Source organism: Perca fluviatilis, chromosome 8 (genome assembly GCF_010015445.1).
Source record: "Perca fluviatilis chromosome 8, GENO_Pfluv_1.0, whole genome shotgun sequence".
Lineage (NCBI taxonomy): Eukaryota > Metazoa > Chordata > Actinopteri > Perciformes > Percidae > Perca > Perca fluviatilis.
The window spans coordinates 4,633,299-4,705,387 of record NC_053119.1 but is presented as its reverse complement, the minus strand read 5'-3'; the positions used below and the strand labels follow the sequence as shown (position 1 = coordinate 4,705,387).

Here is a 72,089-nt window from a genome sequence, read left to right as displayed (position 1 = left end):
GAGATAACTCCTGTCATGATTTGACCCTATAAATACAATTGAATTGGATGGGTGAAAAAACTCAGGACTTTCAACAAGGAGACCGGGGGTTTGTGTCCCGTTCTCGTCCTGTGTGTCACTGAAACGTACATTTTTTAAACCCACCCACCATCTTTTCCTAACCCTAACTAAGTGGTTTTACCCTGCACCTTGAAAAATGACGCCAATGGGTCACCCAGAGCGTCAAATATCTGTGATTACACTGGAATTAGTTGAAAGCCCCGCTGCGTCTGACTGAGACGCTAAACAAAGGAGACTTTTTGCATCAGCAAATAACGCAAAAGGCACATGGTCAAGCGTCGGTTTTTGGCGCGCTGGCAGTGAGACTGCGTGGTTTTGGACAGTATTTTAAAACAGAAACAATCTCCGTCCACACGAGTTTCGGCTCCAGTAGAATAACTAATCTAACTGACTGACGACACATATCACACGACCATGCATCAAAAGAAAGGCAGCCTCGGTTGCTGAATGATTGCCTATTTGTTTTAGACGCGTGCAAAAGATGACCATCCATTTTATCTCTCATTATGGCGCTGACACACTTAGCCGATTATCGGCCGTCTGACAGTCTGGCGAGGTCAGTGACTCGAGTCTGTTCAGTCGGCGGCAGGGCAGTCGGGACTCACCCGGAAACGAGGAGCGGGATGAGGTGACTAGAGTCTCTCAAAATCTGATGAAAATCTTTGTTGATCTGAAACGAAGACAGATTCAGCAACTGCACGGCCTGTTTCTCTCTTAAAATCTTCTCAGAAACACGTCTCGGTGAACTATTTTAGTCCAATATCGTCACCTTCCTAAAATAATGGCCTAAGTCATTTTTTTAACAAAAATGATTTTGTTGCCTAAATCATTTCCTCATGGTGCACGCCACCTCTGGTAAAATTTCCTAAATCCTCAGTTGAACAGGTCATGTGATTCTACACCTTTAGTATAATTGCCGATGTCAAGCATGTGACTTAGGCCGTTTTATTTTTTTGTGTTTTCTGAAAAACCTGAAAAAGTGACTTAGGCAATTATTTTAGGAAGGTGACGATATGAGATATCGTATTCTGAACGAGCCGCCATGACAGTCTGGCTTTGAATTTCCGGAGAAAACAAACCCATGTGACGCGTTCGTCCAATCAGCTGCCGGTTTTCATTTCTTGGGCATTTCTTTTGGTGTGTTCTGAGGCACTTTTTGGACCAACACGGGGAGACTGATCATTTCGACTGGCTTTTCTGCCGAGGGTCGGCCGTCTGGTTGGTGTGTCGACACCTTTAGGGTTTCTCCCACTCATAGCCAAACAAAACGTAACATTCACTTACCGCACGGTCAAAAAACGGCTTGCTTCTCCAGAGTCAGCAGCACCTGTGTGCAGTTACCTCTTGATTATAAAACCTTCTTCTGATTGACAGTGAACTGCTGCCCCAAGTGGCGGGAGGACTAAAAACAAACAAACAAAAGGACAAAATGGCTCTTCCAGAACAACTTCTGGCTGAATGTTTAGTACTGTAGTTTTCATAATAGTTTCCATGTGTGACAGATCCATAAACAGAACAGATGCAAGTTGTATTTTGCACTACTTATAATTACAGTTTCTGCCAGCAAAAAGCAAGAAAACAGCGAAGAAATGGCCAACACTGCATAGCGCCCCTTTAAATATCTAGAATAATTGTAGTAATTGTTTTTTTTTTAAACCCTTGTTATTGTTGTTATTGTTTGTTCCTTTTCTATACTAAAGAGGCATTTTGATCCTCTATTTGTTCAGTATATGTGGCCGAATGGACAATAAAGTTGACTTTGACGTGCAAAGAATGTGTTGCTGTTTTTAACTCCCTCCCCCCTTCCTCTAAGCGTCATCATTTATCATTGTTTAATTTCTGACACACAACACTGCGAGGTACATTACACATTACCCTCCACTCCATCCCTCACTGGACCACACCGCGCTATATTTGTCTCTTTAATGAGGAAAGGGGCATTCCAGAGGCTTTCTGGGTAATCACAGCGTCTGGCACAAAAGGTATCCATGGAGGGGGGTGTGTGGGGTTGCACCGGGCCTCAGTGCCAATTTCGGATTTACTTTCCTCCCATTTCAGAGGGCAACAACAGCCCAGAGTTTGTTTCGTCAGATGCAGTTTACAACCAAAAGAAACCAGGGTTATGGTCCCCCGTAACGAGGCAGACTCTGGTGTCGGGTACCGGCTGTGAAACGGGGCGCCGCGGCAGGCTCGGGTGTCCCGCGCTCTGATCAGTAATTGTATTTACCTTGTCTCTGTCTTCCCTCCATTAAGGGCGGTAATGAGGCGAGTTGTGAGCTGAGGAGCTCTCCGCTGATGACGGTCCGGAGGATTCTTAATAGACAGCTGTTGGTGTGGCGTAAAGAGAAGTCCTGCTGATCTGTTTGACAGCTGTGACGCGCTGCGTGGCGGCCCAATGCCAGGCGAGCCCCAATCCAATCCAACTTTATTTGTCAAGCACATTTAAAACAACCAGGTTGACCAAAGTGGGGGAACTCACATTAATGTTAAAGCGCCCATATTATGCTCATTTTCAGGTTCATAATTGTATTTTAAGGTTGTACCAGAATAGGTTTACATGGTTTAATTTTCAAAAAACACCATATTGTTGTTGTACTGCACAGCTCTCTCTCACTGCTGCAGATCCTCTTTTCACCTGGTTTCTGTTTTAGCTACAGAGTGAGACCTCTTTTCATCTTCTTCTTCTGTACTATCTTTGATTGCACTCGCACATGCTCAGTAGCTCAGATGTAGATCGTGTCAGCTAGCTAACTCTAGAGACGGTAAAAGAGAGCCTGTTTCTCCAACTTTGGTCAGTTCCAAGGCAGGATTAGCTGGGAGACTTCTTCTAAATGAGGGCGCACATGTAAGTAGTTCTTTTGTAGATTATGGTGAACTTGTGTGTGTTGTAGCAGTGCTTTGCTATTGAGAACGACGTAGCATGCTAGCGTTAGCATTAGCGTTAGCATGCTAACGCTACGAGCTAACGGTTGTGGTTAGCCAGCTCATTTCGGACTGTGATGTCACAGTCCGAGCCGATTTTGAACAGCTCACCCGGAGACTGAAGGCAGGACACATTCAGAAACCGTATCTCACTCAGAACAGCATGGATGGATTTTTTTCAAAGTGTGTATGTGTGTGGAAGCACCAGAGACACAAAAGAACACCCCAAATCACCAGAAAAAGTGTTATTTTCATAATATGGGCACTTTAACAAACCTCAAAGAGAAATTTTCATGCCATGGGACCTTTAAGGCGACTGGTGTTTTAACCCAAACCACAAACTTTTTAAGTCATTGTTTTGGTGTCTAAACTTAACTGTTGTTGCTGCATGATGGTCACTTTTTGTCGGCTAAATTCAACCAGCAAACGATCTCTGAAACAGCCGTCACCTCTCGGTGCTCTGGGCCCGGCTCCTGTCACCTTTTTTCGGCAAAGTTTAACCGTAGAGACCGCTAAACTCAACTGTCGTTTGACTGGTCGGCGGTGGCAATAGTTTGTTACGATATCATACGGACCCGTTTATGGAGAATGCGTTGCAATCTCCCATCCAACTGACCACGGTCGAGTTGCATTGTGGGTAATGTAGGCACCGTGTTTTTGACGAAAGAAGAATGTCTGGAATAAATAAAGACGATATCTCCGGTTCACAGAGATGGGAAGTAAGTAGCAATACTTCGCTTACTGTAAGTAGATTTTTTTTTTTTTTTCTATTTTTTTTCTATTTTTTGTGGCGACCTTTTACTTTTACTCCTTACATTTTAACACGAATATCGGTACTTTCTACTCCTTACATTTTAAAATTTGACTCGTTACTTTAGTTTTGTACAGGAGGTCGTAATGTTACGGGAGAATAGCGGACCACGGCGCCTCACGCAGCACGCTACGCAAACAAGCCAAAAAAAAAAGTGAGAAAAAAGAAAGAGAGACTGCTGTCCGGAGGATAATCAGTTGAGATGGTGTGTGTGCATCCTTGAGAACTGTAAGTAGTATAACTTATGTTGTCAGTTAATGTAAGCCTGTTGTTGTATTGGTCTATAGTTCCTGCACAGTTAAAGTAGGTTAGCTAGTGATTTAGTTGTTTGTGTTCTTCACCTGTTAGCTAGGTTTCACGTTGCTACACGCAACGTCATTCCCAAGCATCAAAAGAGAGTTGTCCGTGTTTTACAGACACACCTGGAGTTTGAAACCAGCATCAGCTTTAAATACGGTCCTAATCTAGTCCTCACTAGCAAGTTTCAAATAATTTCACTGGAGTTACCGTTATTATTTATCACGTGATCAATACCGAATTCAAACTAATTGGATGGGAATATACTGTAGGCTACGTTGCATGTAACGCACCACTACAAGACGACTCGACAGATTCGGCCGCATTCTGCATTCATTTGCGGCAAATAATTGCAGCATGATGGTGGTAACGTTAGCACTAGTAGTATGGACGGCGACATGATTGAAAATGAAGAAAACAGAGATCCCAGAGATTAGGCAGACAAGCAGCAAGACATTCCCAATCATCCCTGGCCTTATCTGAGAGAGATGTTTGAGATAGGCTAGGAGGCGTCAAGTATGACTCCTGGCCAATGTGCTGTGTAACTCTAAAAGTATGGGGAACTTCTTAATTAATCTATGTTTAGTAATTCATATTGTATCCTTTATTTTCTTTCTATATTTGAGCACACACACATACATGTAGATTCCTTTAAATGTTAAGGGGACGATTAAAAAAGAGAAACTTGATCTGTGAATTCTCACAGAATCACAATTGAATCCATATCTTGCTACTCAGTCAGAATCTTATTAAGCTGGAGTCCCAGTCTCTGTCACAATAATCATATATGGGATGTTTGGCAGACATCCATTTAAAATATGTAGCAGCGATGGCAAAAAAGAGCCTGGGTTTTTATGTCCACTGAAGTTTCTCATCTTGCACTCTAGTAACGTGTGTGGTCCAGGTAGCTTTGCATAAAAAGTGGTTGTCATTCGCAAGGCTACTTTTACTTTTATACTTTAAGTACATTTCAAAGCCTGTACTTTGTTACTTTTACTTAAGTAAAGAAGTTAACTCAGTACTTTTTTATAAAAAATTACCAGAGTATTTTTTAACACAAGTATCTGTACTTCTACTTAAGTACAGGAAGTGAGTACTTTTGCCATCTCTGCCGGTTCATTGTATACGAGTGCAATGCTAAATCTGTGGAGTACTCTTAACAATGACAACTTTACCATTTTCATCCTGCGAAAATGCATAAAACAGAAGGATATTTTTAGAAGGTCTTCAAATGAGATTTTACGATGAATCACAAACATGGGCACGACAAAGACATGCTGGTGTAATATCCCAAACAGCAGTGAAATATTTAAAATTCTTCAGTCTTCAGCTCCAAAAAGTCTGACTTGATATTAAACTGATGAACTTAACTGATAACAAACGTGTTCAGGGAGATTCGAGTATTATGAAATGATCTCCTTTCGTGACTCATTCATAAAACGTAGTAACTATCAGAGCCGTGGGCAGCGTCCTTGTTTCCCTGCAGGCCTCAGGCGATCTTCGTTTTTATTCCGTTCAGTGCACCAGCTGTTCTGCCTGAAGCTCCGGACGTATTTACGTGACGAGAGACAGGAACTCCAAACGGACACTGAACGGCGTACGCTGGAGGAAACGCCAGCTTCGGTTTTTTCTCTTCTGTTTGTGGAAAGAAGTCGCCGCAGCCCTCACAGCCCAGCCCGGTCTCATGGAAGTTCGTGTAAATGTGACGTTATTTGAATCTATTGATACGTGTTCACGGAGACGTTTTTGTCGTTTTTTACGTGGTGGACGACACGAAAATGTGAAGTAATGTATTTCAATGGGAAGCATATTTCGTGGCCACAGCACGAAATGGTAGGGAGTGATATAAAAAGCCGAAAATCCGCGTAGGGAGGTTGGTCAAACAACACAGGACTTTCACCCGGGCGAGCGGAGATCGCGTCCCGTTTGCGGCGCTTTGTTTCCCGGGGATGGCGTCCCTGCGTGTGGCGTTTTGTCCCGCGTGTTACTGTGGCGCGTCTCCGGCGTTTAAAGGGCGCTTCTCGGCCCTTTCCGGCGTTTAAAGCGCCCTTTCCCCGGCGTTCACCGGCCAATACCGGCGTTTAAGGCCCCTTTCCCCGCCGCTGCTACCTACGGCGTTAAAGCCCTTTCCCCGGCGTTTAAGGCCCTTTCCCCGGCGTGGCGTGCCCTTTCCCCCGGCGTTTAAAGGCGCTCCGGCGTTAGAAAGCCCCTTTCCCGGCGTTTAAGGCCCTTTCTCCAGCGTTTAAAGCCCTTCGGCGTTTAAAGCCCCGCGTTTAAAGCCCTTTCCCGGCGTTTAAGGCCCTTTCTCCGGCGCGTTACGGCACCCTTTCGGCGTTTAAAGCCCTCTTCCCGCGCGTTTAGGGCCCTTTTCCCCGCGTTGTTTAAAGCCCTTTCCGGCGTTTAAGGCGCCCTTTCCCCGGCGTTTAAGGTGCCCTTTCTCCGGCGTTTAAGAGGCCCTGGTATTAAACCATTACTGATGGCTGCATTCCACTTAGGAGAGACCCTGGTATTAAACCATTACTGATGGCTACATTCCACTTAGGAGAGACCCTGGTATTAAACCATTACTGATGGCTGCATTCCACTTAGGAGAGGTCCTGGTATTAAACCATTAATGATGGCTGCATTCCACTTAGGAGAGGTCCTGGTATTAAACCATTACTGATGGCTGCATTCCACTTAGGAGAGACCCTGGTATTAAACCATTACTGATGGCTACATTCCACTTAGGAGAGGCCCTGGTATTAAACCATTACTGATGGCTGCATTCCACTTAGGAGAGGTCCTGGTATTAAACCATTACTGATGGCTACATTCCACTTAGGAGAGGTCCTGGTATTAAACCATTACTGATGGCTGCATTCCACTTAGGAGAGGTCCTGGTATTAAACATTAATGATGGCTGCATTCCACTTAGGAGAGGTCCTGGTATTAAACCATTACTGATGGCTGCATTCCACTTAGGAGAGGTCCTGGTATTAAACCATTACTGATGGCTACATTCCACTTAGGAGAGGCCCTGGTATTAAACCATTACTGATGGCTGCATTCCACTTAGGAGAGACCCTGGTATTAAACCATTACTGATGGCTGCATTCCACTTAGGAGAGACCCTGGTATTAAACCATTACTGATGGCTGCATTCCACTTAGGAGAGACCCTGGTATTAAACCATTACTGATGGCTGCATTCCACTTAGGAGAGGTCCTGGTATTAAACCATTACTGATGGCTGCATTCCACTTAGGAGAGGTCCTGGTATTGTGCATGCTGACTCACTGAAATATCTTACTGGGACACTTGATGGAATTGAGCCATCGTTAAGGTTATCAATCTCAGCTGTGCTTTTCCTACTATGACAAGTCAACATGTCTGCTGGGAAAAAGGTCCATAGATTAAAAATAATCTGACCATTTCACAAACTGCCGTGAGACCGTGTTGTTTATAAACCGAAATGAGCGTAAATGTCCAAGAAACATGTTGATTACGTCCATTTTTTCCACACTTACTACTGTTTCCAATGGATTGATGACGCCAGTATTCTTTAAGATTATTTTTGGGGCATTTTTAGGCCTTTAATGACAGGACAGCTGAAGAAATGAAAGGGGAGAGAGAGGAAGGGGGGAATGACTTGCAGTAAAGGGCCACAGCTCGGAGTCGAACCGGGGCCCGCTGCGTCGAGGAGTAAACCTCTATATATGGGCGCCTGATCTACCAACTGGGCTATCCGGGCGCCCAATGACGTCAGTATTCTTAATCCCATTCTTGGCTCGGTGGTTCATCAAACCGGGCAAACAGCCGTCAGCGAACGCAACATCAGAACTGCAGTAGACCTGCAGCTGACGATTATTGTCATTGTCGATTAATCTGTGGATTATTTTTCTGGATGAATGGATGTCGTTTGGTCTCTAAAATGTCAGAAAATGGTGAAAAACGTGGATCAGCGTTTCCCCAAAAAGCCCAAAATGACGTCCTCAAATGTCTCCTTTTGTCCCCAACTCAAAGATGTTCAGTTTCCTGTGCCGGAGGAGAGAAGACACTAGAACAATATTCACATTTAACAAGCTAACATCAGAGAAGTTTGACTTTTTTTTTTTATAAAGAAATGACTCGAAACGAATAATCGATTATCAAAATAGTTGCCGATGAATTTAATAGTTGACAACTATGGGAGTTTTTCCTTGTCGCACTTACGCATTCATGCTTGCTCTTGGGGGGAATCACTGGAATTGCTGGGTCCTTTATTATTAAATTATAGAGTGGGGTCTAGATCTACTCTAACTGTAAAGTGTCCTGAGATAATTCCTGTTATGATTTTAAATAATAAAATAAAATTTCATTGAATTACTTGATTCTACTGATGACCAAATGCTCAAAATGCTGAAAAATAAAATACAACAGAGTGAAGTGTTCTGAGCAGAGAGGTTCGATCAATCTCAACTCTGTCTTTAGTCCACAAACACAACAAACCACACAACTGTCTGCAGTAAATCTGCTGCGCGAGCTAATCCAGCTCAGCGTGTGTGTGTGTGTGTGTGTGTGTGTGTGTGTGTGTGTGTGTGTGTGTGTGTGTGTGTGAGAGTGTGTGTAAAGTAATCTGCCACCAGTGCGGGACAATGCAGTCGTTGTGTTGGTGGTTAGGGTTTACAGCGGGCAGCAGGTGTGAAGGCCGATACCTCTGCTGTCAGTCTGCACATTTTAGGTTTATTAAGTGCTTTGTGTGTGTGTGTGTGTGTGTGTGTGTGTGTGTGTGTGTGTGTGTGTGTGTGTGTGTGTGTGTGTGTCAGACTGTGTATTAGGGATGTAATGATGCATCACAAATCGGTAAAAAAGCGATATCGAGATGCAAGTTTTAAACTTACCTTAAACTAGGGCGTCATCTACTCTGTCGTGTTACTTTCTTGTGTGTATTTGTTGTGTATTTTGTGTGCATTTTGTGTGTTTCTCTACACATTACATACTTCAATATCACTACAATATGCATCTTGCACACTACTTTGCACTATAACATTTTGCACCTTACATCCCACTCCATGTGTACTTGTCTTGATAATAGGTCTTATTTGTATTTGTATATATTATGTTAATATGTGCCTATATGTACGGTATATAGTGTATTTATATATGTGTCTACTACTACATGTCTGTATAGAGAGTTAACACCTACCAAAGTCAAATTCTTGTAATATTGAGTGTCTGTTATGTATTCTTGACTAAAGAATATAAATATAAAGTATTTTACTTGTGATTGATCGACAAGTCTTCAATTAAGAACGCTGAAGGTGACAATATGAACTCACCCTGTGTTTATTTAGCAATAAGACAATCATTTTTTATAAAAAAATGTATTCAGTGAATGACTTCCAGTGTACATATGACATAACTGGGCTGTAAAATAATCACTTGACTCTATTTGGGACTTTATCAGCAGACATTATGTACATGAAAAAATAAAATTTGGTTCTAACAGTATATTATATATTATAATCAGTGAGCTTTAGGGATCCTGGTTGGAAGGTTTTGACACCTTCGGACAGAGCCAGGCTCTGTCACGTGTCATTATTATTATTAATTATTTAAAGGTAACTGTATCCACTAAAGTGTGACTCTAGGTAGCTGTGGTCGCACACAGAGTCCAAAACAACAACAACATAGTGTCTGAGTGGAGCTGCGAGTGTGTGTTGACAGCTGCAACGACACACACACACACACACACACACACACACACACACACACACACACACACACACACACACACACACACACACACACACACACACACACACACACACACACACACACACACACACACACACACACACACACACACACACACACACACACACACACACACACACACACACACACACACACACACACACACACACACACACACACACACTAGTTGAGACCAGAAGATCACACTATTGTGCTTTCCAACACACACACACACACACACACGCTGAGACCAAAAGATCACACTATTGTGCTTTCCAGCACGTGCACGGGCGCACACACACACACACACACACACACACACACACACACACACACACACAAGAGGATCTGTCCCAGCAGCAGCCTCTGGACGTCAGACCCTAACGATGGCTCAGAGGGGTCCTCCGAGGTGTCCTGTGCGTCCTGGTGGTCCAGATACACTTTGTTACATTCTTGCTCCTACAAATGGTGACACCCGAAGACGAGATGTTTAAAACTAGTTAGCAAGCGAGCACGTAGCCTACGTTTAAACGGATAGTTAGCCAAAAGTAGTGAATGAAAAGAAGAAGGAATAAGAAATTAATAGCTAAAAGAAATGGCTAAATGGTCAAAATAGTTAAACAGCTCAAAGTATTGCATAATTCCAGAGTCTCTCCCCTGGTCCCTCTTCCTCCTCTCCTGTTGGAGGATGAGTGACGGGACGGGCTGGATGCTCCGCGGGGGGGTCAGCTGCTCCAGGAGGAACGAGAGGAAAGAGAGGCTGCCTCTCAGCCTGGAGCAGAGGGTCAACCCAGAGGGTCAACAGGGCACTGTCCCCCTCAAGACACCCCCCTCCCCACCCCCCAAAACCCTCCGACAGCTCGGTAATCAGCTGGGCTTGACCTCGCTGTGAGCGGTGGAAGAGGTATTCAGATCCTTCACCTGTGTAAAAGTACTAATACCACACTGTAAAAATACTAGCGTCCTGCATTGAACATGTTACTTAACCCATTTTCAAAGTTTCTTTATCGGAAATATGTTCAAAATAATAAAAATGGTTTAAAAAAAAAAAAATGTTTCCTGACTAAACATTGACATATACCAGTCTGTGATAATCTGTCAACATATATTCATCTGATGTTCACTATAGTGAAAATTATTCATAATTTCTGCCTATTTTACTCCAAAATAAGGTATAATTTCATGTCAATCAATCAATCAAACTTTATTTATAGAGCACTTTTCATACATGTAAAATGCAGCACAAAGTGCTTTACAATTAAAAGCAATTGACACCCCACCCCCCATCACATAAATGCATGATTTATTGATTGATTAATAATTTCATACAGTAAATGAGGTTTATTGACCCTCAATTAAACAAATATATATATATATATATATATATATATATATATATATATATATATATATATATTTTTTTTTTTTTTTTTTTTTTTTTTTTTTTTTATATATATTTTACATATAAGTGTAAAACTATTGGTAATAAGTTGGAATGAAGGTGGCCAGAAGGTGCACAATAGAATTGGGTTATACTATATTTAATGCTTTATATAAAAAGGCAAAACAGACCGGGAGTTAATTTTGTAGGAGGACAACTTAGTGCATGGTCGACAGGAAGACAACACAAGGGTTAAGTAAAAGTATATAAGTATAATCAGGAAAATATACTTAAAGTATTAAAAGTAATAGTACTCAATGCAGAAAAATTATCACATTTTTGAAACTGGAAACGATCAAAAACATAATTTAGGGCACTTTCACACCTGGAAGAAGAGAGAGGTGACGTCACACAGACTGATGATGTCACACAGACTGATGATGTCACACAGACGACCTGCGATGTGTGCTCAGAACAGCTTATGGATCTGAACGTTGTCGCCTCTTATTAAATCATATATCAGTCTGTAAACTGTGTGCAAGGTTGAAGCTGCAGGCTAGTGAATGCTCTGTTGTTGGCTCACTTCCTGTGTTTGGGTCAGCTCGCGTTCTCACAACTTGGTCAGGTGCCTTTGTCGTTGTTATAGGACGCCAAAAGTCTCCTTTATCTTTTTGTGTAATATATATATATATATCTTAAGGCGCTGGGTCGGGACTATTGGCATTGTCCCTTCTGACGCTGTTAGGTTAAGGAAAAGGTCGTGGGTGGGCTTACGTTTCCGTGACACGCAGGAATAACGGGACGGTTAAAGAAGAAAGCGACTTCAGGAAACGTGACAAGCGGGACAAGATCCCCGGTTTCCATGGTGAAAGTCCTGTGTACCCATCCCCCCCCCCAACCAACCTCCATATGCTGAATTCCTCCCTTACATACTACTCTCTAAGCCCTGTGTAGCTGCTGCTCTCCCCGGTACGGTCTACAAACACGCTGAAGGGCGCTTTTGTTGTCGCTTCTGACAGCCTCTGTCCAAACGTCCGTATTTTACCTATGGTCCCACATTTCTAAGATTATTTTCAAAATTAGGCCTTTTGTTCCCACATTTCCTTTTTCATAAATTTTTATCAGATTGTATCCCCCTTTTCTCCCAATTCGGTAGCCAATTACACCCAACCTATTATCCAGCAGCAATGGACTACAGATGGAATGTAACCCTAACAAAAAATCTTAGAAATGTGGGACCATTGGGCTGTGGGACCATAGGGCTGTGGGAACATAGGGCTGTGGGAACATAGGGCTGTGGGAACATAGGGCTGTGGGAACATAGGGCTGTGGGAACATAGGGCTGTGGGAACATAGGGCTGTGGGAACATAGGGCTGTGGGAACATAGGGCTGTGGGACCATTGGGCTGTGGGACCATAGGGCTGACCCCAACCATAGTCCTCATAAATCCACCAAATTTATCAGCAATCCCGGAAGTGAAACGCGAAAGATATAGACTAACGAGGGGGGGGGGGCACATTTTGGTCATTTTGCTAACAAGAGGGATGTCGTTCCCCACCGTCCCGCTCAAACGGCCTCCTGCTGTTACTGCTCTGGCCCTCGCTGCTCCACATTCTGGAAAACACCACACTTCCTCTCAGAAAAAGAGTAGAGACTGTGTTGTTGTGGCTTTCAAATGTCTGAGTTGTCTAAGAGCTGAACCAAATATGCCCTCCAAACTTCTCACCTATACCCCTTTTTTTTTTTTATTAAAAAGATCTCGATGGTTTGTGTTGCACCCTCAGAATGAACTGCCAGGAACATGTCCATCTTCATTTCGCAAACGTTTATATATAAAAGAAATAGATACGGTTCAATACAAGCACGTTTCTGTGTCTTTTTTACACACACACACACACACACACACACACACACACACACACACACACAACACACACACACACACACACACACAACACACACACACACACACACACACACACACACACAGCTCTTCGTCTTCTCTTAAAGCATGTGTCAAACACAAGACCCGCGAGCCGAATCTGGCCCCGTTGCAGACTTTGTTTTAACAAAGAAGTGGCTAAGGAAGTGGCTAAGGAAGTGGCTAAAGAAGTGGCCAAAGAAGTGGCTAAAGAAGTGGCTAAAGAAGTGGCTAAGGAAGTGGCTAAGGAAGTGGCTAAAGAAGTGGCTAAAGAAGTGGCTAAGGAAGTGGCTAAGGAAGTGGCTAAGGAAGTGGCTAAAGAAGTGGCTAAAGAAGTGGCTAAAGAAGTGGCTAAGGAAGTGGCTAAGGAAGTGGCTAAGGAAGTGGCTAAAGAACTGGCTAAAGAACTGGCTAAGAAAGTGACTAAGGAAGTGGCTAAGGCCGGTTACACACTGTCTGCGTGGCGTGAGCGTGGCGTGTCAGCTGCGTCGATTTTTCTACGTCTTTTCACACCAGAAACGTGTCTGACGCGGCGCTGCTGCTGCTGCTAGCCTTGTCTGGACACATGTATGTTTCCCATTGATAAAATGAAATGTTGAACATAAACATATTCTGATCTGATTACAGCAAAGACAACGTTGGCAGTATTGATGGCAAAATAGGCTCCAGAATATTTCCTTCTGGATTGACAGGTGACATATTAGAAAATCAATTTTTTTTACATTTTTATTACATTTAATCTATATTTATACCAAAACCTAGACACTTTCAAATATCAACATGTCATTTATTAATATGTATTTGTGTCTAAACGACATATAAACATCTTTTCCGTTCTATTTTGCCTGGAAACGCTTCCAACACGTTTGCGTGTTGCGTGAAAAATAGGCGTTTTCGGCGCTTCTCGTGTCACGCAGCCAGTGTGTAACCGGCCTAAGGAACTTTTTGCTGACTTTTTTGGGACTTTATACGGACCAAACTGCAACTGGGAAGACTTTACAAGACCTGTAATAATCCAGTCAAAAGATATTTGACTTTTCTCTACATGTCGGGCCCTTCATGTGATCCTCATTTTCCAGTGTGGCCCTTAGTGAAGTTGAGTTTGACCCCCCCCTGATTTAAAGAGATAGTGCTTCCCTCCTGAAGGGCATACAGCCTACGACATTCTTCCTCCTACACAGTCCGTAGGCATTAAACGGTATGTTTTTAACTATGTCATGAAGAGCTTATGAATTAACACAAGTACATACGGCAACTTATTTTAACTGAGCGTACTGATATGATGACATTTACAAGAAAAACTAAATAGTTTTCAGTGCGATACATTTGGAGGACTTTAATTTAACCCATTTAACCCTAACCCTAACCCATAGGGACGAAATAGGAACTTTTACTTTTAACTATTTGTTAAACATAGTTAACACTTAATAGGTTGTGAATTATGTAATTTTCATATTGTATCTGTTTACGCAACACATGGTAACTACGTCATATGGTGAAAAGTGTGAGTAATATAGTGGAGTAAATATTAATTACTGAGTAGACAATAAAACGTGTACTTCAGCACAGTAGGCCTACTAGAGTTAATGCAACACCACTGAAGATACGAAAATATAATTTCTCTTTTTTACAAAATAAAGTTTCTCATTCTGTTAAAGATGAATAAGAAATGACTTTCCTCTGGACCTCTGGACCTCATGTTGATATGATTATTCATGTGTTATATAACCTGTTGCTTTCGTGGCTGCAAAGCCAAATACACCGGATGACTATGAGCAGCTGACCGGGAAACAGTTGATCCCCGCGGGCTAAATTTATCCTCTGTTGACGGTTCAAGTCGGCTGGAAGAAGAAGACGCAGATCGGGCAGTTTATTACCAATAGTACTAGGCTACACCTCTGCAGCCGGGGAGTTGTGTGAGTAAAGTATCCGGACTCTGTGCTTCTCCGGGATCAGTGGGATAACCGGGCGGTGACATATGGCTGCTGAGCCCGCGGGAAAGAGGTTAAAGAGCGGCCTGCCGCTGTGCGCAGCGCACCGGAGCTCCGCGGGCAGCCGGGCCAGACACAACCTGCAGGCCGCCGTGGAAGAGGCTCTGTGCGGGATGAGCAGCCTGCTGTGGGACGGAGCGTACCGGCTGCAGGCTCTGGTAGGAGACACAAGCTAGCCTACTGTAGTAACCACAGGGAGGATTTGAACATTTACTCAAGTAATAGGCCTACTGCACTTGTAGGCTATACGATGGATGTTTATTGTCATTGTATGCGATACAACGAAATTCTGTGTGTGTGTGTGTATATGTATATATATATATATATATATATATATATACACACATATATATATATATATATATATATATATACACATATACATATATATATATATATACACACACACACACACACACACACACACACACACACACACACACACACACACACACACACACACACGCATACACATATGCACATACACATTCTCTAAAAGCCTACTTTACTCGAGTGTTTCCATTGTATGCAACTTTATACTTCATCTCAGAGGTAAATGTACTTTTTACTCCACTACATTTCGTCTGAGTGCTTTAGTTACTTTTCAGGTGACAGTTTTCCATCCCCTTCCTGTCCAGTGAAAACCTTGTATCTACAGATGTGTTGATGTTGAATGATTGTGACAAACTGAAGGATGAAGGGCTCCTTCATGTGTTGAGGAAGTTCTCCTACTTCTTAAACTGAATAAAGTCTTAAAAAAAAGCCTCTCGCATCAGCTGGAAAATGCATCGCCACAAAGCTGAGAACAGGGCTGTTTTCCCAAACTAATGAGATGAAGTGTTCTCCTACTTCTTAAAGGTCCCATTTTGTAAAAAATTAAAAAATAAAGAAAGAAAAGGTGAGATTTGCATGTCTGCAGATCGCGGTGGTAGAATACTGTGGTCCCTGCAGGACTAACACTGGAGCGGCTCTCGGGGAGTTCATAGGGGGAAGATGTTGCCTCTAGTTCAGCTGACAGGTCAGGTTCAGATAACAGGAGGGGGGGAGGGAAGAGTAGGGAGAGTGGGAGGGAAAATGGAGGGGAGGGAAAGAAAAGCCTGAGGAGAGACACCCCCAGCGTTACCCCCAGTTATAAGCTAACTAGCTAGTTTTGGCTACTAGCCTTTTTGGCTATACGTTTAGACTGTAGGCAAAAGTGGCCCAAATCTGATTTCTTTTTGGGGTCAAGTGACCAGGTCAGACTTCTTCAGAAGTAGTGTGAACACTACTAATCTTGCCCAGATCTGATTTTTTTCAAATCAGATTGAGACCACTTCCATAATGTGGTCCTGAATCAGACCCAGGTCTGATTTTTAGACCACTTCCACAGCTAGGTGGTCCTGAATCAGACCCAGGTCTGATTTTTAGACCACTTCCACAGCTAGGTGGTCCTGAATCAGACCCAGGTCTGATTTTTAGGCCACTTCCACAGCTAGGTGGTCCTGAATCAGACCCATGTCTGATTTTTAGACCACTTCCAAAACTAGGTGGTCCTGAATCAGACCCAGGTTAGATCTTTTTCAATGCGGCCGCAGTGTGAACAGCCGAGGCGGATTTGATGCGACTTCTACGTCAATCTACATCAACATTTGTCACAATTATGCTCCAGCGGGAGTTAGCCCGAGACACAGACAGTAACATTAAAAACTTGACTAGGCCTACTACATGGAGAACAGTGATGGAGCAAGTCACTGGAGGGAGAGGGAGGTGTTAGACCTGATTAGTGTATGAGGAGATACTTCAACTCAATCAAAACTAGAAGGACCATACGGTAACCGCTCCGTTTTTTGAAAAAGTAGCAAACGGGTTAGGGTTAGGCCCAAATAGCCAATTTGTCTCTCTTTCTCTTCATTCTTCTCCTCCTCAGCGCCTGCTCATAAATGTCACGGCTGCCATTACACAAACATTTTGAAATAAAAGCGAGAATGCTGACTTCCTCCATAACCTCCCTAACTTTAGTGCGACAGCGTGCTGCGTCTGATGTCATTGTTATTGGTCTTTTGCGCATGCGGGTCAGTTCGAAACCGCAAACGGTTCACACTGGAATCTGATATAGGCCACATTTTAGAGGGTCATGTGAGCAACCAAGCCCGAAAATCGTATCTGAGCAAAAAAATCAGAATTAAGCATTAAAACTTGCGGTGTGAACGTAGCCTTTGCTGTTTTGGGCACTCTTTTAACCACGTTGTTAGCCTGTATGCTATGCTATGCAATGATGGTGCAGGGATGCAGAGAACGCAGATGTGCGAGGCCCCGAAACGCTGTCCAATCCTTTTTTTTGTGTCTCTCCTGCAGGCCAGTGTGTTTGAGCGAGACGACGCCGCTCTGCCGCGCGTCGCTTCTTTCTTCCACCAGGAGGCGCTGAAGCAGCGGGAGGAGGCCGAGGCCATGCTGGGCTACCTGGCTGAGAGAGGGGGCAACTACTGCACCAAGGACATCCAGGTAATGACTTCTTCTCCAACCAGGCAACATTCCTTATCATTAGGCTTCAGTTGCCGAGGAAAGTATTCAGAGCCTTTACTTAAAGTGCTCATGTTATGCTCATTTTCAGGTTCATAATTGTATTTAGAGGTTATATCAGAATAGGTTGACATGATTTAATTTTCAAAAAACACCATATATTTTGTTGTACTGCACATTGCTGCAGCTCCTCTTTTCACCCTGTGTGTTGAGCTCTCTGTTTTAGCTACAGAGTGAGACCTCTCACTTCTGTTCCATCTTTGTTGGGAGTCGCACATGTGCAGTACCTAGGTAAGGACTACTAGCCAGTCAGAAGCAGAGTATGAGGGCGTGCCCTGACAGTACCTAGGTAAGGACTACTAGCCAGTCAGAAGCAGAGTATGATGGCGTGCCCTGACAGTAGCTAGGTAAGGACTACTAGCCAGTCAGAAGCAGAGTATGAGGGCGTGCCCTGACAGTAGCTAGGTAAGGACTACTAGCCAGTCAGAAGCAGGGGGACGGAGGAAGGGGGGGAGAATAAGAAAGAAAAAAAAAAAAGGGGGGGGGGGGGGGTTGATAGTTGAGAAAAAAGAAAAAAAAAAGAAAGAGAGAGAGAGAGGAAGGGGGGGGGGGGGGGAAGGAAGGAAGAAGGAGAAAGCAAGAGAGAAAAAAAAAAAAAAGAGGGGGGGGCGGGCAATACCTAGGTTGGAGATGGTAAGTCCCTTTGGGGGGGACTTTGGGCTTTTTCACTTTGTAAACCTATAACGTGCACAAAAATATATATATAACACAATAAAGGAAAAGGGGGAAAAAGCATAACATGAGCACTTTAAAAGTACTAGTAGCATAAAAGAAAAAAAAAACTGAATTAAAGCCTTTAATACGCTGTTTGGCTCCTAAAACAAAGGGGTTTCAAGCAGAGGAGCAGAGTTCATGTCCAAGAAGAAGTTAAGGAGAAAACACAAGACTTTCACTCAGGAAACGGGTGTTCATGTCCGGGGAGTACTACTTAAGGGGACCGGTGTTTTAACCCAAACCACAATCTTTGTTTCTAATCTTAACTAGTCGTTTTTGTTGCCTAAACACAAATGTCGTCTCCGCATAATGGTCACGTTTTGTCAGCTAAACGTAACTGCAACAGCTGCTGAAACAGCCGTCCCCTCACGGTGCTCCCAACCCGGCTCAAAGTCACATTTTCTCGGCTATATTTAACTGTAAAGACCGCGTGACTTCGTAAGCTATCATACGAATTGTTCATGAGAATGCGTTGACCTGTTATGTATCAAACGTACATTCAGAATTATGCAGAATGGCCCTTTTTTCCTTTACTGAGCAAAGCGCAGCGCAGGTATTCGTCATCAAGGGTGGCAAAGAAGCTATTTCCCGCTGCTAGGTAATGACATGCTGTTATCTCATTTGTTGCGCTTACGAAAGGTCAGGGGCAACTAGTTCAAAGTTAAAATGATTTAAACTTTGAGCGCAGTGCAAAGCGGCAAATTGTATAAGTGGACTTTATGTTTCAGTTAGTTGAGATGGAGCTTATTTTTGAATCCTGTAAACAGTGCATCACATGTTTCAAGATAAACATGTTTTTTGTGGTAAAAGTAAGCAGTAAGACAGATGATCAGATAACTGTGGTGGAGGGAAAAGGGGCAATAGTCCCTTCTATAAGTAAGTCAGTCAAGTTGGTAAGTAAGTGTGCAGTGTAAGTACTTTCTTTCAGTCAGGGGTCAGAGGGCCAGGTTCAGGAGCCCAAAGACACTTCATCAGAGTGGGTGGGGGGGACGGGACGGTTGTTGAACCCTCCTGGGTCCTGAGGGGCTTCTCTTCGTTGACCCGGTATGAAGACTTGATTTGTGGATCCATTTTGAAAGTGAATTTACGATCTGAACTTTATCTGCGAGACAGAGAAGCTCCAGTCTGTAACAGCGTTCTCGTTTTACTCCTCGCGTTCCTCCCAAAACGTCCCATCAGGAGGATTTATTTCTCCGCCTGTGCTGTATCTCATTTTGTCAGAGCAGGTGTCCTCCCTCTCTCTCTCTCTCTCTCTCTCTCTCTCCCTCTGTCTCTCCCTCTCTCTCTCTTGCTACTTTCTTTTTTCCAAAATGGAAGATATCTCATTTTGGAACGAAGGTCTTCATTCGTGCCCAGCGTTAGGGCGCAACAGGACAGGGGAGGGTGGGAGGAGGGGAGGGAGGGGTGGTAGTTCAGATACCGAGAGGCTGGAGAAGGAGGGAGGGAGGGAGGGAGGCGAAACCCCTGGAGCCCCCCCCCTCTCCCCTCCCCCCTCTCCCCCAGCTCTAGGTGTACATTTCCCCCTTCTGAGTTCCGGAAAATTGGCGAGATTAATGCTGCGGCAGAGGGAAAAGCGGTTGCTGATGGCGTTTCCAGATGGCCGAGCGGCATCGGCGGCAGTGGCGTTGTGGCGCGTCGCGTCGTGCCCTTCGACCGCCGGGTTTATGAGTCGTGCAAAATCGTTTTCAGGACTGAAGCCCCCCCCCCCTCCACCCCGGGCCCAGTCAGCAGCAGTTTGGGACACCTTGTTATCAGGTCTCTGAAAGCGGCGTGCTCTTTCAACGACACGACGCCTCGCGTTTTAGTTTCGCTTCATGCTCCGTTGTATCCTATCAAACTAACGTCTGGCCTCGTTTCTCTAGAAGCTGAAGATGTCGATGAGCTTACCGTTAGTCGCTAGCTTTCAAAAATTTGGGAGGAAAACTGAGTGTGTGAGCGGTGTGATTTGGGCGAAGAAAATAAGTTCCTGCGTTCAATAAAACTGATGATAAAAGTGACGATTGAAGGTGACACACGACATCTAGTTACCATTTAGTTACCTAGCAGGCTAGGCTAACGCTGTTGCGCTAACGTTAGCAAACGTAGGCGTAGCGTTAGCTAGCTGTCAAAACTTGTGAAAAGCCGAACAACATCCCCGTCCAAGCTGTGTTTCACTTTCCCTCCAAAAGCACGATACCCCCCCCCAGCCATAGCTATGACTGTGGCAAGATCACAAGCATTTAGGGACATGGAGTGCTAGCGAAAAAGCTAACGCTAGCATAAGGTTAACTTCAAACTTTTTGACAGCATGGTACACATTAAGGATGGTATTACTATATTGGTCCTATGTAATTTGTTATCATATCGAAGAGAGAAATTGACATTTATCTCACACAGTAATGAACAGCTCCCAAACCTTTCACCTTTTTGGTTCCGCGGTGAAATCTTTTGCCCCTTCCCGGTCTTTCATTGCAGCCAAACGCGAAACAGTTGGGAATTTTTTCCGTGATTTATGTCATTTTTTTAATAATTTATTACATTTTTCCACTATTCCCTGCACTATATCAATGGGAATCAGATTAATGTTGGTATCAAACATGTAGTCCACGAAACAAGTGACCACCTCGGAACCACTCGCATAACGGGATAGCTCAGAACATTCGATGGCCACACTCTCTAAATAAAAGGGCACTAGGAAACACATTAGCGCCCTCTACTGGCTTCTTTGAGACACACTTTCACATGCCAGTGAACATCTTTTCAATGTTTTAATCCAGTGAGTAGATATCATAATAATAATTAATATAATAATACATGAATAAAAATCCCTCAAACGTATGCCATCTGAAATTACAAACTGGATCAGATTTTAATGAAGTGGGGGATGAGTTTTCACCGAAGCAGACGGAGATGTTACGATGTTACAGCCCAGCTGGGAACAACTCGGGCTGCATCCCTCAGAGATTTTATTAGTTTGTTGCTCTTTATCGGAGCTCTGGGATGTTTCCACTGAGTGAAAGATTCAAACCAAAAGGACTGGAAATGTCTGCTGCATCATTGTACACATGATGTATGTTCCCCAAATGTGTGTATATTCTGTGTGTTTTCTGTGTGTTTTCTAGGGTTGTGTATTGGCAAGAATCTGGTGCTACAATACGTATCACGATACATGGTTAACGATTCAATATATTGCAATATATTTCAATACTGTGCGTAACGCGATATATTGGGATTTTTTTAAAGTATAATTTTAGAGAAACTAATGTATAAAAAAAGAAAAAAAAAAGACATGTGCATACAAGTCAAAGAAGTTTACTTTAGGTAAACAATTCAGTAAACAGAAAATCAAACTGCCAGTTTGGGATTGTGGTTCCCAGGTTCTTAGTGAGCTAATGTTGATATGCTAAAGTAGGTCGAAGTTCAGCCATAGCTACACTGTTAGCTTCTAGCAAAAAGTCAGGCACTGTTAGGCACTGCTAGGCACTGCTAGTCACTATTAGGCACTTCTAGGCACTGTCAGGCACTGCAAGGCTCTGTTAGGCACTGCTAGGCACTGCTAGTCACTATTAGGCACTTCTAGGCACTGCTAGGCACTGCAAGGCTCTGCTAGGCACTGCTAGGCACTGCCAGGCACTGCCAGGCACTGCCAGGCACTGCCAGGCACTGCCAGGCACTGCCAGGCACTGCTAGGCACTGCTAGGCACTGTCAGGCACTGCTAGGCACTCTTAGGCAAGGACACTAGTGGTGTGTCTCAGCATAGCCATCTAGCGGTAGGAGGTTTAAACACAACAAACGTGAACCACTGTCTTGGGCCATTTTCATTACTCAATGCCAGACCCTTAATCTTTCAGATTTGGGTCTGGATTTCCAGGATACTTGTTATTATCAATTTAGACGAAATCATGATATCTCGATATGGGATTTCATCACGATAGGATTCCATCGAAAGACGATAAAATATATTGAATTATTGCCCAGCCCTACCCAAAATGTATAAGTGGTGCAGCCAGACCTTACTTATGGAGTTAGGGTCTTGCGGTGCGAGATTTTTGTCAGTCCTTCCAGAAAAATGCTCGAGTTTTTTTGTGATTGTTGCGGGGCAAAACTCCTTGATTATGCGGCACGTTTTCCTAAAGAATGCGATGGAATATGCTATATGATATTTATGCAATTTTATGCGATGAAATTGCGAACTTGCAAAAACTGCAGTTTGATGAAAAAGAGAAAAAAAAAGTGATCCCACCCTGCTTTTCGATGATGTTCGCGTCGCAAAATTACATCACTTTATAATGCTCCCATGGCGACAGGGGAAAATGGCTGCTCGTGTGAAGTAAACGCAACATTTTTCAACTTTCTGCTAAGATATGTTACGTGACTTTTTTGCAACGAAATTGCGGGGATTATGAAATCATGTAAGCCCCGCATATTTTGCGCGGAAATCGGCAATTTATGCGGCAAAACTGCGGCATATTTGAAAAAATGCGTTATGATTATGCGTTGAACTATGCGATTGCATAATGGTGTTTTTCTGGAGGGACGGATTTGTTCAGAGAACTAATGCAACGTCTTTGGTTTCCAGAAGCCGGGCTGTGAGGCCGTGTGCTCGGTGCTGCCGGCTCTGGAGCTGCTGCTGCTCCAGCTGAAGGAGGAAGCCGGCGCGCTGGTCGAGCTGAGCCAGCTCGCCCGTAACCACGGAGACCCGCACACAGCCAGCGTCGTGAAGAGCCACTTCCTGGCGCCGCGGGTGGACCGCCTCAAAGCGCTGGGAGACCTGCTGACCAGCGCCTGGCGGCTGGGCTGCACCAGCGACCAGACGGGGGCGGGGGGGTTCGGGGAGTACATCCTGAACCAGCTGCAGGACGAGCTCGCCAGATGATCTGAGTCAGTCAGAGGATCCTCCATTAGGAGGCTACGCTTACATCGCTACCTTTTGGTTTTTAAGCGGAGTTTTGAGCCAAAAGCGATCTCGGTACACACAGATGTTTTTATCTCCAGTAGAAGAACTCATCTCCGTTTAAACTAACACGCCCAGACCACAATATCTCATCAACGTTCTCGTAGACTGGGCATAAACAGGAGGCAGCGTGTTGCTGGTAGTTGCCATGGTAACGTCAGAGAAATAATGTTACCAAATGCAAGAGCAGGGGGAATGAGAGGGGGAAACGTAGCAAAAGATATTTGTTTTTAAACCAAAATGTAGCGATGTAAACGTAGCTTTACACCATTCTGTGTTTTTCTTCAGAGAACAAAGAGTTAAATTTCCACTGTGGAGGATAGAAATCAGACAAAAGGACCAGGATGACATTTTGGGACACTTCCTTGTTAGCCGTCTTGCCGTAGACTGTTCTCCCCCGAAAAACGCTCCCATAGGTCGTTTGTTCAAGCAGCAGTTACGACTCACATGTAGGTTTCTAGTGGCGGCGCCCTCTAGTGGCCTGCTGTAATTATGACAGGGGAGCAAAGCAGGAAGTAAGGTGAGGAAATATGACAGCGCCAAACTTCGCAAAAGGAGGCAGGTTGAACAAACAGCAACTTTTTTTTTTTTTTTTACTTTTACGGAAAAAACTTACTATGTCATGTTCTGTGTCACAAGCGTAACCGAACTGCGACATGTTTAAAATCGCGACTGTCACCTTCTCTGGTTTAGATTTGAGGACGGAAATGTCCCCACAGCCCAATGGTACCACAGCCCAATGGACCCACAGCCCAATGGACCCACAGCCCTATGGACCCACAGCCCTATGTTCCCACAGCCCTATGTTCCCACAGCCCTATGTTCCCACAGCCCTATGTTCCCACAGCCCTATGGACCCACAGCCCTATGTTCCCACAGCCCAATGGACCCACAGCCCTATGGTCCCACAGCCCTATGTTCCCACAGCCCAATGGACCCACAGCCCAATGGTCCCACAGCCCAATGGTCCCACAGCCCAATGGTCACACATTTCTAAGATCTTTTTCAAAATTAGGCCCTATGTTCCCACATTTCCTTTTTCATAAATTAGTATCAGATTGTATCCCCCTTTCTCCCAATTTGGTAGCCAATTACACCCAACCTATTATCCAGCAGCAATGGACTACAGATGGAATGTAACCCTAACCCTAACATAGGGCCTAATTTTAAGAAAAAATCTTAGAAATGTGGGAACATAGGGCTTTGTCCCTTTGGGGGACTTGTTGATATTGCTACTCTGCGTTTTCTGTTTGTGAACTTGTGTATAAATGTCTTTTATTTTCAGTATTTAATCATATATTCTATTTTTTGGACTCCGAGAGAGCTCCACAGTGACTGAGAGAAAGCACAGGTTTGGGTTTTTTTGTGACAAAGTTAGAAAAGTTTATAGCATGTGTGTAGGCCACAACAGATTTTTTGATACAAGAAAGGGATCTTTGTTCTATGAGCCGATGTCATCTTTTGAAAATAAAAAAAATAAAAATGTTCACCCCGTATCGCCCGTATTGGTTTTGAAAAATAATAAAAATATAGGTCAAACTCTGTGGATTTAAAGGATCATTCTGCATTTCTTGACCCTAGAAATCACAGATAAATGTTCATAACTTTGGACTTTACCTTCTAGATGGAGCTTTTTGTTATTTTTAAGCGTCTCTAACAGCAGCTCAGAACATTTACCGACTTGTCTTTAGCTGTTGCCGGGGGTTTGAGTCCCGTATTAAAAGACCTGTCAGTCATATCGGGAGCGACGGCGATAATCCTTCGAGGAGAAGGGTTTGAATATTTCCTCAAACACTCGAGGCATCCGCGGAGTCTCCGGCGTCTAACCATCTGTCACATGTGACTGGCAGAGAGGATCATGGGTAAGTCAGGACACCAAGCTCAGGGCAGAGAAAGCCCATGTTTAAATTTGGGCCTCACTATACAGAAAGCAGAGTCCGTTCTGAACACTAAAGTCACCTTTTTAGGATATTTGCATTTAACCTGACCCCCATGGGTTTCTAGTTAAATAATAAAAAAGATATGTAAAAATCTCTGCCTTCTGAGGGGTTAAAACAAACTGCATTTTGGGTTTTTTTTGCTCAAATTTCAGGACTATTATAATAGTTTAGCTGCTTCAACATGAAATGAATTAAACGGTTGTCTCATATATATATATATATATATATATATATATATATATATATATATATATATATATATATATATATATATATATATATATATATATATATATATATATATATATATATATATATATATATATGATCTGAATACTTCTTCCACCACTGGTTATTTAAGTTTAGGAGACACAGCTCAGGGCAGAGGACATGTTGGACACGTTTGGCTGCAGAATCTGAGCTCTGCGGCGCCCTCTGGCTGCAGCCTCTCAGACTGCTGCAGCTTTTTCTTCCAATCGATGATCTGACGTTTGAACGGTTCTGGAGGGGAGTCAGTGCACCGATGGCTGCTGGGAAACAGAAAGAGGAGGCGGAGATGTGTTGTCGAAAACTAGAACGGAGTTAAAAAAATTAAAAAGGATGTTGGACTCAGTAAAGACATGAAACATGAGTCCCGTATGAAGTCCTGATTAGTTTTACTTCCCTAAACATGAAATCAAACTGAAATATCAGTAGGCTGTTAAAATTAACACTCTTTTAGACAGTTTTTACGTTTATGTTGCTTTTTTCCCCATGTTATGCTTGCTTTTTATTATGTTGTTGTAGCTTATTTCAAGGTTTTTGGCACACCTATTTATTTTCACTAGTTTTACACTTATTTTTTGGGAATTCATGGTCAATAAACCACATTTATAAGAGATTTTCTGATTTTTGTGTGAGAAAAAAGCAGAAATGATGAATGATTTGGACTAATGGTTAAGATCAGAGGAATGAAGGTGATGGAGCATCACAGATCTGTCAAAGTTTAGTCAGGATAATGCTATAAAATTGAAAACAACGCTTTTGACTTTTTTTTTTTATATATTCTTTTAATGCTTTTGGTCATTTGTTAATATCTTAAATTCACCTCTTTAAGGGTATTGGCAGAAATATCAGCGTTTCCCCCAGAAAACTTGTTTAGCCCGGTTGCAAGTGTCTGTCATTAGACATTTCTTTATGCTTTTTCATGCTGAGTGACTTATTTCCAAGAAAGTTATGAGCACATCTTTGATTTAAAGTGATGCTTTTGCACCATTCTTTAAGGAGAAACTCCAGCGTTTTTCCCCCAGAAAAGGTGTTTAGCCTGGGGGCAAGTGGAGCAAGGACTGATGGCAGCATCTCTCTCTCGCTTTCTCACACACACACAGTCGCACACTCACACACAGTCGCACACACACAGTCGCACACACACACACACACACACACACACACACACACACACACACACACACACACACACACACACACACACACACACACACACACACACACACACACACACACACACACACACACACACACACACACACACACACACACACACACACACACACACACACACACACACAGCCCAGTAGTTTGTGGGATACCAAATAATGGAGGCCCTTATTTGTCCCAGAGCAGCGTGTGAAGAGATCATTCAGCCCTAAAGCGGCAAACGTTGACTTTTTTAACCTTTAGAATTGTAAATTTTAGAAATTACAAATAAAAAAAATACAATATTAAATAATGTATACGGTGTATGACGTCATCCCGAAGAAATCCCCATAATGCATTGGAAACTACAGTAAGGTATGTGGTACGTAACTGTAGATATGACAGTGAAAAGGATCTAAAACTAACTGCATCTTTTGAATTATAGCACATTTGATGACTGACACTCTACTTTTAAATTATTCATTCAGAGCTGCAAAGATGAATCGACTAATGTCAACTATTAAATTATTAAATTAATCGCCAACTATTTAGACAATAGATTTATCAGTTTTAATCATTTTTTATGTAAAACTTCTGATGTCAGCGTGTTAAATGTGAATATTGTTCTAGTGTCTTCTCTCCTCTGGGACAGTAATCCGAATATCTTTCAGTTGAGGACAAAACGAGACATTTGAGGATGTCATTTTGGGTTTTTAGGGAAACAATGATCCACATTTTTCAACATTTTCTGACATTTTAGAGACCAAACAACTGATCCATTTCCATTCATCCAGAAAAATAATCCACAGATTAATAAAAGAAAAGCATCACGAGTTGCTGCCCTAAATCGGTGGGCCCGAACATCAGATCAGGGGTTTGTCAATTCATTTGAACTTCTTTTTTTTTTTTTTTTATTACATTTTCCAAACCGGTTCCATCACTCCATGTTGAAAGAAGAGCAAAAAAAATTAAAAATAAAAACTTTACACTTTTTACAGATATATTCATCCACAACTAACAAACAGAGGAATATAAAATATAAAAAAAATAACAGGAAAATGCTACATTTCCAAGTTTGTGATTAATAATCTAATCTATCTACAGTATATCTCTCTCCATCCATCCATCCATCCATCCATCTGTATACCCCCCCCCCCACACTCCTTCTCCCCCCCCCCGCTGTTATCTCTCTGTTCGGGGTAATTGGACCCTAATCACCGTGAAGTTGTAAACCACTCCCGCTGCCAGCTGATTGGTCAGACCCCAGAGGCCCTCGCGGCGCTGACCCCGCCCCCCTGTGCTGCTCCAGGTATAAAGTAACCCCAGGTCAACAGCTGAGAGGACAGACACAGTGAGACAGGACTCTACATTCCCCCAGAAAACTAACTCTCTCAAACTCCATCTCTCCATCATTTCTCCTTTTTCCTGAAAAGTTTGTGGGTTTTTCTTTTTTTTTGGGTTCTGTCCCTGCAGACATTTTCTACCCCGTTCCCCCTGGGATTTTGTTTTAGGTTTTCTGGTACCCTGAGCCATGGAGCTGTCGGATATCTCTTTCCCCATCCCCGCCGCGGATGACTTCTACGACGACCCGTGCTTCAACACGAGCGACATGCGCTTCTTCGAGGACCTGGACCCGCGGCTGGTCCACGCGGGGCTCCTGAAGCCGGACGACTCCTCCTCCTCCCCCTGTTGCTCCCCGTCGCCCTCCCCTTCCTCCTCCCCCACCTCCTCCTCCCCGGAGGAGCACGTCCGCGCGCCCAGCGGCCACCACCAGGCGGGCCGCTGCCTGCTCTGGGCCTGCAAGGCCTGCAAAAGGAAGACCACCAACGCGGACCGGCGGAAGGCGGCCACGATGCGCGAGCGCCGCCGGCTCGGCAAGGTCAACGACGCCTTCGAGACGCTGAAGCGCTGCACGTCGGCGAACCCGAACCAGCGGCTGCCCAAGGTGGAGATCCTGCGCAACGCCATCAGCTACATCGAGTCGCTGCAGGCGCTGCTGCGGGGCGGACAAGACGACGGCTTCTACCCGCCGCTGGAGCACTACAGCGGGGACTCGGACGCCTCCAGCCCGCGCTCCAACTGCTCCGACGGCATGGTGAGGCTTTTTTTTAATTTTATTTTTTTTTACAGACTGACAGGTCTGAAAGCTAAGTTGTACTTGGCATGGTGAGTTTTTATTTTTAATTTTTGGGACCGGTGTGAGCGCTAAAACGTGTCCAGAAGTTTCTCCAGTGCGTCTTTACGCACAGGCAAGTTGCAAGTTTGACTTTGGATTTGTTTAGTTTTTTTTTTTTAGGGACTGACAAGAGAGAGAGAAAGAAAGGGGGACCCGAGTGTGTCCGAGCGCTTTTTAAAACGTGTCCAGAAGTTTCTCCAGTGCGTCATTAGGCGCGGACAAGTTGCAGGTTTTTAATTTTAGATTGTAGTTTTACTCACTAAGCATGGGGATTTTTTTCTTCTTTTTTTTTTTTTAGCTGGGACTGTGTTAAAGACCTGAGTCCTTAAATCATTTGACTTTGGATTTGTTTAGATTGTAGTTGTACTCCGCATGGTGAGTGTTTTAGGGACTGACAGGTGTCAGAGACAGAGAGAAAGAAGGGGAGAGGAGATGAGTGCGTCTAAGCGCTTTCTAAAACGTGTCCAGAAGTTTCTCCGTGCGTCTTTACGCGCGGACAAGTTGCACGTTTGACTAGTTTTACCTTAGATTTGTTTTACTTTAGATTGTAGTTTTACTCAGGATGGTGTGTGTGTGTGTGTGTGTGTGTGTGTGAGTGAAGAGAGATGACAAGTTTTTTTTTTTTTTACAAGTTTTATTCGTTGTTATTGTGGATTTATTCTTTAAATATAAAATGTCCACGAGTCATTCTAGGCCATGAAACGAGACTTTCTTCTCAGTGTTTCCGTTCCACACCGCGGTCTGAACTTCAGCCCCACTTCCTGACTCGATGAGTTTGACTTCACATTTGTTTCAGATTGTACTTTTACTCGCTGTTATCTAGCATTTATTCTTTAAAAATTGCATTGTAAACATTTGCATTTTAACAACTTCCACGCGTCATTTCAGCCCACGAAACTCGACTTTACATATTAAGTTAAAAAAGAAAGAAAACTATTGGTTTCAAATTGGTTCTTTTCTGCTTTTTGGGCGATGTAGGCCTTTATATAATCTCTGTGGTTTCTCTAGTGCGTCTTTACGCAGAGACACGTTGCAGCTTTTACTTCGGATTTGTTTCAGTTTATTTGAGAAGGAGACCGGACAAATTGTTTAAAACACGGATAAAACATGGGATTAAAAACGCCAGAATTAGCCAAAAACATTGTTCCTCATCTGTAGTCTCCTGGCTTCGATTAATTTTTTTTATTTTTTATAAATAAAAATAATAAAAAAAGAGACAACACAAGCAGAGCAGACCTTTTCGATTATTCCTCGTTATTATCCCGGATTTTTTTTTATTTTTTAATTGCTTAGGAAAAACGTTCAGATTGGAAAATCTTCCGCGTGTCATTTCAGGCGATGAAACTCGACTTTACATATACATATTAAGCTGTTCAAATCCACCTCTTTTTGCTTGATTTGCTTGAGGCCAAAATGCATGGACGAGTCTTCCTTCGAAACCCAAATTCTTCTAGTTCCTTGATTAGCACGTGACGAAAACACTACATCCACAACAGCAGTTCAAACACGGTTCAAAGATAGTTATTTTGGTCCCCGTCTAAAAAGTTGAAAGATTTGGATCAAATGGATCCCTTTTTGGGGCTTTTATTTTGGAGGTTTTGGGGTCAGTTTCACCGCGCGGCCGGCACTTCAGTCGGCCTGGAAAGATACAAGCTGACTGTCTTCTACTTTAGTAATTTAGGAAGTTTTTCCCTCAGTGAAGTGATCAAATGACGTCAAAAAATTTTTTTATTTTAATTTTAATTTTTTGCAGCATCTTAGTTTTTATAGAAACTTAAGGTTTTAGTTTTTTATTGATTTTTCATTTTTATTTTTTTTGAGTAAAGAGTCATAAACACTTTCGGGTCTTTAGGAATAGAAACGTGTTTCCTCAGTGCAGCCTCGTCTGTCCACGCGAGATTTTCTTAGTTTTTATGGAAACTAAATGTTTGTAGTCCGTTACGTCTCCTTATTAATAAACACTGGGTCTGGTTTCCATGTTCAGGTTTTTTTTTTGGGGGTCCTGGGTAGCTCACCAGGTAGAGCACACGGCCGTATGCAGAGGCTCAGTCCTCGCCAGCAGCGGCCGCGGATTCGGTTCCGACCCGCGGCCCTTTGCTGCATGTCACCGCCCCTTCTCTCTACACCCTCTCAGGTCTCAGCTGTCCTAACAATAAAAGGCCTGAAAATGTCACAACAACAAAAGAAAAGTTCCTGTTCATGTTTTTAGGGGAAGAAACAGTCGCGCTTGTTGGACGGAAAAAGATGGAACACGTTGTTGAGAAAAACGGGATTTAGGAAAGGAATTAAAAACTCCTTTAACCCTCGTGCTGTCTTCCCCATCTCAATGTTTCAGTCACTTTTGTATTTTACATTTTAGTTTTCTTTTCTCCATGTTTTAGTCAGTTTTGGGTGCTTATTTTTGACGCTTTTTTCATCTTTTTTTGCAGTTTGAGAATTTTTCTCATCTTTTTTGTTAATGTAATAATAATAATAATAATAATAATAATAATGTTAATCCCACAAGGAGGAAATTACTGTGTTTTCACTCGTTATTATTATTATTATTATTATTATTATTATCCACAGAGGCGCACACACTGTTCTCCTTTCTCAACAAACCTAATACAGCAACATGAATGGAGATACAGTGCAGAGAAATAAAGAGAAATAAAGCAGAAATCTGGAATTGGGACTGATTAACCCTCGTGTGGTCTTCCCGTTGACCTAAAACTTAGTCAAAATTTGAAATAATCATCAATCGCGAGTATTTTCATACTTTAAGTTATTGTTTTTTTTTTTAAGCAAAGTCCAGAGAAATAAAGTATACATTGTGTGTGTGTGTGTGTGTGTGTGTGTCTCAATGTATTTTGTAGTATTCCTGGAGGAAACAATCAGTACTGTGGATGCATTTTAAATATGAATCTGGCTTCCTTTTCTACAGGTTTTCTAAATGATATCTAACTATTATTTTTTTTAACCTTTTGGTATTTTTACATCTTCAGCCAATTGCTGTGACATTTAGACTGTTTTCTCTAAAAGTGATGACCGATCTTTCTGTGACTGAAACAAGAACGGGACAGTTGGGTTTAGGTAAAGAAGAACGGGACAGTTGGGTTTAGGTAAAGAAGAACGGGACAGTTGGGTTTAGATAAAGAAGAACGGGACAGTTGGGTTTAGGAAAAGAAGAACGGGACAGTTGGGTTTAGGTGAAGAAGAACGGGACAGTTGGGTTTAGGTAAAGAAGAACGGGACAGTTGGAGCCAGTGTAGAACGGTAAAAAAAGACAGTTGGGTTTAGGTAAATAAGAACGGGACAGTTGGGTTTAGGTAAAGAAGAACGGGACAGTTGGGTTTAGGAAAAGAAGAACGGGACAGTTGGGTTTAGGTAAAGAAGAACGGGACAGTTGGGTTTAGATAAAGAAGAACGGGACAGTTGGGTTTAGGTAAATAAGAACGGGACAGTTGGGTTTAGGTAAAGAAGAACGGGACAGTTGGGTTTAGATAAAGAAGAACGGGACAGTTGGGTTTAGGTAAAGAAGAACGGGACAGTTGGGTTTAGGTAAAGAAGAACGGGACAGTTGGGTTTAGATAAAGAAGAACGGGACAGTTGGGTTTAGGTAAATAAGAACGGACAGTTGGGTTTAGGTAAAGAAGAACGGGACAGTTGGGTTTAGGAAAAGAAGAACGGGACAGTTGGGTTTAGGTAAAGAAGAACGGGACAGTTGGGTTTAGGTAAATAAGAACGGGACAGTTGGGTTTAGATAAAGAAGAACGGGACAGTTGGGTTTAGGAAAAGAAGAACGGGACAGTTGGGTTTAGGAAAAGAAGAACGGGACAGTTGGGTTTAGGTAAAGAAGAACGGGACAGTTGGGTTTAGGAAACGTGACACGTGGGTGAAAGTGTTGTTTGACCCATCCCCCCCCAACCAACCAGCCTCTTCCCTACTACTCTCTATCGTGGTCTCTCTTAATGCTGCGTCATCTTCCAGCGCTGTGCAGCTGCTGCTCTGCCCGGGGCGTTCTACACACACACACTGAAGGGGGATTTTTGCGTCGTATCTGATGCTGAGTTCAGAGTGAGAACGTGTTGTTTCATAAGTAATGCGAACATGTTTCTGAAACTAATATCTTTATTAATGTGTGTCTCTCTCTCTTTCTCTCCTCCCTCCAGACGGATTTCTCCGGCCCGACCTGCCACTCAAACAGAAGAGGAAGTTACGACAGCTCTTATTTCTCAGAAACTCCAAACGGTGAGCAACCCAAGAGGACTTTAAGATTAGGACACGGCACAATAATCAACATTTCTGTAAATGTGTTAACATGATGGCTCAGAGACAGACAGCCACAGACTTAATTATTATCCCAAATTGGGAAATTACTGTGTTACAGCACAAGTTACAGGTACATACACACTCAGATACAGAAAATACAAGAAATATACAAGTAATATTAATATTACAAATTTTCAACTGTAGTCCTAGTTACTTATATCATGCATGTCTTTATGATTATGTATCTAAAGCATCAAATTCATCAAATTTTGGCGTCACTCTACAGAAAGCTGAGTTTGTTCTGAACATTATGATATGAAACACACGGCGATCAGTTATATAGGGCCGGGCAATATATCGATATTATATCGACATCGATATATCAGACTAGATGTCCTCGTACATTATGGATATCGTAATATCGTGATATGACACAAGTGTTGTCTGTTACTGGTTGGACAGGCTGCATTACAGTAAAGTGATGTAATCACTGAATTCTGAACTTACCAGACTGTTCTAGCCGTTCTGTTATTCGCCTTTACACACTTAGTCATTGTATCCGCATTATTTCTGAATAATTATCTAAAATGTCAGTGTGCATTTTTTTGTGAAAGCACCAAAAGTCAACCCGACAATATCGCAGCAATATATATAATTTTAATAATGGTGGAACGAGCTCCCCATCAACATAAGGATGGCCGAAAGCCTACACATCTTCTGCCGAAGGCTAAAAACACATCTCTTCCGACTACACCTTGGATAAAAAAATAAATAAAAAATAATTCTTGAAGCTGCACTTTCATATGTCTCTTTGTAGCTTTGCTTATTTAAAGCTAGTGTACTTGCACATACTACTTGTTGTCTGGAGTTTGAACATTCACAGTTGAAAGCACTTAATTGTAAAATCGCTTTGGATAAAAGCGTCAGCTAAATGACATGTAATGTAATATCGACTTTGATGAATTTGGTCAAAAATATTGTGATATTTGATCTTCTTCATATCGCTCAGCTCTATACCATAACAACCACAGCCTGAAGGAGAGCAGTACCGGAGTTCTTAACGGTGATGGTTTTGTGCGTTTCTGCAGGCGGTCTGAAGAGTAACCGCAGCTCGGTGGTCTCCAGCCTGGACTGTCTGTCCAGCATCGTGGAGCGGATCTCCACCGACGCCAGCAGCCTGCTGCCGCCCGACGGCCCCGGGACCTCGCCATCCGACCCAGCTGGCGAGGCGGTAGCGGCAGCGGCCCCGGGGCCCGTCCGGGTCCCCTCCCCGACAGCCAGCCACAACCCCAACCTCATCTACCAAGTCCTATAGACCCCTCACAGCCTAACCGTGCGCTCACAGCGTCCACTCACACCACCGGGAAAATAACACTTTCACTCACTTTCATTTTGAAAAAGATTTCGGGCTGAACCGAATCCTCACAACCTGTTTACAGCAGCGGTTAAGTTTTATCATTTAAAAAAACTAAAGTAATCTGGTTTTAGTTCCCTTTTTAACAGTGGTGTAGTCTAATGTATTCTAGTGGGTATACTGTACCATATATAAGAATCTGCCTTTGGGGGGCATATCATAGTGGGGGGTCTGAGTGTCCTCCCCAGAGAAGTTTTGAGCATCAAAGACTTAATTTCCTGTACTCCGATACACTTTTATGCCCCAATTTATGGTGGAAATGCCTTTATTTTGTGTAGAAGAAAACCACAGATGACAATATATGAAAAATCTAATGGAAAGTATGTTGTTGCGTGCCATTGGGGCATTTTAAAGTGGGTCTATGGAAATCCTGGCACTTTCTTAGTGGGTATACTGCGTATACCTGCGTATCACGTAGACTACACCACTGGTTTTTAAGATGAAAAGTATGGAAGCTCAATCCTGCCGAGAAGATGACAATAATAATTAAAAACAATAACAATAATTGAATTTGAAAAGATCATTCGTAACTTTTTCGGTTCTTTTAGCAACGCGTTCTCGTGAACGGGTTCGTATGATGTATCGCACGAAAACTTGAGCACATCAACTCGTACGATATCCTACGAAATTCTGACCGCCGGCTGGTCACGTGACAGTTAAGTTTAGCCGGGAAAAAGTGACTGTGAGTCGGGTACAGAGTACCGTGAGGGGACGGGCGTTTCAGAGGCCATAGCAGTTAAGTTTAGACACCAAAACGACAAGTTAAGATTAGAAAAAAGATTGTGTTTTGGGTTAAAACAGCGGTTCCCTTAAGTAGAAACTCCCGGAACACAACCCAAATATCCCCCATAACTGCGATAGAAAGATCTGGAAATGAGCCTCGAGGTTACCTAGGCTACCTTACTTAATTCAACAGCTTTAAAATTCAGAAACATATCAAGGTGTCGGTGACAATTGATAATCACTCTGAATAATAGTTACAAGATAAAGTCGGAGCTACTAATCAGTTATATATCATTAATTAAATTTGGACTCTTATTTTGAAAATGTTTAGAATACTTTTTTTTATTTATTCAATGTTTGACGCTCCTTTTGAAGTTTTTTGTCACAACATTTATATCACACTTTTGTCGACGTTTTTCCGACATCTGACACTGTCGTTTTTGACTCTTTAACTGGAAAATTGATTTTAAAAGAAAACAAAAAAGTGGGACGCTTTTATCATTTATAAGTTTCCAAATGTTTGATTTAAGTATTTTCCTGGCAGGAATCATCTTCCATACTTGAGCATATTTGACCCCGCAAATTCTCGTTCATGCTGTTTAAAATAAGTACATTTTAGATTTAGATAAAAAAAAATAAAAAAATAAAAAACACTTGAATGCTGGGAAATGTAGTTTAACTGACGAACACAAATAAGTTCAGTTCTTGCTGTTATTTTTAAAATTTTATTTTAAGTTATGAAAGAATAGTTGAAAGGCTCAGCGGGAGTCGTTGAGACGGATTTTTCTTCCTATCTGTCCAAAAGTCTTTTTTTGAGGAAGGACGGAGGCCAAAATAACCCCCCCCAAAAAAAATCCATTTACATTCCTCCACTTTCGTCCATCTAAAGTCGTAAAAAATAAATAAAAATAAGCCCCAGCTGTTTTTAATTCCCTCAGGTAGAAAACCCCCAAAAACGATAACCCTGTGATATTTTTAGAAACATGTCATACAATATAACAGATTCTCACTCCCATCTGGTAAAATACAGACGCTTGGTCAGGTGCCTTTGTCGTTGTTATTGACGCTAAAAGCCTCCTTTAGCGTCATCTAAAAACGAGCTTGGTCCTGAACCAGACTCCCTACACAGAATTTCGACCTTGCATACTACTCGCCACCGTGGTCGTTCTTAGGGTTACGTCATCTTCAAGCGCCGTGTAGCTGCTGCTCTCCCAGGTGCGTTCTACAAACACGCTGAAGGGCGCCTTTTTACAAATCGCTTCAGGCACTGACAGCCACAGCCCAAATGTTCGTATTTTACAACTTCCGAGTGAGAACAGGTTGAAAATAACGCAGATTTTCTGTAGAAAAACTGCAGGTAAATCAGAAATAATTTGGGGTTGAAGTTGTTTTTTTTTTAAAGATCTTCCTTCCTGTCAAAACAAAAAACTTAATTCATTTGTCGCTTTCATTCACTGCAGCGAAGGACCACTTTTCTGTTTCTGTACATATTGTGTAAATAAGAGCTGATTTGTTCCAACTGAAAGTATTAATTATGTATTTAATGTTTCCGGCCCTATGTGCTTTTTTTCTTTTGTTTGTTGTGAAAATGTTAAACTTTATATTTATACGTCTGAAAACTGAGTGACTGTCAAATGACTCAATAAATGAGAACTGCTTTATTTATACAAAACCATAAGATATGACTCCGCTTCTTAATTTCTTTACAGTGTCTTATTTTAGGAGGAACTTTTTTGTATTTAGGATATATATTTTTTTGTTATTCAGGGTAAAGGAAGAACATTTTCGTGGGAAAAGCTTCAAAGAAAAAGTTTTATTTTCACATTTGGCTTTGCACCTAAACCACCAGCAGGACATTTAAAAGGTGCTCTATGAATTCCTGCATGGTTTCAGCGCGATTTCCTTTTTGTCTCAAGTCGTAGTCATCTCTCCTTGCTCCGCTAGCTGCCTGCCCCCTGAACACACCGTGAAAAAGCCCGGTCTCGGGAGACAACACAGGGGTCGTAAACGTCAAACAAACACTAGGGGGGACAGGCTGTGCACCAAAATACAACAAACCACTCCAGCCAATCACCGACAAGATGTTTGGGGGAGGGGTGTGGGGGTTAGTGACAGTTAGTCAGTTAGTTATGACCGTTACGGAAACATGGTGGGAGGGGTGAGCTTGCTCCGTTTTGTTTGGAATTTACTTGGAACGTCAACAGAAGCGATGTCATGCAGGAACTCATAGGGCACCTTTAAGAAGAGGTCTAAATCAGCCAGAACAACTGAAATCAGCTGTGTGTGTGTTCAGACTTCAGAGGCTTTAAATTTAACTGACAAACAAACACTAGGGGCACAGGCTGTGCACCCAAATACAACTAACCATTTTTTTATAAGATAATGTTTTTGGGTATTTTCAGCCTTTATTTTGATAGGACAGTAGAAGACATGAAAGGGGAGAGAGGGAGGAATGACATGCAGCAAAGGGCCGCAGGTCAGAGTCGAACCCACGGCCCACTGCGTCGAGGATTAAGCCTCTATATATGGGCGCACGCTCTACTAACTGAGCTATCCGGGCACCCCTATCAAACCATATTTAATAACAGATACAAAGATGTTATCATTTACTGTGGCTATGAACGTTTTCTCTGCATAATTTTTGGGGCTTTTCTTTGTTGCACTATTTTAGCGTTCTGTCCCTTCAACATTTTTGTCATTTTCACCGAGGTTGTTCCCCAGGTATCTTCCTCCTGAAGCTGCACAGACTCAGTCCTCGGAGTCCTGCAGAGTTTGGAAGCAAATAAGAGACGCGAGTGTTTAACCCTCCCGTTGACCCATTTTCAAAAGGTTTCTATATCAGAAATTTGGGTTTTCTTTCAAATTGTCCAAAAATAAATAAATATAATTAATACATTTATAAAAAATAATGTGGATGGTTTCCTACAACTTTCTTAACAAGTTAATTAAATAATCAGTTCACTACTTTCTTTGAATTTGGGTGTTTCAGTCAATTTTATAGCATCTGAAGAAAAAAACAATTGATAAAAGAACGTCAAAAAACTGACAAAAACATCGGGGGAAAAACCACATAAATAAAACGACTGCATTGTGATGCTTTAACCCATCAAATCTGACATTACAAAATAAAAGTGATGAAATGTGTATACCTGCTGCTGTTAGGTTGCCATCTGCTGCACACTGCCATTATGCTTGTACACATATTTTCCGAGCCTTCATGGTCTATGACTATCAGAACATCGGCCGCCTGATTTTCAAAGCAGGGGCAAAATGAGGCCTTCCGGGGCTTAGACATTAATCCTGAACCTTTATTCATGAGCTGTGGTCACAAAATCGCCCCAAATCATCACATACCCTTCACCATACCTAGAGATTAGCATGGTTTTATTTCAGTTAGCCTAATAGCTGGTTTGATTTGCATTGAGAGATGATTTTATGGAAAGTACCCCATGCCAATCTCTAGGTATGGTGAAGGGTATGTGATGATGTGGGGGGGGGCTATTTTAATTCCAAAGGCCAAGGGAACTTTATCAGGATGCATAGTATCCTGGATTCATGAAATAACTGGCCTTTCAAAATAAAAATGTCTGCTTCTATGGGAATTTAACAGGGGTGTACTGACTTATGCCCCCTGTATTTTAAAGAACATTTATTTACGATACATTATTCATTCACAAAGAATTCCTCTCTTTAGTCAACTTTAGTATGTGTGTGTAAACTTATGCAAGCCACTGTATGTTTGTACATTCTTTCCTTTGTATTTTTTTAATCTTTATTTTTGAATAGTTGTTCTTGTATTCTATCCTATTACACTGTATATCTTCTGTATGTGTGCTGTGCAGTGTTGTAATGTAACTAAGTACATTTACTCCAGTACTTTACTTGAGTCTTTTCTTTTCGTGCCACTTTCTACTTCTACTCCGTAACATTTCAGAGAGAAATATTGTACTTTTTACTCCACTACATTCATCTGTTACGGCTTTAGTTACTAGTTACTTTAGTTACTCCGCTACATTCATCTGTTACAGCTTTAGTTACTAGTTACTTTAGTTACTAGTTACTTTACACATTAAGATTTGTTGCACACAGAACACATGTAGTTTATAAAATCTGATGTTTGATTCTAAAGTAAACTAGCCGACAATATAACGGCTACAAGTCCAGCGGAAATGATTAGACCATTAAACACACAGCTGGTTGGATCCTTTACACTTTTGAAAATGGGAGGATTTTACTTTTATACTCTAACTCTGTTTTCCTGATGATACTTGCAGATATTTACTGAATTTAAAGGATCTGAAGACTTCTTCCACCAGTGTGTGCTGTGTTTTATATTTTGCTGCTGTAGCACTGACATTTCCCAATTTGGGTTCAATAAAGTCTATCCAATCCAATCTGTTGACTCAAAGATCTGCAGCGCCCTCGTGTGGTCGAACTGAAGAACTGCAGCTTCTTTCCTAAAATTACTCCTCCATGTTGGATTGCTGTTTAACATTAATCAAATATAGGCTAAATGCACTGCATAACCCAACAAACCCAGTACAGAATGTAACCAAGTAGCCTACATTTACTGAAGCGCTTTACTTTAGTAGGCTACAATTTTGAAATACTTTAGAGCAGTGGTCACCAACCTTTTTAAGCCCAAGACCATTGACCTCTGCCCTGGTGAAATGCAAGATCTACATATCAAATTATTTAGAGAAAAAGAATGCCAAAAACAGGAATTTTATTTATGCAAAATGTATTTGAACAACATGAAATACTTTGCTCCAACTTTCAATTCGATGCAATGAAAATAACTGGAACTGGAATATAAAACAAGCTATACTGTATCTTGCTCCAATAATTGAGTCATCATACCATCCATTTTAAGTTACATTTTTTTAAGTCATACAAATACAAAGAATAAATTGATGTTTTTCTAAAGGCCAGTGTGTAAATATGTATCTATATATTGTCTTAATGTTGTGCAGTTCTTAAAAACGTTTTTTTACCTTTACTAATTCACTAAAGGCTGACACATCAGGAACTTTACAGTCTTCAGTAGTTTTCCAAACCTTGAGGTTATTGTACAATATAACTGGCATATAAAACTAGCCATACTGTAGCTATCTTGCTCTGAGAATTGTGTTAATTACTCTAAAGTTTAGAGTAATGCTACTTTATATTTCTGCTCCACTACATCTCAGAGGGAAATGTTTTTTGACGTTACATGCATGTTTTATATTTTTATTTCACAATCAAAATCAAAGTTTTTTTTCTAAACTCAGTTTTACGAATGTCAGTTCAGAGGGGCAGTGTAGAGTGTAACTTACTTCTTGCAGCGTGTGCGTTAGTGCCATCCTGTGGTGATCAGAGGACGAGGCACTGAAGGACAACACAGTGTTGGAAATAACAGATTCACATTTTCAGTGTGATTTTTAGTTTTTAAAACCTTCTCTGTAAAATGTTTAACTCTTTCTAAATCAGGTCCCAACTTAAATCTTCACAGTTACCAGACTGATGTGAAACCAGCTCAGCGCTCAGAGGTTTCTGTCCGAACTCTACTCGGCTTTATAGACTTTGCACCTGCACAGGTGTTCACAATCAACAATCACACCCACGCACACACACACACACACACACACACACACACACACACACACACACACACACACACACACACACACACACACACACACACACACACACACACACACAGGTGTTCACAATCAACAATCACACACACGCATGCACGCACGCACACAAAGGTTTTCACAATTAACAATCAGACACACACGCGCACGCACGCACACACAAACACACACACACACACACTCTCTCTCTCACACACGCACACACACACACACACACACACACACACAGGTTTTCACAATCAACAATCAGACACACACGCACACGCACACACCCCAACACCCCGTGTTTCACAAGGTTCATGTAATAATCTTAATCTTTAAGGTTTCATTATTTTCTGTATTTATTTACATGTAAAACTAAAAACCGACTTTACTTGATCCACACACACACACACACAAACACACACACACACACACACACACACACACACACACACACACACACACACACACACACACACACACCCCAATGGATCTTCTAAAAAAATGTCTGTACATAACGTTTTATTAGAGTTACTTATTTCCAAATATATATTATTCCAAAACACTCGCTGCTTTCCTCGGGACCCGAACGCAGTATTTGTACATTTTAAACCTTAAAAAAAATACTACTAAAGCCCAGAAAAGTTCACCTCTCCTTTTTTATCCTAATTCAGAATCATTACTGTTTCACTAATGTAAGACATAGACCAATCAGTGGAGGGCATTTTAATTAAATAAAGATGGTTGTTGTAATTATGAATCGTCGATACGCTGACGACTACACCCTTAACTCTCCTGTTGTCCTCGGGTCAAATTGGACCAGTTTTCAAAGTTTCTTCATCAGAAATCTGGGTTTCCATCAATCACATTGCCCCAAAATAACACGGATGGTTCCATACAACGCTCTTCGCAAGTAAAATTAAGGATCAGTTCACCTTTTATTACATTTTGAGTGTTTAATTAAATTTTTATAGCATTTGAAAAAAAAGATTATAAATGGTTTCAAAAAAAGAATCCTGACTGAAATTTTGACATAAACCAGTCCGTGCTTATCCACTTGACATCCTCTGATCTTAACTATTGCTCAAAATAATTGATAATTTTAGCTTTTTTAACTCAAAAATTTGATATAATTTTAATATAAATGAGGTTTGTTAAACCATGAATTCCAAGAATAAATGTAAAACTATGGTGGTAATAAGTTGGTGTTAGTGGTGTACACATTTAGAAAAGTCCGTAGAAATATGGGCTATTTTACTGCATTAATATGAAGGAATATTTTGCTTGTTTTTCTGTATTTTGATTTTTAATGTCCATTAAAAAGGTACAGATGACATACTGTAAATCTGCTGAATTTTTCCGTTTTTGGATTAACAGAAATGTCCGTGAACTTAACGAAAAAAAAAAGATGCTGGTAATTTTCTGCCAGGACATTTTCTGTTTTTCTACGGATTTTTTCTTACAGTGTATATACTGGTGGTAGTAGGGGGGATGGGGAGGGAGGGAGGGGTGGGAGGGTCATTAAAAAAGGGACAAAAACGTTTAAAAAAAGCGTCAAAATCGCCAAAAAATTTGTTCATTTTCAATTTTGACCCGGGAGGACAATAGAGGGGTTAAACAAAAGGTTCAATTCAACTCTGCTGGTTAGAAAACAGTGTTGAACAAACGACTGTCTGAAAAATACGGAACTTTATTGATTTTCTGAATAACAACAGCTCTACAGACATGGCTTCTTGAAGTGTCACACTTTATTTACAAAAATACGAGAACCAAAACAGCTGAGGGCGAGGAAGCGTCAGTTTCTTTATTCCTACTGAGCAGCAGCTAAAGGCTCCTGGTTGCATGTGTCAGGACTTGGGTGGGTAGTTGCAAACACCTCAGCGTTACGGGCTTCTTCTGAGCGATGGCCTTCGCCACAGTGTGCGTTGTTTCGTCAGGCGTGTGTCCGAGAACATCGCAGTTTGGTTTCGGAGACCATCTACTTTCTGCGGCGAGCGGCGGCTCCCTTCTTGCTGCTGTAATACGAGAAAAACGAAACAAACAAAATGCAGAAACATGTCAGAAATCTGGCCTCTTTTACACAATTTGTAAAGATTTGTTCAACAAGGGACAGTTGGCGGCCGTGCAGGCTTTCAGTTTCACACAAATTCACACTTCAGGGTTCCATTATAAAACTGAACGTTTGTTTGTGAAATACTCAGCCAGTGTTGCCTTGAACATTTGAAGAAAAGTGCATCAAAAACAAACTTTTTTTCAGCAATTTAATGCAACACTTGCTGAGTAAATTACGCATAAATGTCATTTTGTAGGTGAAGTATTTCCTTTAAAGGCTGAGCAGTTTTCAAAGATTATAAAAGTGTTTTTTTCCCCTCAACACATACTAAGGTTTGTCTGGGTCAGGCAAGAGTTGAAATATGCGTGAAAATGCAGGTGGATGTCTTCAATCATCTTGTGCGCAGACGATTAGCATTTCTGCTAACATGTCGTCTGAAATCCCTTCAAAAAATATATTCTTTCAAAAAGGTGCCGAAAATAGACTCAGTTAAATAAATCTACAGGAGATGAACACTGTTCAGTTTGAGCGAAGGTTAAGTGTTTTAGTTTGTGAACCTAAATTACAGACGTTTGCCAACAGCAGCCTACACTTTAACTATAGTAAAAAAATTTTTTTACTATTGTACCCTCTTGTTGACAAAGATCAATACGATGGCTATGAATTCATTTATGTCTTGTTTACATGTTACAGTTGTTTCTGTTTCTGTTTTTATCTGATTGTGCAAAACCTCTGGGTAGCTAACGTAGCTAACTACTCATTCCAGAATCATTAGCATTTTCCTGCAACAGTCAATTTTAAAAGAAACGGAACAATTAATTTCATTTAATGGAACAAAATATAGCACACAAGGTGTGAACGGATGGAGATAATGTTCAAGTTATGGTTTAAAAAAAGTCTAGGTCACAAAATAATACAGTTTTAATTCTTGGAATACTTCTTTGTAATCATGAGAAAACAACTCTACCCTCAAACTTCTTAAGTTTTTTTTCAAATGGATTCGGAGCTACATGCAAAATGGCAAAAAAGGCTTAATTTCCGTTCAGACGAAAATTAATCACAAACTCATGCAGCACTTACCTGCACATACCGAGTCATTACGGAGTCCAACAGCCGCTAACGTAACGTGATTACCTTCACAGTTACTGTTGTAATGGCTCTCACACACAGAGAAGTAAAGATGTCTGTATGCAGATGACCCTGGCCTTTACGCTAAAAAAGGATGCTCCACTTTGGGTCATAACTGTACTTAATAATTGCCTTTTTCTTATTATATGATTGCTGTTGGTTTTTGTCTGAAAAATCAGGCAGCTTTCTTAACATTTTTTGGATAGGCTAGCCAGTGAGTTTCTGTCGTACACATTTTAGACCCTTTTTAGGGGGGCTCAAGCCAATTTTAACACTTTTGCAAGGCACTGTATCCGTGTCTCATTCTTATAGGGGCTGAGTCCCCCCTAAAGGTCTGATCCTAGAATTGCCCCTGGTCTTACATTATACTGACGATTACTTATCCATCCTTTTTCAGAAAACACCAGGGAACGATCCTCACATACCACAGACACTGGATGATACCAGTACAGTTATAATGGGATGAAATATCTGGTGTTATTGATGGAAACATGATGATTATGATGATAAATTACACACAAAATGTTTGGCACATTATGGAAGCAACACAGACACGAATAAATACGAAGCCCACCAGCTGTCATGTAGCAGGAAAAAAAGAAATCTGGGCACGGATTGCTAAATCAAGACGAGTTATTTTTTAAATCTTTGCTTGATTTTAGCAAACCAGTTGTTTTTTCTACCACATAATCATGGCGGGAACTCTGTGAAGAAGCAAAAAAGCAGCAGCTTTTTTTTTTTTTTTAATAACTAACCCATAGCCTACACAACAGATTAGCATTTAGTCAACAAACGTTTAGACAAAAAACACGATTAGCTAATGTTATGAAAAAAGATGCCAAAATATCAGATTTGGGGTTATTGAACGTAGCCTACATTAAATCTTGTGAAACAGGTTTATAGACTGAAGCTAAAAAAATTTAAAAGGATTAAACTGATAAATCTCTACTAAGCCACTGTTTTCTGCCATAAACTGCCATAAAGTGTCCTAAATGGTCGTGACAGTTTATGTTGGGCTAAGGGATGGGTTCACGCAGACATAAAAACAGTTGGAAATTAGTTTATTTTTTGGGATTACTGTGTCAGTGAACCCAGCGATGCCGTATACTTACTGCTTCTGTAACTCATCAATGCGGTTCCTGTACATTTGCACCTGAAAGACGACACAGCAGCAGCTTTAACACATTTACCTCAGAGTAGAAGGCTTCCCTCTGCTCCGTGGGGCGGACCGCTGCAGGCTGATGCATTGTGGGAAACCAAGACGGGGTCACGCACATGATCAGTGTTTTCCTCTGCATTCACTATCACAGGGTTCCCCCAGGGTTCAACAGATTAAATGTAAGACTTTCTAAGACTTAAATACCACCTAGGATGATAAAGCCTTCTATCGGAAAATCAGTTTGGATTCAATGCCTGAGAAAAGAAGTATTTACTGAGTATCGTTACCTGAATACTATAAAACACTTTAGTTGTGTGTTTTTTGAGTGTCTTTGTACTCTAATAAAATAAAATGAATAAAAGATTTGTCGCATTTAGAGCTCTTATGCTATGAAACTAAAAATATAGAATGAAGAAAATTTAAACGTTACCCACAGAACATATTTATGACATTACGGCATTTATTAAATCCTACAAAACAAGAAATTCAATACTTTTAAGGCCATATTTTAGAGTATTGAATTGAAGACTTTTTAAAAATACTTTTAGGATCTCCAATCTGGGACACATCTGATCATTGTTGCGTTTAAACTCCCGTTGTGGTTTCCCCTGGAAAAAAGAAACAGTTTAGAGAGACACGGCTTCAGCTCGTGCTCTGAAACCCAAGCAGGGTCCGACTTACCTGTTGGACCGCTCGCTCACACACCTGACCGGAAGCTCTGTGATGCTAAAAGTTAAAGCGATCGCGGAAGGCTTGTATCATGTGGAAGCGTCGACAGCTTTGTTGTCATTAGTTAGAATTCCTCATGGGGGCGACAGAAACTACGCACTATAGCTTTAAAGCAACACTAGAGAACTTTTCCCGCTTCGGTCCCCCCTACAGGTTGGAAGCGGAATTGTCCCATTACATTACATTTGCACGTTTGCCAGATTGGGTAGCAGATCTGTAATTCGAATGAGCTGAATCCTAAACTTTTTCCATAGCAGTTAACTCTTCAGTTCCCTGTGCTAGTTCTCTGTCTCCCTGGTGGCGTGCGGTCTCCTCTCTCGGTTCGTATCGACCTTTCCTTCATGCTAACATGCAGCGAGCATGAAGCCGGCGGGCAGAAACATCCCCGCGGCTCCGCTCTACTTACAATTTACTGAGCTCCTCCACTCTCTTACGCAGGGTTGTAACCTGTGGGAGGGAAATCAAAGAGCACATCGAGGGTTCAAAAAAACCCAAACCCAGAGGGGTCGCTCGACTTGATGCTCACCTCAGGGTCACCAGCATCATTAACAACAACAGCAACAACAAATAGCTACAGTTTGAGAGAATAGTGTGGATGTCTTTTATCCGTTAGATTAAAAATATGGATCAGAGTACATACCGAGGGCAAAGCTGTGGATAAATATGTTAATTATGTGCATTTAGGGCAGAGCAACGTTACAGTACAATACCTGATAGGGCTGCACGATATGTGGAAAATATGCAATAACGTTGTTGAATACATAAAAGATATTAAAGTGTACTCAGTTCTGCTGCTGCTTCACATTTTAAAATGCAGTTTTCTGCTGATATTTTCTTTCAACTAACACAAAATATCTTATTTTGAGAAGTATAAACATTATGTGTTTTTAAATTCAGCAAAAGAAGTCAAAGTTGTCAAATGTTAAATGTCTAAACATGAGCGGCAGCAGTACTGGAATCATTTCAAAAACAAAAAGCACTAAAACTGTCCAAATCAGAAACAATGATTACACAAATAAAAAATGACAAATTATGACCAGAAATTAAAACGCCAACTTTCTGTAACTAACGGTTTATCATTCTTCACAAAAACTGCATCTGCTTTATTTTGTGTGATGACCTTTTAATAAAAAGTCAATCAACCTTTTATATTCTTGGACAAGTGAGCAACTGCACCTAAATCATTTCCCTCAGGGGATCAATTAAGTATTCTGATAACTCACAATTCCCCCCCTTTACATTTCTGCTTTAATTAAAAACAAGCAAAACTACACCAATAGCTAATGAAAAGGTTTCTTTTCTGTGCAGTAAGTCGCGCCACAGTGACTGAAAGAAAAGGCTTTCTCACCTCATACTTCTGCCTCTTCAGTCTCTCCATGTGGTCGAACTTCTCCGACTCCAGCTGGCTCATCCATTCATGCAGCTCCTTGATCTTTTCCCTGCAGGAAACACAGCAACACGCCAACAAAGTCAGTCAAAGACATAAAATCCCTAGACTGGGTAAACCCAGCCCGATCTGCCACCGGTTTGATTTCTCCCTGCAGCTCAGGCTGGAAACCTGTATACGTTTCATCTATCCTGCTTCCGTTACAAATCTGCGGGGACCAATCACAAACTGGCTTATCCACCTGCCGCGCTATTGGCGCGTTTAACACGATGACCGATAGAGAAGCGACCGAGCAGCCCGTTGATGCCGCTGTCGCTGCTGTTTTAAAAGATTTCAAAGGCAAGTTTTCTCTGAAAACGGAATAGAAACCTGCTCTGGAACAATTCCTACAAAAGAAGGATGTGTTTGGCTTACTACCTTATTTACTAAAGCCTAATTTACCAGCTAGCCCCCGCTGGTACGTCACCCTGATCGTATGGTCTGATTGGTTGAAGGACTGTCCAATTGCGCCCAGAGTCATTTGAACTATGCCCGTTGATCACGCCTCTTGCGCAGTAGGAAATACAGAGCAGACTCCCCAGAACTAATGTTCAATCTTATAAGATTATATGTGTCCACTATAATCTATGAAACTGGAGACACCGGGCACGAGGGCAGCGCGTAGTTGTGCGTATGCTCCGCGGATACAGGAAACGACTTAATAATGACTGTAAATGAGCGTATTGGCAGTTTGATTTTGTGTTGAGAGTTTCTGTTTTTATTTCTTGTTTCCCTCACCTGCGTCCTCTGATAACAGCTGACAGAAGATTGACGTTAGACCTGGGCTGGGATATTATATCGATATCGTGATATGAGACTAGATATTGTCTTAGATTTTGGATATCTTAATATCGTAAGTGTTGTCTTTTCCTGGTTTTAAAGGCTGCATTACAGTAAAGTGATGTCATTTCCTGAACTTACCAGACTGTTGTAACTGTTCTATTATTCACCTTTACCCACTTAGTCATTATATCCACATTACTGATGATTATTTATCAAAAATCTCATTGTGTAAATATTTTGTGAAAGCACCGATAGTCAACACTACAATATCGTTGCGGTATCGATATCGAGGTATTTGGTCAAAAAATATCGTGATATTTGATATTCTCCATATCGCCCAGCCCTAACTGACGTTTCACAGCGCTGTGCCGGCTCCAAAAAACTGAAGAAACGACAACAATCCCAAAGCAAAAGCTCTCCGTCTCGCCTGTGACTCACACAACCCTACGCCGTGTGTGGCGCTGCAGGTGTAGCCGGTTAAAAGATATATTCCGCGGCACATACGCTCCGCTAACGGTCCGCACACGTTACGCGTTCAATGTAGCCAAAACGTTAGAGAGCAGAGAAGGTTAATGTCAGTTGTGGCTATTAATGATACAGCTACGGCCGGAAGTTAACTTCAAACTTTACAAGCCCTGTTTGTATTTGTATTTAAACAGATAATCTGCACGCGGCTAATTCAACGGTACTAGCTTCATTTTGCCGGCTCTTGTAACGTATAAGCTAAAGCAAACGGTTAAAATGATATTCCGTTAGAAAGGTAAGCAGTTCAACTTGAGTTTGACACAAAAAAAATAACAAGATCATTTATATATTGGTATTTAGACAGATATTCAGATAGAACGTTAGCCAAAAAGTGTCAGAGCACAGACAGTCCGTTAGCTTCAGTGTCCTGTCATGCTCTGAAAACGACGAGTTTTCTTTCCCCCCGACAAGAATAAAACGTGAGACGCTTGAGTCGTACTTGAGCTTGTCTTCGTTCAGATGGTCGATGTTGAGCTGCTTGCGTCTGGCGGCCAGGATCTTCTTCTTCTTCTCTCTCTCAGTCTCTTTCTTTCCTCCTCTCTTTGAGTCCGCCTGTTAAAGTAACACAAGTATTCACATCGTTATCACGAGGAAATGTCGTGAAATGCAACTAAGTACATTTACTCAAGTACTGAAGTATGATCTTAACATACTTGTATTTACGTATTTGCATTTTATATTTTATACTTTTGATTTAACTTCATTTAAATTTAAATTAGTTGAGATCCGATAAGGGGGGACTTTTTAAATTGGTACATTCATTACAGCAGTGGTTCTCAAGCTTGTTTCAATAATGTACAAGCCATGTACCCCCTAACCAGCGCAAATAATTTTTGGTGGAATAAAAAAAATTCTCTATAAAGAGGAACAATACAGCAATGTCAGTGATAGATTTACTAAACAGCCTTCTACCTCAAAAACATTTATATGCTGATGGAAAAAAGAAGACAAAAACCTTTTAAAAAACCCGACAAAACCTTGAAAAAAACGGAAGTATGGCAGGAATATGTTTAAAAAAACTTTGAAAAAAAACCACAGTAGAAAGAATGAAGGCAACACTAGGGCGACAAAAGTGACAAAAAATTCAAATAAGCGACAAACTTTCGAAAAAAGACACAAAAACTTTGAAAAGAGTGACAAGAATAGGTCTAAACGAGCAACACAACCTTCAAAAAAAGGTGACAAACTTCAAAAACAGCGACAAAAAAAAAGACCGTAGAAGTAACTACAGCCTTTGTAACTATTACACATTTTGTTAAATACCTCACGTACCCCCTGCAGTCCTCCAAAGTACCCCTAGGGGGACACGTACCCCCTGCAGTCCTCCAAAGTACCCCTAGTGGGACATGTACCCCCTGCAGTCCTCCAAAGTACCCCTAGGGGGACACGTACCCCCTGCAGTCCTCCAAAGTACCCCTAGGGGGACATGTACCCCCTGCAGTCCTCCAAAGTACCACTAGGGGGACACGTACCCCCTGCAGTCCCCCAGAGTACCCCTAGAGGGACACGTACCCCCTGCAGTCCTCCAGAGTACCTCTAGAGGGACACGTACCCCCTGCAGTCCCCCAGAGTACCCCTAGAGGGACACGTACTCCCCTGCAGTCCTCCAAAGTACCCCTAGGGGGACACGCACTCCCCTGCAGTCCCTCCAGAGTACCTCTAGAGGGACACGCACCCCCTGCAGTCCTCCATAAGTACCCCTAGGGGGACACGTACCCCCTGCAGTCCTCCAAAGTACCTCTAGAGGGACACGTACCCCCTGCAGTCCTCCAAAGTACCCCTAGGGGGACACGTACCCCCTGCAGTCCTCCAGAGTACCTCTAGAGGGACACGTACCCCCTGCAGTCCTCCAAAGTACCCCTAGGGGGACTTGTACCCCCTGCAGTCCTCCAAAGTACCTCTAGGGGGACACGTACCCCCTGCAGTCCTCCAAAGTACCTCTAGAGGGACACGTACCCCCTGCAGTCCTCCAAAGTACCCCTAGGGGGACTTGTACCCCCTGCAGTCCTCCAGAGTACCTCTAGAGGGACACGTACCCCCTGCAGTCCTCCAAAGTACCCCTAGGGGGACTTGTACCCCCTGCAGTCCTCCAAAGTACCTCTAGAGGGACACGTACCCCCTGCAGTCCTCCAAAGTACCTCTAGAGGGACACGTACCCCCTGCAGTCCTCCAAAGTACCCCTAGGGGGACACGTACCCCCATTTGAGAAACACTGCCTTATAGTGATGAAACCGGTCTGGCTCACCCCTTTATCCCAGAGAATTAAAGTGACTTTGCTCAGCTTTGTGAAACCAACTCAATATTGTGTGTGTGTGTGTGTGTGTGTGTGTGTGTGTGTGTGTGTGTGTGCGGACCTTCTGCAGGTGGCTGCTGTAGTTGGAGCCCATGCTGGAGAGAGCGGACTTCTTCTTTGCCTCCTCATCTGCCTTCTTGCTCTGGTCTCTCTCCTCCCTGATCCGCCTCTCCTCCTGGTTCACACAAAACCAAACAGAGTGAGGCCTCGCCGGTAACACAGGACACATTAAAGATGAATAATAAAAAATAATAAAAACTAAGTTGTAGAGAAATTGTACATGTGCTAAAGCAGATGCAAACTGAGACGCAAACTAAAGAATACAGTGAATAAACATTGAAAAATGAAAAGAGAATGTGGCATTTTTATTAAATAATATTTTAAAATGACAATTTTTCACTGCAAACTGAATCGTAAAACTCAAACTTTAGTGATTTGTTTTTTACATTTTTGATTTTGCTGACACACTGAAATGAGACATCAGATTTTAGAGTTGTATTTGAACGGTTAAAGAAGGATAAAGATGAAACCACGGACCTCACGTTTGGCCTGGCGCTCCTTCTCCTTCTCGGAGCGGATCCTCTGCTGCTCGGCCCTCTCGGCACGACGCTTCTCCTGCAGAGACATCATCACACACGTTATTCTGCACACTTTAACCCAACACACACACACACACACACACACACACACACACACACACACACACACACACACACACACACACACACACACACACACACATACACACACACACACACGATTTATACTTTATTTCTCTGGACTTTGCTTAATTTATTACATCTTTTTGGGGATAAAGGAGACCAATATAAATGCATTTTGGACAAAAAACGATAACTTAAAGTATGAAAGTACTCGCGATAGATGATTATTTCAAATTTTGACTCGATGGGAAGACCACACGAGGGTTAATCAGTCCCAAAACACACACACACACACACACACACACACACACACACACACACACACACACACACACACACACACACACACACACACACACACACACACACAGATAACAGGCACTTTAACCCAGATGGAATGTAACCCTAACCCTAACATAGGGCCTAATTTTAAGAAGAATCTTGGGTAGGCTATGTGGGGCCATTGGGCTGACCCCAGCTACATTAGCTTACCGACAGCTAACGTGTCCTCTCTGGTAGACAAAGGGTGCTACAATAATCCTGCTAGCACTTTGTTAGCGTTTCAGCCAGGGTTCAAAATTAGCACCATCTACCAGCCAAATGCTGGTGAAATATGCACGTGGCTCACTCACCAGCCCAAAAAAACAACAATGGTAATCTATTGAGTGGCTGGTAAAATATGAACATTCGTTAGCCATTTGGCTGGTGCACGAAAAAGTAAATTTTGCACCCTGGTTTCAGCCGTGGGTTGCATATCGTGGCGCCGAATGTTTTCCCCTTTCGGTGGGCGTGGCTTTCAGAGTATGACGCGTCACGCTCCGTCTCTAAGCCGTTCCACCGTTATCTGTGTGAAAGCTTTGACGGGGGGTTAGAAAAGTGTGATGTCACAGAGAGAGACTCACAATCCTCTCCTTGAGGGCGATCAGCTCCTCCTCCTCCTTCTTCCTGCACTCAAAGTGAGCATCGATCAGGCCCTGCAGCTCCATCAGGTCCTTGTTCTGACGTTTCTTCTGGATGTCCTGCAGGTCAGAGAGGAAAACCACCGTCAGACGGGCAGGAAAAACAGAGATCCTACGCGCTGGCACTTCCCCGCCCGCCCTGACATTCGCGCTATTACAGACGTAGCTCGTTTTTAAATCCAGACTTAAAACTTATTTAATTAGAATGGCTTTTGATAATAATGGCACTGTGACATTTTCCGTTTCTCCCTCCTGTTTATATGTAAACTTTTCTGATTTTACTATATTCTGTCTGACAAGAAAAAGTTGACTAGGGAGCTTTTGTAGTGAGAAAAAAAAAAAAGCTGGCAGCGTTTTTATTCCAAAAAAAGGAACCGAGATCATCTTTTGTTGCTATGACAACAGCTACTGCTACAGTATCCTAGATAGAGCGCTATGTGGAGCGGTGCTAACGTTAGATAAAACAAAGTGATGGAGCGAGAGAGAGAGAGAGAGAAACAGAGAGAGAGGTGCTAACGTTAGATAAAACAAAGTGGTGGAGTGAGCTAGAGAAAGAACAGAGAGAGAGAGAGAGAGAGAGAGAGAGAGAGAGAGGTGCAAACATTAGATAAAACAAAGTGAGTTCCCTGTACACTGAGCACTTGGTGATATCATCCATTGTCACGGAAACGACAGGTCTGGCTACTCCGCTTGTCATTGGTCGGCTGTCAAAAAAAAAGCCCTTGACGTTAGGGCGTTTGTTTTCAGAAAAGTTTAACTTTTTTCAACTTCAAAAAGACGCTCCGAGCTGCAGGAAAAGAAGTCGGAATGTGTGTTCTTGGTCACCTTGGATACCTGCTGGTTGCTGTAAAGAGCTATGTCTATATATATATATATATATATATATATATATATATATAAATGACTGGTAATTGACTGAATAATTAACTTTGGATCCACTTACATCAAAGTCCACTTTATCGCCATCGGGGATCTTGGGAGCGCTAGGCCTGCAGGAGAGAGAGTTTTCATCTTAAGTGCACCGATTATAATGTTCTTTAACTGCTTTTCTTTCCAGCCAAAACGTCTCGGACGCAAATATCTACAGAAATGATTTGAAGTCAAGAAAAAAAAAACGAGAAGGAAACTTACTTGAACTTTGGCTTCTCCTCTGCAGGTTAGAGAATGAAGAGGGGACAAGTACATGTCATGGGGTTAGAACCGAGGCAGATTATTATTTTCTCAGGCATTACATGGATTAAACTGCATGGTCTTGGCTCTATATATATATATATATATATATATATATATATATATATATATATATATATATATATATATATTAGATTAAGATAAAAAAAATTGTAGCCTCAGTGTTTTAAGTTAGGGTTAGAAGTTGAACAGCAAGGTAAGGACAAACACATGAAAACTTCACATGTCAAAAAATAACCCAGAACCAAACAGTTTTTAACATTATGAAGTTTTGGGAATATCAGAGAACCATCTTGCTGTGAGTGACACACTGTGTGTTGTATTATTACAAAAAAAATATCTTATCTTAAAAAAAAGTCGCTTAAAGTTGTGACTTTTGAACCGTACCAACAATGTGTGTCATGTTTTTTTTTTTTTTGGCTTGACCCCAAAATCATTTTTAACACAAGCAAGACAAAATCATTCCCCCCCCCCCCCATTTCTCCGTAGTCTTTGCACCCAGATTCGGGCGGCTCCATGCCATGCAGACGACGAGTGGCATAGCACGAGTCGGGTCGCTGCGCAGTAAAAGCACGTGTTAGCGTCTCATATTCTTTCACCCTTTTTCTCCACTAGCAGTTTACAATTTTTTTCCTCTCTCATAAAACTCTTATAAGCTTTTACAATTGTGTGTTTTTTGTTGCTGTTTGAATTTCAATTTCAATCTCTCAGTGCCAATTGGGCAGGCGTTCCCCGAGTACAGACGTCAGACCTGGACACTGGGTGTCCTTCCAAAACCAGAATGACAGATATCAGATTTGGTCACAAGTTTCTTTTAAAAGAAAATCAACATACCTTCCTCTTCATAGGCCTCTGCATGCAGCAAGCATCCCAATCAAAAAGCAGAATAGACAACACGGTTAGCGAGCGCTCGGAGAGCAGCAGAGCATCAGCTAAACACAAGGCTATGGCAGACATTAAACTCAGGAATTTGTAACCACCGTAAAAGTCTCAAATAATAGCTGTAGAGTCCAAAATGAACGGCTGGCACAAACAAATAAAGGCAAGTTGTTTAAAGTGTGCATTTTTCACGCCACTAATTCCATCCGTACAACAGTCACGTAAAACCACACATAAAGTCTCGCTATGTTGAAGCCACGGTGTCCACCGTCAAACAGCTAAACATTTAACATGTATCCCTGCCGTACATTCACATGCCGTTTTGAGAAATATCAAAGTAAAGTTGGAAAGTCGGGGTAGATTTATAGGTGGACATGTATGATGCAGGATATTTTTTAACTTCATCAGCATGGCAGAGAAGTTACAGCTTAGTTAAGTTTAGGTTTGGCATTGAGTCATACATTTTGTGGGATTAAATCAAACACACGAATGTAATTTTCTAACAAAATAGCGTGTGAATGCAACACAGACTTTCCCACCGGCATGTGAACATAACATAAGATGGTGTAACAGTGGTAAATTTAGAAAAAGATGAAATCTGAGATCTTTTTCTCTTCTTTTTATTTGATTAACGTGTTTATTTTCATGCATAAAATAAGCAGCTGGAGATATTACATGTATTTAATTTGATAAATGATGAAAAAGCGAGCATGTACTCCAAATACAAGCACTTAGAGTACATGTGGTACAGTAGTATCAGCTGTGTTAGACTGATTAAAGAGGCCAAAGTAAGTTACGTTTGCCAGGAAGCTAAAGTTTTGTCAATTTAGATTTTTATTTTTTTCCGGAAGTTGTGAATCTTTAATTCCCAGAATGGGTAAAAAATATACACTTTCGGTTTGTAAAAGGATTTTATACTAGAGGATGCAGTATTCTACTGTACATCTGCGATATATATACTTGTGCTTTATGCCAACGTGTTAGCACAAACAGATGTACAAAATGTACAAATCTTTACTGTCCACTTTAAGTTGTCGATGCCAATTTAACTCAGAATGAACTCGCTAAGAACATTAACTAGCCTACTTAATGAATGACTGAAGGAATGAATGCACTTTTACTTTTTTCTGCATTTTGAGAACAGGAAGCTAACGCTACAAAAGTTGAAAGCTAACGTAGATACGAAGCAGGACTTTATATACTTTATATAAGCCTTAAACATTAGCTTCAGTGCACAAATATCTTCCATATATTAGTCATACGCTAACTGTAAAATGCTTTGGGTATGATACTTTCAACATGTTTATATTTAAATAGAAAAAGTCATCACAGCCCAACCTGCGCCCCTTTGAGCGCGGCTGTGTTTGACTTTGTCCAGAGGTGAAAGGAAGGCAACATTAGCGTTAGCATTAGCAGACATGGTGAGCATGTGTGCGGACCAGGATGAAGAGGCAAAGTCGAAAAAATATGTACTGTAGTGAAAAGGGAAAGACAAAATTTTTTTTTGATCACCGTTTGAATTGAGCCATGGATTACTACACTAATGATGTTCGCCAATTCAAAAGATAAGTTTGCAAGTGACGAAAGTCTCAGTTTGTGGTAAAACTGTTGCAGTATATAAGACACACTTCAAAGTCTCTAAGTGACGTCTCTCTGAAGCTACGATGACTGTGTGCTTTTTGTACCGGGATGTCACGTTACTCACACGACAGCAGAGGATCTTGCTAGTTCTCTCTCTTCCTGGCGGATAAAAATTGGCTTGATAAAACACATCAGGTAAGATAACGTTACATGTTTTGTGGAACAGAGCTAAGCTGAGCGGTTACACTCAAAACTAAGCGGTACTACGACAAACCTACGACAAACTGAAGCTTTCTTCAGTTGCAAAATAATCGTTTAAAAGAAGAGCGTTGTATATGTAATTCATGGCTGTTGTGAATAATGTTACATTCCACATTCTGTTCTGTTAAAAGTCTGAAGAAAGTCGTTCCCATCCATTTTGTTTGTATCCTAAATTGCAACACTGTTTTCCTATCTGTGTGAACAAACCTTGGGACAATGCTTCTGCCCATCCTGAGTCTCTTATCTTACCATGCGACATCTAAATGAATGGAGCAATTGTTAAAAAAAAAAATACAGGTTATATGGAACAGAGCTAAGCTAGCTAGCGAGCAAGATGAGAGATGTAGTTCACTGAGCAGTTTCGCACTAAAGTAATTACTACGACTACAAACTGAGACTTTCTTCAGTTGCAAAATTATCTTATAAACTGGCGAAAATCATACGCGCAATTCATGGCTCAATTCAAATGGGATAAAAAAAAAAATGAATTAGTCTCTCCCTGTTCACTACCGTACATATGATTTTCTGCTTTAAGGTCCCATGGGGTCCAAAGGAAGGGGAGGGACTTTGCCTCTCTATGAACGTTAGTGGGGTCTGTCTGGCTGGCTGCAGCCTTTGGAGCGCACCTGACGCCTGGGAAAGGATGATAGAATAGCCCCTTCCCCCCTCCATAGCACATACCTTCAGGCTCAGCCTCTGGCTCTGGTTCTGGTTCTGGCTCTACCACTGGTTCTGGTTCTGGCTCTGGCTCTGGTTCTGGCTCTGGCTCAGGGGCCGCCTCTGGCTCAGGGGCCGCCTCAGGGGCCACCTCTACTTCCTCTACTACCTCCTCTTCTACAGCTACACAACATGCAGCGAGTCACCAGGGGAGAGGAAGGGCGGTGAGAGGGTTAATGGAAGCAAGAGAAATGGAGGGGAAAAGGAGGACAGAGGTTGTCGGGAGGGGGTGAGTAGATGAGAAGAAGGGAGGGGGATATGTGAGCTATGAGGAGGTTCATTCATTGCGGGGCAGTTTGGGGGAACTGCCACCGGACGGCGCTAAAGCACGTGAGACAGCAAGCAATTACAGAAGGGAAAAGGTCAGTCATTGATGGATGAAATGTGAAATATTCCTGAAGATATTTGCGCTGAAACTCGCTGTGGTCGAAGACAAAAAAAGAGGCAAATTCTATCCTGACGCAGTCGTCCTTTCTTGTGTCTTTTCATTTAAATCTCGAGAGGCGTTAGTGTTAACCAGCATGCCACAAAGAAAAAAAGATCATGTGAAAGTAGGATACACACGTTTTAATAAAGAATGGAAAATGGCTGACAAATTAGTATGAATGGCATTAGATTTATCATCTGCAGGCTACGTCTTACCATCGTATTCTTCACGTCCGTCCGAGAAAGAAAGGAGCAGAAGAACATTTAAAAAAAAAGATCCCGTTTGTACCCAGTTTTGACACAATATGAATTCAAAATGTGGGTACACTGGGGATCCATGCTAAGCAAACACAACACAGTCCTCCTGGGCTGATCGGCGATCACAGACGAGACATAAAAGTGGCTTCAAACTTTAATCTGAAAGGCTGCTCAGTTTAGGAGGACTGTACAGTTGCATATGGTCATGCAGAGCAGAATATGTTGCCAACAGGTCAGTGCAGTTTATCAGATTTTATCGTTTAGATTTTAATCTCATACAACATATTTGACACTGTCCTGATGCCAGCATTGGTGCCTGCAACAGCGGGACGATAATATGTGAGCAGATCTTCAAAGAGCATCGAAGAGAGTGTTTTATTGCACAACTTGAATCTGGAGGAGTCAAGCCAAACCTGTAAACATACGGATTTCTTTTTTGTTTCCAGTGCAAATAACTCTACAGGGGATGGAAATCCAGTTAGGCAAGATTCAGAGATAACACTGGGATTTAGCATGGAACTCCGGACTGTACCTGGACCTATCGTTTGAGGGGGGGGGGATTGAGGGGGAAAATAGAGCTACTTACCCTCGACCTGATCGCTGCAAGACAGAAGGCAAAGAAACTCAGATTTAGACTTAAATTTAATCACCTAAATAATACCGTGTAAACCCATGCTTGAGTATGGATACACAGAGTAGTTTGACGAAATAATCTGAACTCAAAGTAGGGCTGCTCCATCATGGAAGATATAATCACAGTTATTTTGGTCAATATTGAAATCACATTTATTTAACACGAATACTCATTGACTTATGGAAAGATGTTTCATTTATTGAAGTTAAACAACACCTTGAACTGTTAATACTTCACCGGTTAGAACTGTTAGAAGTCCCCTTAAAATAAACTGTAGGGCCAGGATGATATGCTTTTGACCCGATTCAATTCTTTCCCGAAACGTGGGCGCCGATGTGATTTGTGTCGCGATTTTCATTCATTGCGATTCTAGAAGTATTCCGATTCGATAGCATTAAGTATCGCGATATTTTTAAACTTCTTTAACAAAAAAACAGAAGTCCAATAAAACACTGATAGAGACAATATATCATGAGACATTTGCGCGTGTCATTGAGAACAAGAGACAAAATAAGAGTTTACCTGCAAAATGTAACATGCAAAATATTTGTTTACATTACGTTGTCTTTGTGATCCGAGCGGTGCACGACGCCAGGGTTAGCGCAGCGCATAGTCGGGCGCCACCGCAGACAGGAAATCAATGGACTGGCCGGCGCAAAGCGGTTTTGCCGCCTATCATGTGATCGCATGATAGCCCTAACTCAAGGTCTGCTTTGCATCTTTTTCCAGAACGTTTAACTGCAAACAGATGCTGTTGAACTGAATTCTCTCTGACGAACAAAAAAGCCAGTAGCTGGACCTTGATTTGGGATTATTTTGTCAGACTCCTCAACAGACGGCTGAAATTTGTGAATGAAAATGTGAATGGGACTTACACTTCCTCGGTGTCAGACATGGTGACAGTGGACTTTACAACCTGGAGGAGAGGAAAAAAAGAGAAGAAGAGAGGAAGTTAAAGTCTGTCTGCGAGGAGCGACTGAGCAGCCTGCTGCGTTTGTATTTATAGCTCGGGATTAAGTTACAGACGTCTTAAATATCTGCTGCCGACCCCACCCTGACCAAACCGCACCCTGCTGCCCTGCACATATTTCACCCCCACCTTCAAAAAAATGTTAATGTAGATTCATTGCGAAAACACTTTGCTGCTCATTATTTGAAATGTTTTACGAGGAAGTTGCATTCGAAAGCTTAAAAAAATGTGTCAGATCAGAGTGGGTTTATAATTTGTCTAATGTAATTAAATTAAAAAGTATTTGGGCTGAAATTCGAGCCTCAGTTCTGAATCTGCTTCTCTGATGATAAGTGAGAAGGGAGCCAAACTTAAATGTATGCCAACAGCCCCGTTTGTGAGACACGAACGTTTAAAAAAGAATCCTCTCGGACGGGAGGGGTGAGAGTCGACCTCCTGCCCTTTCCCATCACTCGAAGGCGTTAAAGACTTTTTTTTTTATCTTTAGAAACACTCACATCAGCTTCTGGCAAATTCTGTCACATCTATAATCATTCTCAGCTCATGCTGCGTTTAACAATTTTAAATTTTTGTTATTGTTGATTAATCTGTCGATTATTTTCTCAATTAATCAATTAGTTTTTGGGTCTATAAAATGTCAGAAAATGGTGAAAAATGTGGATCAATGTTTCCCAAAAGCTCAAGATGACGTCCTCAAATGTCTCATTTTATCCCCAACTCAAAGATATTCAAATTACTGTCACATATTCACATTTAACAAGCTGCCTACAGAGAATTATTACTACTTTTTATACCCACTTAATGTATTATCGGATAGTTTTATCTATAACTATCAAATTTTATAAACTGATCATGTGTTTTATCGGTAAAACTCTTTATCGGAAAAGTAACTAAAGCTGTCAGACAGAAGTAGTGGAGTACAAAAGTAACAATATTTCCCTCTGCGAGGAAGTATAAAGAAGCAAAAAAGTGTAAATACTCAAGTAAAAGTACCTCCAAATTGTGTCAATTTAAGAAGCTGGAAATCAGAGAATTCTTACTTTTTTTTTAAAATAAAAAATGCTTCAAACGGGTTAATCGATTATCAAAATAGTTGAAACCGATTCATGTAATAGTTGACAACTAATCGATTTAATCTTTGCAGCTCTCTTCTGTTCAGAAAACTTCTGCAAAGAAGAACACACGAAATGACCCGAATGCGATCATAATTTAATCTATCAGGGATTAGATGGCGCATTAGTTTTGCCCGTTTGTCTCATTAGCGTGCGGCCACCATAAATGCGTCCCGACACCACAACTATTTCCATCTGACAGCTGCGCAGGCCCAGGATCCGGTTTCAGGGGACCCGATGCTGAAGATTGGGTTCCTTCCCCTGGAACACTAATTCCACTCTCATCTCCTTATGTGGCCGTCTGGCTCTCACATGGTTCCTTCAATCATCTTCCTGAGGCTCCCTGCTGACGGTGAACACTTTGCTCAGGAATTAAAATAAACCCTTAAAAGGCAGCCGGGAAGGTTAAAGGGCTAATGCTAAAGGCTTCCTTCTATGTGCTCTTTGAATCTTGTAAATTCCAAACTTAAATTTGTGTTTACACCGTGATGTTATATTGGTACACAGGAAAGCAAAAAAAAAAAAATGAACGATCTTCTTGGCTCCTGTTCAACATGTTAAAGCGTTTATCCTCGAGCTATGTGCGCTTTAATGTACACACACGCCACGCCCAATTTACAGCTTCCCTAATGGACATACATATATTAAACCTTTAAGCCAAGAAAACCTGCAATCCCCCAAACAAAGTTACAGAAACAGTTGCCGCTGTTCTCATGATGTTGCATAACTCGTTGGCATCACCATCTTCTGTCTTCCTGAAGCGGAAAGCTGCTTTCAAAGGCTCTAAGCCATCTGTAAATCCTTCAGGTATGATATGAACCTCCGCTGGGACGCTGGACTCGGACCAACAAAAACAAAACCCGGCACAGAAACAACAACAAAGTCCTTTAGGGTAAGATGTCCTGCAAGAACGTCAGAACCTTTTAAAACCTCCAATGAATGAATATTTTTACACATCAGCTCAATTTTTGACATATTGCAAACTCTAAAAGAGACAAATTTGGGTAGATAGTAGATACCAATCAAAAGGTGTTGGAAAAACCCTACTGCCTGATTACAAACTCCCAAAACAAAAAGCCAAATTTCTCATTTTGGAAATACAAAGATACCTCAAGGTGTCTAAAACCCCCACTGCTTGATTTTAAACTCCAACAAAAGAGAGTCAAATTTCTTACTTTGGAGATACAGCGATATCACAAGGTGTCTTATCAGCGTCTCAGGCGCACAGCTGCGATCGAACGTCAAACCCCAACACGGAAACTAGATTTCAACACAAAAGCGTGGCTCTCCGGGCGTCAAAGGGAGGCCTGTCCCTGTCTCGGTCGCACCCCTGACCCTGGCAGCAGCCTCTACTAATCGTGGCAGTGATAGCAACACGCGGACTCAGCTGTCCTCACTTTGGGTGATGCTTTTTTTTGGGGGGGTTGGGGGACGTTGCACTTGAGCTTCCTCTCTTAACACTCACACACTCCCTTCCCCTCTGTCTTACCTCAAAGAAAAGCTGAAAGAAGCGAGCTCCCCGCTGGCCGAGACTGGCTGTAAGGTTCTGCAAACTTACCGCGCTGATTATGTCCTTCTGTTATAGTGACACACGATCCGCTCGGCCTCGCCATTGGCCGAGGGAGTCGGCCTGGAGGCGAGGCCGGGTGCCTGCGCGGGGGCAGGGTCCGTGACACGGGTCCCCCTCCTCCCACCGCTGGCACTCAATAAGGAGATGGAAGGGGTCGAATGCTAAAGGTGGGAGGCTCAAGTTTGGAGAAAAGGGGGCAGCCAAGACGCTGGCCCCCCCCAAGGGTTGCTATTCTGGGGCGGCTGCATTAGGCAAGCAAATTTCATCTGAGACCGAGAGGAGGCAGGTGGTGATCCTGAAGCTCTTAAAGAAGTCTGGGACACAAAAACACAAACGTACAGTCAAAGAAGGACCTGAAAAATGTGTCTATCCAAGCTCGCGCTGCACAATATATTGTCGTGATAACAACTGGCGCAGTAAACACATCGCGAAAGGCTGCGACGTATCGTGAAACACTCGACACACACTTAAGTTTGTTGAAAGAAAATATTGGTAGAAATCTGCACTTTAAAATGTAACTGTCATTCCCCTTTTTAGTGGTTCCTTTCATATTCAATTCAATGTTCAATTAGCTCAATAAAAGAAAGTTGGAAATGATTTCCTTTCATTTGTTTTAAATTCAACGAGCAGTTTGTTGTATTTTAACCCTCTGAGGTCTGAGGGGCATTTTTAGACATCTTCTTGAATTCTCCTTTTAAGGGTTTTTGCATATAACTGATCCTCGTGTGTTTCATATCAAAATGTTCAGATCAAACTCAGCTTTCTATGGAGCCCCTAAGGGGACATGAGCAAAAAAAATTCTAAAGTTTAGATTCACATGCTCACAGGAAACTTTTGTGTGAGTACACGAAAGCTGTATATTGATGTAGCCTGGGCCATACTGGAGACAGTGACAGCTAGAGAAATTTAAATTCAATTCAATTCAACTTTATTTATAGTATCAAATCATAAGAGTTATCTCAAGACACTTTACAGATAGAGTAGGTCTAGACCCTTTTTGCTCATGTCCCCTTAGGGGCTCCGTAGTTTTCTGTGTAGTGATGCCAAAATTGTTCCAGATCGATGTATAAACAGATAATTTGGCCCTAAAGTGGAAATATTTCTCATATATCTTGTGAAAACAAACCCACACTCAATTGTTTTGGTGTTTGAAAGGAGTTTACAAAAGTCTTAGGTTCACAAAAGTAGCTTAATGTATGAATAAATTAGTAAATAAATGTCTAAAATGAAATTTTGCAATATCGCTTTTTGAGTAGGAGTGTAGTCAGACATCGCCGGTGCGTCTTTTGTCCTCAGAGGGTTCACAGAATACAGAAAGGAGCAGAACTAAGCACACTTTAATATATTTTTGTTTATCGCAATTAATATCGTTAACGCGATATTCAACGTTATCGTATATGTTCCTCATATCGTGCAGCCCTAATCCAAGCTGCAAGTGTCGTGTTGACCCCCTCTTCTGCTTGTCTTCGTTGACTAACTGGGTTGCAAGAAATCAACCTGGAAGGTTAAAAAGTAGTTTCAACCACAATAATAACTGGATATAGAATACGTCAGACAGTTTGACTCCATGCAGGTCCTGAAAAAACTTGCAAAAATAGCATATGCATAACCCCTCCCTCCCTCCTTCCCCCAGCCTGGACTGAGGTCTAGCTTAATACTGAACAATGGCTGTAACCCTATTACGTCAAACCTCTAATATTGACTGTTGATTTGTGTACATCCTACTGTCTATTTTATTCCCTTATAATGCCCATATTTAATGCTGCCTTTTATATACTTTATTCTTGCACTGCTATATAGTTTTTAAATTACTATGTCTACATTATTCTCTTATATTGTCCATATTTAATGCTGGTCTCTAGACTTTATCCGTGCACTATTGGACTTATTTGCACCATACCACCATGACACACCCCCTCTCATAGAGCACCTTACCATGCAGACTGAATCACAGGGTCAGTCCCTGCCCTGTCACTGCAAGCCTCTCATGCTTATATATCTTTTAGTACATTCATGTGGGTTTTTTATTTAGTATATTTTCTTTTATTGTCCATATTATTCATGTGGATTTGTCATTTTATCATCCTGTTTGTGATGTATGTGTATGTTGTGTGTGATGTCTTTAAGCTACTGGGACCTTGACGTTCCCCTTGGGGACCAATAAAGTATCTATCTATCTATCTATCTATCTATCTATCTATCTATCTATCTATCTATCTATCTATCTATCTAAATGACACACAAAGAGTTCACCCTCCTGCCATCCGGCTGTTGTTCCTCAGTTTAGGACAAATTGAACAAAAAGCATGCTCACATGAGTAGAAATTAATCTTTCCAACTAGAATAGTTTGGTGTAAATGTGAACAACTTGTGCTGTATGAGTTTCCTCACATTGTGATCAGTTTTAGTAAAAGAATAGACTTATCTGTAGCTTTTAGTTATGTAATATGTGAAGTGATGAATCCGTTAAAATGCACCATTGAAGATCTAGTGTTGGTCTTTTTTTTATAAGTTAAGTTGTATTAGATTCAACTCCATTTGATTATCTTTTCATCATCTACCTATCTTAGAGAGGATCAGTTCGATCTGTTGCTAATGTCTTTCAGTTTAGCTTTAAGTCTAAACAAGCCGCAGCATGAGTCATTCAGCAAACTCCTCGGCTCGATTTAACAGCTTGGGGGCTGTGATCAGGTGTCAGTGTTCAGCCGTCTCAGGGACCCTGAATGATCCTCTCATTTCCTCCAGGGGGGGCTACAATGACAGAATAGCAAACAGACAGTTTGGTCAGCCACATCATGTGGGAGTGTCTAATGTGTTCATGTCACAGAACCACACACACAGACAATTAAAAGACCTGCTGATAGATAGATATATATAGAGAGAGAGATAGATAGATAGATAGATAGATAGATACATACACAGATAGATAGATAGATAGATAGATAGGCAGATAGAGAGATAGAGAGATAGATAGATAGATAGATAGATAGATAGATAGAGAGATAGATAGATAGATAGATAGAGAGATAGATAGATAGATAGATAGATAGAGAGATAGAGAGATAGATAGAGATAGATAGATAGATAGATAGAGAGAGATAGAGAGATAGATAGAGAGAGACAGAGAGATAGATAGATAGATAGATAGATAGATAGATAGATAGATAGATACTTTCTTGATCCCCATGGAGAAATTCAAGGTCCCAGCAGCTTAAAGACATCACACACAACATACACATACATCATAAACAGGATGATAAAATGACAAATCCACATGAATAATATGGACAATAAAAGAAAAGATACTAAATAAAAAACCCACATGAATGTACTAAAGGATATATAAGCATGAGAGGCTTGCAGTGACAGGGCAGGGACTGACCCTGTGATTCAGTCTGCATGGTAAGGTGCTCTATGAGAGGGGGTGTGTCATGGTAGGAGTGCCAATAAGTCCAATGGTGCAAGGATAAAGTCTAGAGACCAGCATTAAATATGGACAATATAAGAGAATAATGTAGACATGGAATTCCCCACAAAGGAAACTACAATCTTATAAACATGGGCGCACGGGCAATCTGGCAATTCTGGCAAATGCCACAACAAGGGCCGATGCACTCTTGGGCCGATTTGGGCCGCTGGAAAAAACAATAAGAAACATCGGCATATCACACCAGCCTACTAAATAGAATGGGCTGGCCCACGTGTGTGTGTGTGGGGGGGGGAGGGGCTGGATAATTAATCATAACCGACACCATTCAAGTGGCGAGCGGGAGCGGTCCCTCCCGAAGTGGTTCGGCCCAGATAGTTCAGGAGTCAGGATTCAAAACCGCATATATTCAAGCGAAATATCAAGCAGACCCTACGTGAAAGCCACTGTTAAAGGCATACTATGCAATTTGTGTTTTTTGTCAAACAGCGACCCCTAGAGTCGCTGTGGAGTACTTGTATTTAAAGTTACTGACGTTTCATTATGAAAGCCTGTAAGTGCGCCGCATGCCAATACCAAATCCTCCTCCCATCCTCAGTCCTTTAACAAAGTAAACACATTAATGAAGTAAACAACGTCCACAGCTGGTAATGTTCATCTGGTTAACACCAGTTTTTAGACGTGACCAGGCTTCAAAAGTAACTTTTTCGTCTACCAGCCAAATGGCTAATGAATGTTCAAATATTACCAGCCACTCAATAGATTACAATTGGGTTTTTTGGCTGGTGAGTGAAGCAAATCTACCAGCCACTTGCATATTTCACCAGCATTTGGCTGGTAAACGGTGCCAATTTGGAACCCTGGACGTGACTGTCCTGTTTAACATGAAACAGCCCCGAAATCACCCTCACCAAACTCCACCAGAATCCATGTAAATAATCAGGACTTTTAGCGTGTATAGAGCCAGCATATCAAAAATTTATCAAAAAAAGAGGGTTTTTTGCGTGTATAGAGCCAGCATATTTCCACCAGACTCCATGTAAATAATCAGGACTTTTAGCGTGTATAGAGCCAGCATATTTCAATCAGACTCCATGTAAATAATCAGGACTTTTAGCATGTATAGAGCCAGCATATTTCAATCAGACTCCATGTAAATAATCAGGACTTTTAGCGTGTATAGAGCCAGCATATTTCAATCAGACTCCATGTAAATAATCAGGACTTTTAGCGTGTATAGAGCCAGCATATTTCCACCAGACTCCATGTAAATAATCAGGACTTTTAGCGTGTATAGAGCCAGCATATCTCCACCAGACTCCATTTAAATAATCAGGACTTTTAGCGTGTATAGAGCGAGCCAGCATATCTCCACCAGACTCCATGTAAATAATCAGGACTTTTAGCGTGTATAGAGCGAGCATATCTCCACCAGACTCCATGTAAATAATCAGGACTTTTAGCGTGTATAGAGCGAGCATATCTCCACCAGACTCCATGTAAATAATCAGGACTTTTAGCGTGTATAGAGCCAGCATATCTCCACATGTAAATGGGTGAATTAAGGGTTTATTTCAACCAAACCAGAGTGGTGATTGTTGGAACAGTGGAAAGATGAACCAAGACGGCTTTTGATTTCATTTGTTTTATTTTGTTTCTGTCGACTTTGAATTAAGTGTTTTTTCATGATGATAAAATTACTGTTTATTTACATGGGGTCTGGTGGGTTTGTTGATGGTGATTTCAGGGCTTTTTCATGTTAAACTAAAAGGATCTTACTCTTTAACAAAAAGGTCTATCTCTGTTTCAAAGGTCTATACCTTACATAATGTTGTCAGACACTTACAACAATAATCTGAGCCCGTCAGCGGCAAAAACTGAACTTTTAGTTGACAAAATTGCCCAAAAACTTACATTGCAGCTTGTTACCTATCAGTCATTTAGACACATAAACATAGGAAAATAGGGTCCAGGTTGCAAAAAACCCAAAGTTACCCTTTAAGTAAGTTTCAAAGACATCTAACTCTGAGGTCCTCCGCTCAGCGTTTCTCTAAGCGTACCTTGGACACTTCTTAAAATTCGGGGATACAGTGCCTTCCAGTCAGCAGCTCTTAAGCTTTAGAATAGTCTCCCAATAAGGTTAACCCCCCTGTTGTCCTTGGGTCAAATTTGACCCTTTTTCAAAACGTTTCTATATCACAAATTTCGGTTTTCTTTCAAACAAATTGTCTAAAAGAATAACGTGGATGGTTCACTACAACGCTCTTAACAAGTTCAATAAACAATCAGTTCACTACTTACATTGAATTTGGGTGTTTTTATTTTATTTTAAGAAAAAGTATTGATAAAAGAACTCTGAAAAAAGTAACACAAATGTTAAAAAAAGTGACAAAACAGTGACAAAAATGTCAAAAAAGTGACCAAAAATTGACAAAACAGTGAAAAAAAATGTCAGAAAAAAGTAACACAAAATGTAAAAAAAAAGTGACTAAACAGAGACAAAAATGTCAAAAAAGTGACAAATGTTTAAAAAAAAAAAAGAATTTGGGATAAAACTCATAATAATCAAGAAATACTTCAAAAGGCTCAGAAAAAGTCGCCAAATGTTGAAAAAGTCGACAAAAACTTCTGGGGAAAGCCACAAAAGTGTCGAAAAAGACGACCAAAATGTTGATAAAAGGTTTTTCATTTAAAATTTTCACTCTGAAAAAGTTGCAGGTTGACGGGAAGACGCCACGATTGGTAAGGTCATTGAACCGTGTGGACTCATCTGTTCGGACAGCCATTTAGTTATCAGCACGCGCTTCAAACTTCAAACTCTTATATCTGTTCTCCTTGTATTTTTTTATCCTGTGTTTAATCTTTTGTTTACTCATTTGACTATATCTATCTATAAATTGTAGGAACGTCTTCCCGTCTGTCTGTGTGACAGGTGTCTTGCTAAGGGCACGAGTAAGTGCAGTGCCAATTTTGACGTTGCCGCTCTAGCTGCTGGCCAATCCCCCTCTCACTGCATGCACACTGGCAGAGGACTAAACCTGTTTGAGTCGTGACTCACTCGGATCCTTCACCCAATTCTTTAAATTAACTCATGAGTCGCTCATACTACACGAGACAACACAGACTACGTTTACATGCAGCCAATAACCTGTTCAAAACCGGAATATTAGCAATAACCCGGCCCATGTAAACACCGGCAAAAACCCGAATATGCTACCTGGGTTACCCCTTTTCTAACCCAAAATTTTGGTCATGTAAACGCGTATCGGCATATCTCCATCAAAAGGAACATTGATTTGTGTTCTGCGCATGTTCTATTCGCAAGGAGTCTCGGTCTTTTGAGTAGAGGAACTTCTTGTATGCGCCAGAAAACATAGTTCTAATAATAATTATATACTATAATAATATAGTTTTTTATATATATATATATGTCAATGCAGAAAACCTGCGCGCAGTATACCGGAAGTAAACAAGAAGTAGAGGTAAACATGGCGAGACGCAGCACAGCACCACACTTTTGGAGCGAGGAGGAAACCAATGTCTTCATTAGTGTGGTGAAAACCATGAATATAATGTCTTTTGTTGACGGCAGAAAGTACCGAGATAGTGAGATTTATAAGAAGGTGACCGAAAAGTTATTGAGTCTTAAGATTGTCCGTAGGCTACATCCAGACGCTAACGACGGGATATTACAAATTGATTACATATTCCATGTAGGAGTAACTCTCTCTGCTCACGCATGTAAACGGGTTATTCCGAATGTTTCAGAAACCTGATTAGTGACCTTAACCCGACCAGAACCCGAAAATTGACAGTTTGTAAACGTAGTCACAGTCTCTCTCTCTCTCTCTGCGCACACACACACACACACACACACACACACAAACTAGTGTGAAACTAGTGAAACAGTTGTACATTTTTGTTCCCCAACTTGCACATTAAGTTTATTTATATTATTTATATCTATTGAAACAGTTGTACATTTTATTTCGAAATTGTATATATTTTAAATATTGCTCGTGTAGTATTCAATTATTATTTCATGTATATTGTTTCCTATTATTTAATGTATACTCTGTATGTGTTCTGTGTGTCTGATATTTTGCTGCTGCAACACCGTTATTTCCCATTTTTTTGGGATCAATAAAAATCTATCTAGTCCAGTTCTGGTGGTGATTAACGCAGATATGTGCTGTTTAGCGCTCATAACGGGCCAGGTGGGAAGCGCACTGCGTCCTGAATCCATGAGGCTAATGTCTGATTACTCCACATTTTCATTGGGATATTTTGTGATTACATTCTGAATCTGCAACGTACTCTGTCAGGTAAATCAGTAAGTTAGTAGTAGGGTATACAAGGGAGTTGCATTTGAAGCGGTTTGGGGTCCTTCTGTAAGTAATTTTGGGGTAGAATTTGTTTTTGATGAATTCTACAAGCAGCAATACCACAGGCCAATGTAATCGGCCCGTTCCAAACAGGCATTCAATGGGCACTGCACTAGTTAGATTTAATTTGATTTAATTTCTTTGACTGTGAAGCACTTTGTCACTGGGGTCTCTGAAAGGTGCTATAAAAATAAACTTGGCTTGCTTGCTTTGTCTGTAATGCCATACTCGCCCGTCAAGAACCCCCTGTAATCCCCCAAAGCTCTTACAACAGTTTACAACGATTCCTTTCCTTCCTTTCTCCGATCCCTGGGTGTCATAGACTCAGCTCAAATAGGGATAGTTTCTCAGTGCGCCTGAAACTTCTTTAACGGACCCTAGAATTTCCTGAAGAACCCATGGAGTCCCCTTAGAAAACTGTAGGAAAACCCCAGGGACCCCAATGTTGCGTTCAAGTCCTACGGGATAGGGATGGGCGATACCACACTTTTAGGAATCGATAGTTACTTTTTCTTGCATTTTCATCGATATCGATTCCGTTAATTTCTTATTGGCAATTTTTGTCAGTAAAAATATTATTACATTTAAGACAAATCACAAGACAAATACAGACCATTTATACAAAATGTATTACGGTCAATACAGAAAAAAATTTAAATTAAAATAAATAACATAAATATGAATGAAATAAATTAAATATGAACAAAAACATACACATTTTCACTTTTATTTCTCAAAAAAAGAAAAAAAAATGCCACCGCATTCGTGCTGGGCTGGCCTTGGCTGTGTCGCTGTCGGCTATGTCGCACGTTGACGCTCAGTCGCTTGTCTCCTGTCACGTGACATGGGCCAGCTCAATACGCCGCCAGGTACAGGGGTGTCCCGGCACATAGTAATTTAAGTAAGTAATCTAAAACAGCTGAAAGTGATGCATACACCCCCAATTATTAATTTGTAGTTTATATCGATATTTTTTTTAAGGAAATCAATGCCAAATGAGTAGCGTAAGCATATCGATCTATCGATACCACAGGATCGATACGCCCATCCCTACTACGGGATGGATGTTAGATTTTAATAACTTGGAAATGTTCACATCATCCAGACGGCTGTGTGATTACAGAGTTGGTTGGTTGAGGATTAAAATACCACGTCAATGATACCCCGTTTACACGTACATGGTTATTTTGAAAAACGGAGACATTTCCCTTCGTTTGTCCCCTGCGTTTACACGCAAACGGAGAACTCGCCTCTGAAAACGATTCTTTCTAAACTCCGGCCGGAGTGGAGATTTTGGAAAACCTTGTTTGCACATTTGCATGAACTTGCACCTACGCTCAAAAGTTCGACCTACGTTTACATTTTCATTTGGCTATGGACGCATTCGGAGTAGCAGTCATTTAACAGGAGCTCTACGTCCTGGTCAGTCCATACGAATGATGATCCTGGCGCCATCTTTGTTCAAAAGAGGAAGTGATTCATTGCTGTTGTTGTCAGGATTAGTCAGGAAAGACTAGGCTTGGACCCAAATGCAGTTTGAGGTGATTTATTATAACAAAAAGAGTCTTACACAAAGTGTCCTCCGGAAGGTAGCCAGGTAGTAACAAATGAAAAACAAAATCCACAACAGCACAGAGAAGAACATCCAACAGGAAACAGGGCAAACAGAATGAAATGATCCTACACCAGACAAAGACAACACAGAGACTAAATAAACCAGGTAACAAGGACTAACAAGGGACAGGTGACACAAGGCTGGGCAAACAGGTGAAACACATTAGGGCAATCACAAGGGAGGGAAAACTGAAGACAGGAAGTAAACTAGACAAGACAAGGGAGACAAGACGGACTTCAAAATAAAACAGGAAACAGAACATAACAGAACCCACAATCATGACAGTTGTTGCTATTTTCGGGATTCTGATTGGCTAACGTGGGCTTGAGCTTCTCGTTACACTGCCACCTACAGGTTTGGCGTGCTCTTGACGGCATATATACACAGGTTTGTGTAAACTAACACTTTTCTGAAAACTTACAGTTGTGCATGATATTATTTTTGAAAACGGAGAGGGTGAAATGTCCGTTAATGAAAATAGCCGGCCACGTGTAAACATA

General features: G+C 41.5%; 3 protein-coding genes across 11 annotated transcripts; 2 read left to right on the top strand and 1 right to left on the bottom strand.

Moving 5' to 3' along the window:
* Positions 1-14,858: 14,858 nt before the first annotated feature.
* Positions 14,859-24,038, top strand: zgc:172145 (uncharacterized protein LOC559095 homolog). The gene is made up of 4 exons (XM_039809114.1): positions 14,859-15,259; positions 17,436-17,582; positions 22,934-23,235; positions 24,002-24,038. The coding sequence occupies exons 1-3, from the start codon at positions 15,089-15,091 to the stop codon at positions 23,228-23,230; spliced, it is 615 nt and encodes a 204-aa protein (XP_039665048.1). The 5' UTR covers positions 14,859-15,088; the 3' UTR covers positions 23,231-23,235; positions 24,002-24,038.
* Positions 24,039-28,017: 3,979 nt separating this feature from the next.
* LOC120564256 (myoblast determination protein 1 homolog) lies at positions 28,018-36,906 on the top strand. The gene is made up of 3 exons (XM_039809113.1): positions 28,018-28,759; positions 32,992-33,070; positions 34,180-36,906. The coding sequence occupies exons 1-3, from the start codon at positions 28,196-28,198 to the stop codon at positions 34,404-34,406; spliced, it is 870 nt and encodes a 289-aa protein (XP_039665047.1). The 5' UTR covers positions 28,018-28,195; the 3' UTR covers positions 34,407-36,906.
* A 5,614-nt stretch (positions 36,907-42,520) lies between these two features.
* On the bottom strand, positions 42,521-62,227 carry tnnt3a (troponin T type 3a (skeletal, fast)). 9 transcript variants are annotated; one of them, XM_039809103.1, is made up of 15 exons: positions 62,082-62,226; positions 59,386-59,426; positions 58,463-58,476; positions 57,835-57,843; positions 57,157-57,315; positions 54,589-54,606; positions 53,695-53,713; positions 53,507-53,552; positions 52,507-52,623; positions 51,480-51,557; positions 51,004-51,117; positions 49,089-49,201; positions 47,264-47,354; positions 46,322-46,362; positions 42,576-42,861 (listed from the first exon to the last, which is right to left on the bottom strand). In XM_039809103.1, the coding sequence occupies exons 2-15, from the start codon at positions 59,403-59,405 to the stop codon at positions 42,825-42,827; spliced, it is 876 nt and encodes a 291-aa protein (XP_039665037.1). In that variant the 5' UTR covers positions 59,406-59,426; positions 62,082-62,226; the 3' UTR covers positions 42,576-42,824. The 9 variants fall into 9 exon arrangements, with proteins under 9 accessions (XP_039665039.1, XP_039665037.1, XP_039665038.1 ...); XM_039809105.1 differs by lacking the exons at positions 46,322-46,362; positions 54,589-54,606 and adding an exon at positions 45,140-45,180 and having other exon boundaries at positions 42,521-42,861; positions 62,082-62,227; XM_039809104.1 differs by lacking the exon at positions 57,835-57,843.
* Between the last annotated feature and the right edge of the window lie 9,862 nt (positions 62,228-72,089).

What these genes read in the sequence shown, in the direction of transcription:
- LOC120564256 (XM_039809113.1), top strand. Translation starts at nt 28,196, where the DNA reads ATGGAGCTGTCGGATATCTCTTTCCCCATCCCCGCCGCGGATGACTTC. An exon ending in CCAACTGCTCCGACGGCATG is followed by an intron (nt 28,760 to 32,991) that starts GTGAGGCTTTTT and finishes TCCTCCCTCCAG; the next exon opens with ACGGATTTCTCCGGCCCGAC. An exon ending in TTTCTCAGAAACTCCAAACG is followed by an intron (nt 33,071 to 34,179) that starts GTGAGCAACCCA and finishes GCGTTTCTGCAG; the next exon opens with GCGGTCTGAAGAGTAACCGC.
- zgc:172145 (XM_039809114.1), top strand. Translation starts at nt 15,089, where the DNA reads ATGGCTGCTGAGCCCGCGGGAAAGAGGTTAAAGAGCGGCCTGCCGCTG. An exon ending in CGTACCGGCTGCAGGCTCTG is followed by an intron (nt 15,260 to 17,435) that starts GTAGGAGACACA and finishes TCTCTCCTGCAG; the next exon opens with GCCAGTGTGTTTGAGCGAGA. An exon ending in ACTGCACCAAGGACATCCAG is followed by an intron (nt 17,583 to 22,933) that starts GTAATGACTTCT and finishes TTTGGTTTCCAG; the next exon opens with AAGCCGGGCTGTGAGGCCGT.
- tnnt3a (XM_039809103.1), bottom strand. Translation starts at nt 59,405, where the DNA reads ATGTCTGACACCGAGGAAGT. An exon ending in GCGATAAAGTGGACTTTGAT is followed by an intron (nt 52,624 to 53,506) that starts GTAAGTGGATCC and finishes TCTGACCTGCAG; the next exon opens with GACATCCAGAAGAAACGTCA. An exon ending in GTGGAGGAGCTCAGTAAATT is followed by an intron (nt 42,862 to 46,321) that starts GTAAGTAGAGCG and finishes CTCGTATTACAG; the next exon opens with CAGCAAGAAGGGAGCCGCCG.